The 69,895-nt window shown below is 39.3% G+C and overlaps 5 protein-coding genes and 2 long non-coding RNA genes across 21 annotated transcripts; 6 read left to right on the top strand and 1 right to left on the bottom strand.

The window, feature by feature from the left end:
- Nucleotides 1–1,791: 1,791 nt before the first annotated feature.
- On the bottom strand, nt 1,792–5,733 carry LOC116261428 (extensin-like). The gene is made up of 2 exons (XM_031640170.2): nt 5,485–5,733; nt 1,792–4,153 (listed from the first exon to the last, which is right to left on the bottom strand). The coding sequence occupies exons 1-2, from the start codon at nt 5,639–5,641 to the stop codon at nt 2,067–2,069; spliced, it is 2,244 nt and encodes a 747-aa protein (XP_031496030.1). The 5' UTR covers nt 5,642–5,733; the 3' UTR covers nt 1,792–2,066.
- Nucleotides 5,734–15,634: 9,901 nt separating this feature from the next.
- On the top strand, nt 15,635–48,120 carry LOC116261492 (UDP-galactose transporter 1-like). Of its 13 annotated transcripts, none has more exons than XM_050079571.1 (7): nt 15,635–16,200; nt 18,182–18,431; nt 18,526–18,733; nt 19,937–20,168; nt 37,547–37,744; nt 47,573–47,775; nt 47,968–48,120. In XM_050079571.1, exons 1-7 carry the CDS (start codon nt 16,099–16,101, stop codon nt 47,981–47,983), a joined length of 1,209 nt encoding a protein of 402 aa, XP_049935528.1. In that variant the 5' UTR covers nt 15,635–16,098; the 3' UTR covers nt 47,984–48,120. The 13 variants fall into 13 exon arrangements, with proteins under 13 accessions (XP_049935528.1, XP_049935525.1, XP_049935526.1 ...); XM_050079568.1 differs by lacking the exons at nt 47,573–47,775; nt 47,968–48,120 and adding exons at nt 38,947–39,149; nt 39,342–39,479 and having other exon boundaries at nt 15,637–16,200; XM_050079569.1 differs by lacking the exons at nt 37,547–37,744; nt 47,573–47,775; nt 47,968–48,120 and adding exons at nt 28,906–29,103; nt 30,307–30,509; nt 39,342–39,768 and having other exon boundaries at nt 15,640–16,200.
- LOC116260358 (uncharacterized) lies at nt 22,499–26,422 on the top strand. Its single transcript, XR_004174098.2, has 3 exons — nt 22,499–22,564; nt 26,242–26,282; nt 26,361–26,422. It is a non-coding gene; the product is annotated as an uncharacterized LOC116260358 (long non-coding RNA).
- On the top strand, nt 30,900–33,103 carry LOC126410374 (uncharacterized). Of its 2 annotated transcripts, none has more exons than XR_007574256.1 (3): nt 30,900–31,209; nt 32,122–32,290; nt 32,971–33,103. It is a non-coding gene; the product is annotated as an uncharacterized LOC126410374 (long non-coding RNA). The 2 variants fall into 2 exon arrangements; XR_007574255.1 differs by having other exon boundaries at nt 31,992–32,290.
- On the top strand, nt 48,014–49,067 carry LOC116261546 (acidic leucine-rich nuclear phosphoprotein 32-related protein 2-like). Its single transcript, XM_050079603.1, has 2 exons — nt 48,014–48,308; nt 49,027–49,067. Exons 1-2 carry the CDS (start codon nt 48,014–48,016, stop codon nt 49,065–49,067), a joined length of 336 nt encoding a protein of 111 aa, XP_049935560.1.
- A 7,100-nt stretch (nt 49,068–56,167) lies between these two features.
- Nucleotides 56,168–64,255, top strand: LOC116260530 (protein XAP5 CIRCADIAN TIMEKEEPER). 2 transcript variants are annotated; one of them, XM_031638955.2, is made up of 13 exons: nt 56,168–56,411; nt 57,260–57,325; nt 57,417–57,481; nt 57,745–57,854; nt 60,540–60,612; nt 60,743–60,819; nt 60,906–60,967; nt 61,051–61,182; nt 61,271–61,324; nt 62,188–62,253; nt 62,325–62,399; nt 62,576–62,672; nt 63,817–64,255. In XM_031638955.2, the coding sequence occupies exons 1-12, from the start codon at nt 56,241–56,243 to the stop codon at nt 62,624–62,626; spliced, it is 1,002 nt and encodes a 333-aa protein (XP_031494815.1). In that variant the 5' UTR covers nt 56,168–56,240; the 3' UTR covers nt 62,627–62,672; nt 63,817–64,255. The 2 variants fall into 2 exon arrangements, with proteins under 2 accessions (XP_031494815.1, XP_031494814.1); XM_031638954.2 differs by lacking the exon at nt 63,817–64,255 and having other exon boundaries at nt 62,576–62,990.
- A 1,153-nt stretch (nt 64,256–65,408) lies between these two features.
- On the top strand, nt 65,409–69,354 carry LOC116260531 (translocon-associated protein subunit alpha-like). Its single transcript, XM_031638956.2, has 8 exons — nt 65,409–65,566; nt 66,606–66,767; nt 66,858–66,908; nt 67,035–67,123; nt 67,580–67,657; nt 67,757–67,960; nt 68,256–68,327; nt 69,071–69,354. Exons 1-8 carry the CDS (start codon nt 65,494–65,496, stop codon nt 69,116–69,118), a joined length of 777 nt encoding a protein of 258 aa, XP_031494816.1. The 5' UTR covers nt 65,409–65,493; the 3' UTR covers nt 69,119–69,354.
- The last annotated feature ends 541 nt before the right edge of the window (nt 69,355–69,895 follow it).

Genomic DNA, 69,895 nt, shown 5'->3' with positions numbered 1-69,895 from the left:
TTTGCTAGTTTTTTTTGTGAATCGTCCATCTAAATTAAGTCAAAGGCATATATTATTCCTGATGGGTCCAAGGTATGACGTACCTGCTTAGACACGTGAATTGTAGAATAATTTATTGTTGATTTTTTTTGGGGGATGTAAAACCAAAGAAAAAAAGTGAAAGGATTGAAAAAAAGAGAGGTTTTAAAAGGGGTATATTTATTTTTTAGGAAGGTATGTTTTGTCATTTTTTATTGAAAAATAATTGCTATTCGATCAATTATCTTAAAAATTGAGCCTTGAAATTCTCGTCTTCTAAAAGTTAGATAACCGTAATGGCGGTGGCGTGGAACCTTTCTCCTTTTTTTTTTTTGTATTTATTTAGCTTTTAACCCAAAAAATCACACTCATGTCGATAAACTTTGTTACTTGCTGGCTAATACCCCTTCGTGTTTACTTTGGCTTGTGCGGTTAATGGGCTTCGAATCAGCGACTTGGTTTCCGCACCAGTTTTTACGTGAGCAGTTCCGAATATTTTATTTAGAGCCTATATTTCTTTATTGAATTTCGAACCATCCATGAAACTTTTTGAAAATGGAGAATACGGGAGAGTGCAGAGAACTTATGCGAAGTATTCGACTATGTCGATCCCATGCTCACCCTTAATTATAATATGTCAAAGAAGCGACTTCCAAAATATGCAAACATTCAGTACATTATTTATTTAAAATTAAATTTGAGCTGAATTCGAATCCAATTGGGTATTTATTTAAATTCACAGCCAAATTTGACCGATGTCATTTTTAAAATTAGAATCTGACCAAATTTTATATTAAGATGTTAATTTTTTTTCCACATATGAATTTTCTTTTTTGAAAAAAAGTATGGACATCCCTAACCGACGGCCTCCTAAATCTCAACTTGACAATGTCTTCACTCCTCTAATTTCCCATACATTAAAATGGTTAGAACGAAGCATTGCTCCATACTTCACTCCCTCATGTGCTTAGATTGGATATTCGAATCAACCTTGATTAATTGTTATTAAAATATTTGTTTTCCATAAAACATTTAAGGAAACACACTCAATGAACGTGCATACAGCAAAGAGACGCTTATTTTTTAAAATTTCCTTTTTACGCTCGAGGTAACAAACCACTTTATTTTACGTGGGATACACATACGTTATTTTATGTCTCACCCATGTTGACAACGTTTTTATATAGTTATGCTAATAGATTTTGACCATATTGGGATACGACTTCGTAATAACAATTTAAGTTGAATTGATCTCGAAGTTGAGGGTCCCTGCATAATCTAAGTACAGCTTCTGCATGTCATACTTTTTTTTTTTATTTGATCCAATCCTATCAGGGTTTGGATTCATAAACCAAGTCGTGCTCAAAGTCCAAACATAGTTGTTGATCATAATAGAAAAAAATTGGATTCAAATGTAGAACTATCAGGATTTGGTTCACATTTAAATATGTTTGCAAACATTGCTTTGCAACAATCATGGGACATATGAACCCACCATTATTTGAATCTGACATTATACACGCGAGATGTATTGTCTAGTAAATGAAGTAGTTCAGATTTTTTTCTTGTTTTCCCCATTGTTTGCCGAGTTCGTCTATTAAAAATATCGACAAAAGTTACACCGGGGCTCCAAATGATTGATATTTAGAAGTTTGATTAAATTCAGATTTTAAACAGTTAATAAATAACATAAACGATGGTATTTAAAAGGTCCGTCACTTGCAATCACAATTTACAACGTAACACGTGTAACAGACATAAGCAGACATGAAATAGTTCAACCTTAATGTGCCTACTCTTATTTCAGTTCGATGAACACATTGAAGCAAATCAAAGCAACCACATACAACCACGATTCTTGTTTGGTGCATTTTCATGCACGCTAAATGGCAAAACCAAACTAGGCCGAGATGCAAACAGTGAAAGCAATCGATACGGAAGATGACTAACCAAGAAAAGAAAAAACAAAACAAAACGAAGGAGCAAAAACACGGCAAAGTGCCAAAACATACATGAGGATCTCATCTCATACCTAATGGTTGGTCGACTTACTGTAAGTATGGTGGTGGAGGCGCAGAACCTTGATACGGGGGATAGCCAAGTTTCTTCTTGTGATGGTGTGGGGTTGGAGTAGTCGGTGGAGGCTCATATACTGGGGTTGGAGGCTGATATGTTGGTGTAGGAGGAGGACTGGAGCCATAAGTAGGAGGAACAAAAGGTGGAGGTTGCCCAACAATGGGAGGCACATAAGGAGTCATAGGAGGAGGAAGCTTAGGTGTGGGAGGTGTGTATGTTGGGGGTTCAATTACTGGGGTTGGAGGTTGATATGTTGGTGTAGGAGGAGGAGGAGAACTGGAGCCATAGGTAGGAGGAACAGAAGGTGGAGGCTGCCCAACAATGGGAGGCACATGAGGAGTCATAGGAGGAGGAAGCTTAGGTGTGGGAGGTGTGTATGTTGGGGGTTCAATTACTGGGGTTGGAGGTTGATATGTTGGTGTAGGAGGAGGAGGAGGACTGGAGCCATAGGTGGGAGGAACAGAAGGTGGAGTTTGGCCAACAATGGGAGGCACATGAGAAGTCATTGGAGGAGGAAGCTTAGGTGTGGGAGGTGTGTATGTTGGGGGTTCAATTACGGGAGTAGGTGGTGAAGGAAGTTCATATTTGGGATGCTTATGCTTTTTAGGAGGGCATGGAGGAGGGTGGCTAGGTGGCACATATGTAGTTGGAGGAGGGGTGGTGGGAGGAGTTTGTGGATAAGGCTCGTACATAGGCGGGCTAAGTGGAACATATGTAGTAGGAGGAGGGGTAGTGGGAGGAGATTTTGGATAAGGATCATAAAGAGGAGGGCTGGGTGGAACATATGTGGTAGGAGGAGGAGTAAAAGGGGGAGTTTGCGGAATAGGAGGGCTAGGTGGAACATATGTAATAGGAGGAGGAGTAGAAGGCTGTGGAATAGGATGGCTAGGTGGAACATATGTAATAGGAGGAGACGTAGAAGGGGGAGTCTGTGGAACAGGAGGGCTAGGTGGAACATATGTAGTAGGAGGAGGGATAATGGGAGGACTCTCTGGAACAGGAGGGCTAGGTGGAATATATGTAGTAGGAGGAGGGCTACTGGGAGGAGTCTTTGGAGTATAAGGGTCTGGTGGAACGTATGTGGTAGGAGGAGGGGAAGTAGGAGGAGTATTTGGAGTATAAGGACTTGGTGGAACGTATGTAGTAGGAGGAGGGCTACTGGGAGGAGTCTTTGGAGTATAAGGGTCTGGTGGAACGTATGTCGTTGGAGGAGGGGTAGTGGAATGAGTCTTTGGAGTGTAAGGGCTTGGTGGAACATAGGTGGTAGGAGGATGACTAGTGGGAGGAGTCTGTGGAATGTCTGGGCTGGGTGGAACATATGTGGTAGGAGGAGGACTAGTGGGAGGAGTCTGTGGAACGTCTGGGCTGGGTGGAACATATGTGGTAGGAGGAGGACTAGTGGGAGGAGTCTGTGGAATGTCTGGGCTGGGTGGAACATATGTGGTAGGAGGAGGACTAGTGGGAGGAGTTTGTGGAATGTCTGGGCTGGGTGGAACATATGTGGTAGGAGGAGGACTAGTGGGAGGAGTCTGTGGAATGTCTGGGCTAGGTGGAACATACGTGGTAGGAGGAGACATAGTGGGAGGAGTGTCTGGATAAGTAGTAGGAGGTGGCATATAGCTCGGAATGGGGGGAGGCATAGTCATTGGAGGTGGCATGTAAGGTGGGAATTGAGGAAACTGGGGAATATTGAGCCAAGGCTGGGTTTGACACCATGGGTGAAGCCTAAACCAAGGATGTTGGCAGAGCGGCAAAAAACTAGCAGACACACAAACGAGTGGAGAAAATACAAGTTTCCCATTGGTCACATATACGTGTTTGCCATTTTCTAAGCCCTTGTAGATTAGCTTGGAGGCATGTAAACTGCCCTCTGAAGGGCATGGGATGTTGGTAATTGCGCCATGAATCCGAGCATAGCATTCTTGCTTCAACTGCCCTTTGTCATTCAAGAGCTCATTGGAGAGTTTGATGTTGAACTTTCCTTCTTTATCGAACTGACCTCTGGCTTTTTCTTCCAACTTTCCCTTCTCATTCTTACAGTCAACAGCAACATGTAAACCTGCATAACCGGCCCATCTTATTAGAATCTCATAAGCACGAGAAAGTATGGAATCCTTTCTCCCTGGTTCACACACACACACACACATGTATAAATATAAAGTTGTTAGAACAGAATATTATGATCTGCATGTGACAATTAACTGCCGACTTTGTCGACTATTTCATACTAAAAGCATCATATTTTATGTAATAATCACGGTAATAAAGTTAGTTTGCCTCTAGTGCAGTTAAAGTTAGTTTTCCTCTAGTGCAGTTTAACCTCTGCAAATTAGAGAAATGAAGACATCATATTTCTGAAATTTATTGACAATTTCCAGAGGATCAATTCCATTGCTACTGTCTTTGTTCTTCGAAGAACAAAGCCGAACAAGGAGAAAGCGTGCAATGGAAAGGTTTGAAAAACCAAAAAGTGATAAACTACGGAAATTTCCTTAAGGGCCGAACTTTGCGCCCTGTCTTCAAATGAATCTTGTGTTTCATATTTTCCTAGCAGCAGAACAGGTTCATTTGGCATTTTGCAATCAGAGGTAAATGCCACTTAATTAAAATAGTCGAGGGCAATCCTCTTTTCTTCCATGACATTAAAGGAATCATCTTTATAAAATCACCATTCTCCATCTGCTAGATCATAACCTGATGTTTGTATTTAACAGAGATTCTCATAATTAGCAATAGACAAAAAAAGTTCCGACCATGCGGCGCATGCTTTGAACTACATACCATCAAAAGGTTTTGCAATTAATGGAAGTTTCTCAAGAACAAGACTCCATAAGATGATAAAGACGGTTTAAAAAATGACGTTTTGGACAACTGAGAGCACACCTGCATAACAAGTATTCTAGAAAGTGGAAAAAAATATCTTAAATAATTAAAGTATAAAAGCAAAAGAGAAAAATGCAGAATGCACAGAAGCAAAAAATTGTGGAATGCGCCAGAGCAGTCTCTCCTCCTATTAGAACTAGGCCTCTCTCTTGATTTTTTTTTCCTTTTTGTTCTTTCCTTTCCACTTTCAACATATAGCGTCAGGGACCGATCTGACCAAAGAGTTCATTACGCCCAAGGACTTCATGAATAAGTGAATTCTGAACAATAACAATTTGTCAGGCGCATGAAAAACGCATTGGAGCACCAACACAAGCTACACTCTAGACATTGCCCCCACCATATAAAAAATGAGAAAAAAACTAAATTTATAAACATGAGGATCACGTTCATAAACTCTCACTTGCTTAATGAACATAGGCATGCTTCATGCAACAGCCAAACAACAATCTTTAATTTCAAGGTGCATGCGCTAAAAGAAGAAGAGCCTAGACTAAGGGAACCAACCAGTGAATGCACGAGACAGCTCTATCTTGTTCTCTAAACAGTCTGAGCATTCACTGCGCCCGATTACTACAGCAGGCACATCTTCTTGCCTGCAATGGCCGACTGAGCCCAATAGAAAGAACACCAACGAGCCGACCAAGAAGACTCCTATCCTCATTGTAGAGGAAGAAGAAGAAGCAGAGAGGAAGAACAAGAACACAGAGAAGGAGAGACTCAGTCCCTCCGAACGAGGCCGTGAGGGTCAATCCTGCTTGCGGGAAGCAATATAAAGAGAAGAAAAAAGGATGATGATGGCATGTCCTTTCCTCCCCTTTAAGGCGTCCACATGCATGGATGTACGAAACAGTCATCCCCTTCATCCACATGTCGCATCCTTGTACCTACGACTTTTACTCTCTTCTGAACATCTACAAAATTATGGTATCTTTTGGATGACACACTCCCAAGAATAGGTTTTGCTAAAACTAGTTTTTTTAAGAAGTTGGATTTTGAATCAGTTTTTTGAAAATGGGTTTGTGTGCTTGGATGTGACGGAATCCAACTTCATATACAGAGTAACTGTTAGCATTAACTGTACAGGAGTTCTACGTAACCCCAGCTTCCGTTTCTCATAAAAGAGAGAGAAACCAGTAGGCAGATTAGGAGCTTCTTCATTGAGGTCTGAGGCTCGCTCTTCACTTATTCATTTCCATATGGTTGCAGATGTTTTGGTTAATTTTTTGGCTATCTATTTGGTGGTTGAATCTGGTTAATTGGGTGATTTTCATTTCGTGGTTGATAATGAGTTACTGAATCATATTTTTGCTCATTGAATACCCTGAACAACACCTACCATAGTTACTTCCGACAATATCCCACCTCCACATTGGGTGTGACGATCTCACCTACCATTCACATTTCTGCATTTATGTTGCAGAAACAGGCTCTTTCTCCATTGTTCTGCTCACAAAGGCTGTAATCTTTCATGGCCATTTGTGTGAAGTGTGAAGTAATGTTTTCCCTCTGATTGAATCTTTTCTTGGTAGTTGGTGTTAATAGCATTATGCACTTGCTTGATTGGTAAATATAGATGATCGAACGGGCACCCTTGAATGTACTGTCTGAATTGCAGAGTCGTGTGTAACCTTTGAAGATAAACTTTACCTTTTCATGCTAACTGTACTATATACCAATTAAACAGAGTAACTGGTATGAATGCAAAAGGTACATCTTGGGAACATTGTTCAGATCATGTAAATGGATTATGCATTTTTTTTTAACTCGTGCAGAATCTCTTGAAAAGACTTTCAAACAAAAACCTTTTCGTTAAAGACAAACCAGCTTCTTTGCATCATGAAGTCTATGTATCGCATTCAAACAACGACACCCAACATGCAGGAGAATTTATGCTGATCCTGGGCAACATTTTTCAAGTTTATACTGAATATGGCAGGAAACTAAGAAAAGTTCGCCTCTCGGCAGCATATCCATAGCCGCTAAGTACTGTCGGCTTAGTATAGAATAAAGGAATTCGTAATAATTAAAAAACAAAGCGAACTACAAGGATTTCACCATATGTTACATGTGATGCCAATCATTCAATTTTCACATGTTCTTTTATGCCATGCTAAACATGTAACATGGACCCTAATCATGCTCATAATGATCTCTTGGAAATTTAATCAGCAAGCTGCCTCAAATGGATGGTAGGTACATTTAAAACGGGTAACATCTGCCAATGCGGGATGACAATAGCCACTATAACTTGGTCGTGGCTTTAAATCGGTTTCTGGTTACCCTGTATCTAAGGATGCAAGTGATTTTATCTTCTCATGATGATGTGAAAATGGCCACTACTAACCACTGGGTCAAACTGCATGTTACATATCCTGGTTTTGGATTCACCGACAATTCGGGGCTCAGAGATTACTTTTACAAATTTTCAAATTCAGTAACTTAACTGGGTTTGGCTTTAACATAGATTGATAATCGGTACTCTGTTCCTGCTTTAGTGTGGATTGGCTTATAAGTAGTGCTCATTTGAATCTGCAGCAAACAGGGGCTCCAAGTATAACATGAACAATAGACGTTCAGCTTACAGTATGTAGTTTTACATTGCAAATTCTCATGTAAAAGAAAGCAATTGATTGGTTAGTGTATGGTAGCTTCTTAGTTCACAGTCTATTCCTTCCAGTTTAGGCATTAATCTCTCATCTTATGCTTTATTAAATGAGTGGGGCTGAGCTTGCTTTACATATCACCAGTTCGTGGTGACCCGAGTTTGATTTGGCTTGCCAAATAAGTAAAATTATGTACTGCTGAAGGTCAGGACGCACAGCTTGTTACTTGTCATCCATAGAAATGTCTGGCTAAATGAGGAGAATGGATCAAAAAGGGGGTACAGTTCTCTGATCAGATTAATGTTGATGAGTTCCCTACAAAACCAAAAGAGAGGGCGCTCCAGTGGTCGGTACCTTGTTGCTTACTATCAAAGGGTAGGTAAATGTTAGATGAATCATTCTCTCTGCATTGAATGTTCCCAATGTTAGACCACCTCCATGAAATCTTGTTGTTTAAATTCTCTCTGTAGCAGTAAGAAAACAAGTGACCAGATGGTCTGGGAATAGTACAAGATACTGTTGAATAATTATGTGAATTTTAATGTAGTCTATCACCATATGTTATGGCAGTCAGCCAGCAAGGCTATGTCTCGTGTTGGGAACATAGTTTGTAGGTAGGTTCAGGACGATGTAATTTCTCCTTATTCCGATTTGCTGAGGGTGTGATTCAACAGGTCTAGAACTAAAAGAAAACTTCTTTGTACAAGCAAACAGGTTACAGAAGAAAGAAAAAAAGACCAAGTTTCTTTTAGTTTATGATAATTTCAAGTTTAATCTACCCTTCAACACAAAAAGTTAGTAAGTCTTAACTGTGGTGTCACTCACCATCAAGGCAAAGCGTAGTTCCACGAGCCCAAAACAAGCGAGATGAACCAAATTATCCAGTAACATTTTTCCTTCCAAGCATACTGTACATTGGGTGGGGACTACCAAACTGAGAGGTGAGTTAGGGAGACCCACCAGCCTTTCAGTGCCTTGAGGTGCCCACCCCTACTGCGCTCCAAGTTACGGACCAAAAGATACCCCTTTTGCAACACAAAAGGTCGATGTTCATAGAAAATGACCACCTGCCAGCCCCGACACAAAGCCATTGCGCCAACCTCCTGGAAGACAGGGTCTCCAACTTGATGAGACCTACATACACTTACTGATCTGTTGTGATTAGCAGGGAAGGTACTCTTTTCGAGTTGCATTACCCATCAGGAAATTGTTTGCCTATACAGAGTTTACCTACTCGAACTACTCTTTTCGAGTTACGTTACCCATCAGGAAATAAACCAAGCTCAAACGCTCTCAAAGCAAGAAACAACAACTCTCACACTGCAAGCAACCATTTACTTTTTGTTGCTCTGCCCGTGTACTACATCAGTACTGCCATTAACGCGGAAAGGTTCATGTTTCTTTTTCACCTTGGTCCTGCGTGTTGCAGTATGGTTAATAAGCCGACGATATAGTTGCAGTCATGAATAGCCAATAAAGAAAGAAGGAATAAGGAATTCACTGCTTGAGCTGCTGTAACCGGACAATCCATGCTTTTGTCAGGCAGCGATGTCGCCATTTAATAACTTTAGGCCCAAACCGAAGCAGGAGTTGTCTCACAGTGAGAACAACAAATAGTTTTTGACAACTTTCGCTAGCTTCTATGTCTACTTCTTTTGTTACGATGTAATTTTTTTATTTCGCTTAAATTGTTGGCTAGTATGAGCCTTTTATTAATAAGATCTCCATCCACCTGGTCAGGAATTTGAACTGAGAACTGACCAGAAGTTGAAGCAGGTTGAGTTTGCGCGATACCCACAAACTACGACGTTGGCATATAAAATAGCATAGATTTTATCCAGGTTTTAGGCAATTATTCACCATATATGCAATGACTATATGAACATCTAAAATCACAAACCGGAACATCGATGAGAACATGATTTGATTATGGGATCGAATTGAAATTTGTAGGATGCAGAAAGCCTTCTTCTAATTGGACTAATCCATTAACATCTTTCTCTTCAAAGTATTGTACCGCTGGCTAAATTTCTGATTCGCTTAAGATAGGGCGTAGGAAAAAGTCACCCATATAGGCCATATTTCTTTTCTATCAGATCAGGGGCAGCAACTTAAATTTTCAGTATAGAACTAAAACGGTATTAAACCATCTGAACAAGAACAACGTCTAGTACTTACAAAGAAATGAATTAGATTTGAACACAAAAATCCATGCAGATCCAAGTCGGAGCCTGCAATCGGCTGTCAAGTGGATGTGGGAACAAACGAAGCCGATTATATATATAGGTTGGAGCAGGAGAAACTGCTAAATTTACCAAGTGATGAAAGAGTCGGAAATCATGATGGCAGCCATTAAATACACTTCATGTTAAGGCTGGCATTGGGCCCCAAAGACGGCCAAAAATGAACGAATCATCTTAGCAGATCTGAGCCTTTCGGAACCCTAGTTAAGACCAGTATCATGAAGGCTTCCCGCTCCAAAAAACGCCACACTTGCCTACTTAACGTAAAAGCTTACTGCAACGATTCTTGACAAGTTTCTTGCAATTTTTCATTGGAAAAGGAAGGGTTAAAATTTTCATTTGTCCGGCCTGAATTTTGTATATAATTCCATATACACGCTTATGTCTCTAAGTTTCCTGATATATGAAAAGCGAACTCCAATAAATCTTGACAGATATTGAAAAGCACTTGAAGTTTATTCAATTGTCCGCTAATTTTCAAAGTTTTATTCAATTAGATTGCTCGTTCCATGTGCCATAACTCATAATCTTGATAAAGGTTCGTGGTGATGGTACATGTACATGTCAGAAAATAAAGAAATATGAGGCTTATATTCCAAATTATGGCCGCTCAATATCTCAGGGTTAAGTTTCATCAACTTTTTTTATGATTTTAAAATGGCCTTTTCTTTTATCTCGATTCCTGAGTGAATAAAAGACTTCAATAAACCTTACATGGTAGGTGTCGAATTTTTTTAACTCAGTATGATATGCCACAAGATGTGAACCTTTCCAGCAGACAACAATAAATTTTGATGTGGTTATCAATGAAACTATTTCTAATTTTCTGCTTCATAACGATGAGGATTCTTACTTTAACTAGTTGATGTGGTGTATGTAAAACTGTAAATAAAAATTTTCGTTAGATACTTCCGTCACAAAGGCTGATCTGAAGTGAACAGAAGAGGCGGAGCCGGAAATTCCATGTCCACTGACTCTGTCAGTCTGACCAAAATCCAGATTTGTTTCTACAAATTCAAGTCCGAAGGTGACTCTGTCTCCTAATCCGATTTACAGCAGCTCTTGTTAAAAAAACAAGGAAATGAAGCTGCTAAACTCTGAATTTTGAACTTGCAACATGCGTCTTGGAAAGATCAGAGTCTCGGTGGCGATCTTCGCAATCTGCTCTGCATCAGTTGGTCGCTGTAAAAGAATAAACCAACTCTTAATAAGAAAGCAAGCGTCATTTGCAGCTCTGCAGAGGCCGTACTTCTCGCAGTTCCACCACCCAGAGGTGGCAGATGGTTCAGTTATGGCGGAGTCCATGACGCAGTTGGCCACCATAACTAAGCTGCGAGGAATTGAATGCGTGAAACGAGGCCTTGACAGAAACCTCACTCACCATCACAAACAAAATTAGTTCAACGTGGTTAATTCTGAGAGATCTCCCACATCCACGGTGCCTCCCACTCAACTATCGACAGGAGATTTCCACCATCTTAAAGTAGAGCATTTTACACCTCCTTAGATCTGGATCCATGGTCTTCTTGTTTGGACCCCAGACCTTAAAGTCCAACTGCTCAAAATTCAAGAGGTTCAGAGAGTGGTCGTGTTCATCCCGCCTGGCGCTGTGGGAAGGAGGAGGTTTTATAATGATTATATATATGTGCATGGATATATACGTAAGAGTGGTAAAGGACGAAGGAACGCCGAGCGTCCTTTCTGCTCTGCTGCGGCAGGGAAGAATCTGCTCAGTTCTCTGCTTCTGTTTCGACTCCCCTGCGCTGCCGTAATTCGAATCTCGCTCAACCATTTGATGACTCGATATTCCTATTGCCTTTCTTCGTAGGGGCTGTCAGTCAGTATTCTTGGCTTCTTCTTCTTCTTCAGCATCTTCCATGGCAGAGAACATAAATTAATGTCCATGTACAGTTCCCATCTTGCGGCGACGCAACCATCTCTCAAAGGAAACTTGGTGACGTGGGTGCACCACTTAATTTTTTAAGTCAACATAATGTAATTTAAAATTCTTTTAATAAAACTTTTGATGGGCTACTGTGGGCAGAAATAAATATATACTGGGCGTTAATATGAATACATGCTGCCTAAAGTTTCGCAAAGTTTTTGAACGAGAAATTGCGGAAATAAACTGAGTATATACGAAAACTAAAAGGAAAGATTCAAGAGATTTGGTCTTTCGAGATTGTGTGCTCAGACGTGTTTTTGACTCCAAATCCGCCTGTTTTCTCTTTCCAGTCACACAGCGACGATATAGGCAAGGCAAGTGGTGAGCTGTGTTCCATCACCACATGAAACAAATGGAGAGGAATATTGGGCCACAAGAATCGGAGATGGTGGAGACGATCAGGCCCACCTTCCCACCGGCGAAGATAAAACACCTAACCTTCCACATCAACCCGTCCACGTCCCGACTTTGAAGTGTGAAGGGAGAAAAACCTGACCTTCCACACCAACTCGTTCAAATCCCACTACATAGATCAGTATATTACCGTTTTAGTGTTTCATATATTACACCACGTAAATTCATACTAGAAAGTTTCTTAAATAAAATATCGACATGATAATGTATTTAAGATATTAATCTATTTAATACAAAACATGTTTTAGTTCAAGTTACTTTATATATATATAGAGAGAGATTTTTTTTCTACCAAAAAGTTACTTATCTTATCGTCGTTAACTTTTTAATTTGATAGTTAAAAGAACAGCTACCGCTGACACCAACGCAGTTCAGGACCCTGAAAGCATGAGAAGCCTTCGAGCCTTTTTCGGACGGTGAGATTAATACCTCTCGCTTACCCGAAAACCTAAAAAATTATTGCCTTAAGATAAGTTTCATGTTATAGGATTACATCTTACAAAAAGGTCTGGGGACACCAAAAATCTATTTCGGTCGGTTTTATTCTTTGTCTCTAAAATTTTGTAACTAATGCCTCTTAGCGAATCTCAACCCATAACGTCGATAACGCTTGAAAATAAGTTAGTTAATAACAGTGATGTTCGAATTGGCGAGTGAAAGCATCCTTCGTTGGTTATCGAAAGTCTTAAAATGAAACATCCTAACTTAAATTTTACCTACTATGACATCAGTTTGATAATCCTACATACCTAGGGTGGAAACTTATTGGGCAGATACATTAACGAGTGCGCCACATATCCATCATTGCCTTTGGTACTCAAATGTAAATATAAAAATTGTGAAAAATATTTTAAATTAATCTGGCACATGGAGACCCGTTGGACTTTTCCGATGTATTGCGTGTTTCTAAAACTTTTTGTGGGCTAGAATGATCGTGGGCAGTTCGTGCCCAAGTGGGCCTTCTTTAGTTTTATCACTTGTCAGAAAACCTACCATACCAAACCAACTATGCAAGTGAAACAATACCTGCGACTCTGCTGACTGCTACAGAACATGAGAGCATCAAAAGCATTATTTTTTTTTCAGGTGGGTGGTTATCTTTTTTATAGTCTTCAAAAATCCAGTCGGCAGCTGTCCCCTATGCATAGTTGCAAACTCGTGAGTTGGATTATGATCGGGTCAGTAAGTTGACTCATCAGCTCGGTCGAGTTTTAAGATAACATGAATCGAGTGAGTCACGATGAGTCAAGCAAAAGTCAGTGGCGAATCAAGGACGAGCCGGGCCAACCTTGACTAGTGGCTAGGTTTTTCAGTGCTCCGTGCTTATTGGAATGATTCCTGATCCAATTTCCTTAATTCATATAATTTACATTGAGACCATATATTTGGTAACACAGACCCTGCTTTGAGCGGACCCCCTTGTTGTCCAATTACACTTAATGTGACCTATAAAACCACAATAAGTTGCTTGTTTTTCCGTAAAAACTTTAATAAATATATTTAACAGAACGTTGTTTGTTATGATCGATGACATGCCGCTCCAAACAGTAAAGTCTTTGAACAGCTGTTGGTTATTCAAGATTAAGCAAAAACCATGTGGGCGCATGATCCGGGCTTTTGATTTCTTATTATACAATCAACGTGAACTGCGCTACCTAGGTCAAGAAAAAGAAAAAAAAGGAATCGACTCGATTAACAATGACTTCTGATGCCGCTTCGATTTTAGCGGTATTGTGGTAACTTGAGTATGCACTTTTTTTTTTTTTTGGGTTCCAAATGAGTTTTAAGATGTACTGTAATAAGAGGTACATTTCAGTTTCGGCTCCCCTGAACAGGAGACGTGGATGACAACGGGGGAGTCCGAACGACTAATTCCTACTAAAATAATAATTTGAAAAAAATTACCAAATAACGTTGTCACGATTTGATTTTATCCCATAGTGTTTAAGTTTTTTTCAAATTTTCAAAAAGGCCACCTTTTCATTTTCATATTGCTCATGCCTTTTGAGTTTCCAACCCGCAAAAATTGTTTATGACTCTGGATTGAGGATTTGGGCATCGGCAAGCTTAGTTGATGAAAATAGCCCTATATTCCTTATCTATTGTATCTCAATAGATCCTTGATTGGTTCTTCGTGAAGCGCTTAACATGCTATAAGAAATAATTGAAGATTGTCCACTTTGTTCTCTCCAAGTCAAAGACTCAATCAAGTAAAAGAGCACACGAGGTGTTTGACTATCAAACAAGAAATGCGTCTTGTGATGCGTCCCTGGTTTTAGATTCACCAACACAAGTGAAACTGTCTAAGAAAGATCCCACCACTGGATCTAAATCGGGAAGCTTAATTGTTCAACCCATTGGAAATAGTTGAACAAGTTTGGTCAACCGGTAATTGGGTCTAAAGAGTGCTGGCTTTCCCTAGCCTCGAAAGAGAGATAAGTTATCCCAGTGAAACTTTAGTCAGACATACAATTTGTACCACGACGATAGAAATTTGCAATGGCGCTTAATGGAATAAAATAAAGAAGACATCATTTATATGTAATTAGCAGGGGCGGGGCAAGAACTAATGTTTCAGATTTTAGACCATCAAAGGGCACCAATATATATAAACGATAAAATAGCCACAGATAAATAATCACTTTGTGTGAGTCCGTGTGGGCAATTGCCCGCACTGCCACTGATAACGGACGAGTTACAAGGCATGTGCCCTTTCGGTTATACGAGCTTTAAACCCTAGCCCTGGCCTTCCATGGCCAACTTTAACAGTAAAAAACTGCTCTCCCGTTCAGTACACCTCCGGTACTTTTTGTCTGTTGATCAAACGTTCCTTGGAAATCTGTATACGCAAAAAATGGCTAAGAATGATTGCCAATTAGTAAGAGTTCCACTCTCATGGGCCATGGCCGGATCAATCAGCTTAAGATCCACCTTGGAGTTCAACAAGGCTCAAGTCTAACTAAGTCCCTTCATCTGGCTTTGATGCTGAAAGCCTGAAAAGTAAAGCTTTCAAACGGGGTACAAGAACACAAATGAAATAAAAAGATTAGTGCAAAGCACCATAAGATGATACCTTGTCAGCACAAGATAGATGTGGTGCGGTCAGCAAGGAGAATCTATGTGATGCCACTAGGAAACACGCTTCCAAAACTGAGACCCTTTCTTTGTTCAGTGCCCAAGTCTTGAACATAACTCCTAGTCAGTTCTTGGCATTTTTGTGCTTTTATTATGATATTTGCTTACAAGGAAGATCTTCCGAACCATTGTTCGTTCTCATATTTAATTTGGTTTTTCACATTCTATAATACTGTTTGTGTTTGGATATTCTCGACAAAGTTCAGTGGAATTTTAAAATGTGGAAGTGGTTTCTCCTGCCGAGACTTTCAGCAAAAGTGGCTCCACGACCACGAGTATGACAAGATCATTTTTTTTTTTTTAAGTGGAACAAAGAAGGAATTCAATTAGGGGTCAACTTTACCAAATCAGGAACAGAAGATTGTGACGGGAACACGCGAAGGGGTAAACGTTTATCGCTTACTTTTCCAATGTACCGGCCGAGTTGAAGCCAGAAGAACGTGGGAGCTATCATCGTGCCCGCGCCAGGAATCCTGGGATCTTTTCTTCTTCCCGTTCCGCCAAAATATTGTATAGTTTATCGTAATTAGCGATCGCGATTCGCGAGGAGAAGGGGAGGGTGGGGGAGAGGGCGTTCTTCCTGTTACATTTGGATCTCTGCTCCATTTCTCTCCGCTAGCCTGCTGGGCGGTGCGAGAGAGAGGGACAGAGATCTGTCGGTGGACGCCACTGTTGCTTGATGATGGTAGTGCGCTGGTGAAGCGGAAGGAGGAGAGCTGCTCGTATCTTTCTGTTCCACCTCCTGCCCTTTCATCCGGAACCTTTTTTGTGGGGAGGGATGGAAAGTGGTTATTGGACAGGATTCAGAGCTATATTGTCGATTTTGCAATGGTGGGCGTTCAATGTCACTGTTATTATTATGAACAAGTGGATCTTTCAGGTAACACCCAGCGGCTGCATTCTTCTCTTTGCATTTGTTGTCGATTGCGGTTTTCTTCTTTTGTTGCTTTTTGGTGAGAAATTGAGTTGTTGCTGTGGAATATGGAATTTGTTTAATTGGAGATGTGTGATGGTGACTGTTGAACTTTTGAGTTTGATGGTCATGGAATTTGTTTAATTGGAGATTCTGTGATGGTGATTATTGAACTTTTGGGGTTGAGGGTCATGTCGATTGTTGGGGCGTCATTTGGGAAAGTTGCGGCAGTAAATAAGACGACAGTTAGGATGGGTCTGATCCAGCTTGTAGGAGGCAGCATATCTTAGTCCTTGAATATATTTATCCGGGAAGAAAAAGGACGGAAAATTGAAGCATTAGGCTGGATTTGGTTGTGGAATCCTTTCTTTACCTTTTATTTCCCGTGGCCGTCTTCTGAATGTTGATAAAGGGGCGTGTGAATTAAATTGCATCAATATGTGTAGATTAAGGCAAAATCTTTTGGCGATTTGAATCTAGCTGATTTTTACTGTAACAGCTAAAAATTATGCCTTGAATGTTTGGCCGGTCTCCTGTATTCCCCATGGCAACATAGTTTTTGGCAACTATTGCCAATATTTGTCTGTTCCGTCGGCAAGAGAGCTATGAATTGATCCTTCATGCTAATAATACTTCGATTGTGTGAGGTTGACGAACAGAGCTGTCATAGTAGCAATATCGACGCATAACAAACTATGCCGGTGCACATATTGTGATTCCAGTCTGAAAAGATCGAATAAAATATGCAACAGAAACATTTTCCTTTCGAGGAAACTAAGCAATTCTTGGGAGCTATTTCTTTTTATTTTTCAGATATACGAGTTCAGTCTTTTCAGAAAGGTATAGGTTCATTTATTCGATTTTCTTTCATTCAATTGTAAAGAGTTCCTTTCTTATTAGATAATAGAGTCTGTCCAATGCCAATGCTGATCTGAACTTGCATACATGCAAGCAAAATATCCTTTTTATCTGTGCCATCCCAAGAACACAATGAAAGTTAGCTTTGCCACTATCTTTCCCCCCTAAGTAATTAGGCTCAATCAATAACCTGAGGGGTCTGATATTCTTACTCCTGGTTCATAGACATTTATATTGGTTTTCTCAATTTGGAGGAAAAATGGCCTTTGTTTGACAAATTTTTTCAGGGGGCAATCTAGTGAGTTGTCCATCTGCAGTGGAGTGGTTTTATCTGGCTTCTTTGGTAAAGTTTCGGGTGCACTTATTAGGATGCTAAAATTACATCTATGTTGGACTCATTGTTTTTTGAGCTTACCACAATTTTTTGTCTCGTATTCTTCACGTCATAAAATGGAACATGACCTTCTGCCTGTGTCATCCATCTGCTCAAGGCTAACTTTAACCATATCAAATAGCTCTCTGCTTTCTTCTGTTTTTGTAACTTTCATTTGGCTATATTAATGCATGCTTCTACACATAGATATGTTAGATATAATTGATTTTTTTTTTTTTTACTCATCAGTCCTGCTGAGTTCAATTAGTATGTACTTGAACAAATTCTTCAACACTAAATTAGCCAGTATGTCCTCCGTGTGTTTGACGTGCCTTATGCTAAGTTGCGGCCTGTAGGTTCCAGTGGGAAGTGACAACATGGTTTTAGCTTACTCAATATGCCTGATGTACTAACTGCCTCAACAAGTGTGTAGGCTTGTGTTCCAGGAGAAGATGAAATCTGTAGTCTTAGAATCAATTTTCTAGACTAGTACGGGTATACCTGTGAGCCTATAACATCTTCTAAAATCTGTAACCAACTTAAGCCAATATTTTTTTCCAAATTTTCCATTTCCTGTGGAAGTCATAATGTTCCTTAAAGCCTTAAAATGTTAGACATTATGAAAGAGTGGTCTCATTCGATTTATGCATTCTTATTAGTGGCATAATGTTCTGATTGCATTATGGAAGTAAAAACTTGTCATACGCTGGCTTGCAGAAATTGGATTTTAAATTTCCACTATCAGTGTCGTGCGTGCATTTCATATGCTCTTCTCTGGGGGCCTACCTGGTGATTAAAGTACTTAAGATAAAACCACTGATTGAGGTTGATCCAGAAGATCGATGGAGAAGGATATTTCCGATGTCATTCGTTTTCTGTATAAATATTGTGTTGGGAAATATCAGCCTTCGGTATATCCCAGTTTCCTTTATGCAAACAGTCAAGTCATTCACTCCTGCGACAACAGGTTGATTCTGAACCTTTATATTGGACTTATTGTGTTGCATTATAAATACTTACACCTACTGTAGTATTGACCTGATGGAAATATGTGAATGAAGTGTTTTTGCAGTGGTTGGTATGGGGAAAATCATTTGACTTGCAGATATGGAGTTCGTTAGTACCTATTGTGGGAGGGATACTCCTTACATCTATCACAGAACTAAGTTTTAACATATTTGGATTCTGTGCTGCACTGTTTGGATGTCTCGCCACGTCGACGAAGACCATCCTTGCAGAATCCTTGCTTCATGGTTACAAATTTGATAGGTAAAACCTGCAGATTCTATCTTTGTCTCTGCAGATACGTGCAAACAATATCGATTCACAGAACATGTATTAGATTATCCATTACTCTTGGTTGGTGAAAAAGCAAAACTAATGTCCACTTCTGCATACTGCCGCATGGAGATTTGAATTTATGCCGATTAGGTTTTCTGGGTCCCAGAGATTCTTTTGTTTAGGGTTCATGTCAATATGATAAGTTATTCATGGACAAATGGGAGTTGCCCAAGTCTGGACTGGGAGTTTATTTGCATGTGGATCTCTAAATGAGTCACAGGCGGCGAGCTTGGGGTTTTGAAGCTTTTGATGCTTTAGTGCATCGAACTCAAGCTCATGAGAAAGCAAGCTAGTCAAGCAAAAGCCGAGGTAGCTTACATTTTTCCAGATCTGGTAGTAATGTGATGTGACATTTAGACATATTTAGCCTTGATAAATTACATGATTTCAACACTAAACCGGTTGCCTATAGTTCAAACACTTCAACCATTTATCTTATTACAGTATATGGTGCAAGAAATTAAATGTAATTATCACTATGTAAAGAAAACCTGTGCAAGCCAAACCAAGCCTTACACCTTTAGTAAAAGTGTTATATTCGTATCATGGATGAGACGTAGGAGTTGCCTCTACTCTTGGCTGTCAGTTTCTGAAGCAAGCTTGTGCTATCGGTCTTATGCAGTTATTTTCACTTAACAATGAACCTACAGAGCCATACTTTCATCTTCTTCTGAGCATGTGCTGCTTTAATTTCTGTAAGCCTACTATTGGAACTCAAATTTTTTGTTTTTCTTTTTTACTAATTGGAACATGAAAGGTTTCTTCCGTTAAGACTGAAGTTGTATTTGAGCTCCAGTCATCTGATGGTTAAAGGCTCCAACCATAGGAAAGCCTGTTATACAATGACGAGTCCTTTTGTTTGCAATTTTCCTTTTCTCCTCCTTTCTAGGTTCTTGTTCCTTATATTTTTTCTAGAAGGGTGAAGATAGTTATGACAGGAATTGTAAACACACACACACACACACAGATAGAGAGAGCCATAGAAAGCTATTTTCTTTTCAAATATCTTTTTTCTCAAAGTTTAGTCCATACTTCTTTAAGTGTTTCTAGTCCATTTTAAAAGACAAGATTCATTCATAAGCGACTAAGTATGCAAGACAGGTCTGATGAACTTTCCTCTTTATTTTGCAGCATAAACACTGTCTTCTACATGGCACCCTTTGCCACCATGATATTAGCTGTTCCTGCTCTTCTGTTAGAAGGTGTTGGCGTCCTGCACTGGCTGCAAACACATGACCAATTGGGATCATCTCTCATGATACTGTTCAGCTCAGGCGTTTTTGCTTTCTGCCTCAATTTTTCCATCTTCTTTGTAATCCATTCCACAACAGCAGTTACTTTTAACGTTGCTGGCAACCTGAAGGTAGTTAGTCTGTGTTAGAAGAATTTCTTAAGGTATTTGCTGCCACACAGTAGCTGATGATGTAGTTTGTTATCCTGCTGCTGCTGATGCAGGTGGCAGTGGCGATAATGGTGTCTTGGCTGATCTTCCGGAATCCGATCTCAGCACTAAACATGTTTGGCTGTGCAATAACACTCATTGGCTGCACCTTCTATGGTTATGTGAGACACAAGCTATCCCAAGGAGCAGCGCAGGTGACTGTATCAACCAAAGCTGAGGATTTGGAGAAGCAAATGGAGGCGCTACCACTTGTAATGTCTGACAAAACGGAGAAGTCCTAGTTGTTTACTTCTTTCAAATTTCTATCATCGATCAGTTGAACGATTAGCTTACAAATAGTATTTTTGTGTGTGCTAAAATCAATTTATATGCCTGAAAGAATCACCAAATTGAAGAAATTTTTCAAGGAACACAAAAAAATTTGACAATAAAAAAGAAACCAACTTGTGGAGAAGGTCATTTGTTACGTGGCCCTGTTCGGGTGCGTTTCATTGGAGAGACGGCTCCTTTGATTCTCCCCACGAAAGACTCGTAACGCACAAATCGCACTCGTTAACTAAAATGATGAACTGTTATTGTTTCTGTTATGTCAACTGTTAAAACGATCTATTTGCGCTCTAAAATGTGACATGAAAAATAATGCTAACGCATCTGGGTTTCTCTTGGTAACTTTCTGGAGTTGTCAACAAATAAAAGGCCTGATTAATGTAGATATGCAATAAATAATACTTGTATAGTTATAGTTGATCGTACATATATCGTTTAGTATAGTTAAAAGAGGGTAATGCAACCGGTGAGCTCAAAATTCAGCTAACAGCAAGCGGTGAGTATGTTTAATCATACAAAGAAAGTTAGCTGCTCCTTTTAGCATCACCAAACCTTCGGGTGCGTTTTCAAGATATCCGCAATTAATTTATTAAGAAGACCGGTTGTGTTCTCGGATCTTAGATCGAGGGTGTCACCAAGATGCCAAACTAACGTCACAAAAATTTGAATTCCCCAAACACACTCACACCTGTACTTGATCATTCTCTTTACCTCCTAATATCCTTTTAATCGAGAGAAAGAGAGAGAGAGGAGAGGGGAGCTTCACTTCTTAACCTTAATAATCTTGCTAATCTTTTTTTAACAAAGAGATATGTGGTCATAAAAGCCAAAGGCGTCCACTCTCTCCTCTCTGTTGCCTATTTTTCTCTTTCTTCCTCTGTGCCTTAATTGATGCACTCTACTTCCTTTACTTCTTTCCTTCACCAACTCTTTCATTCTTGGCCGTCGATTCTGCCTCGCCTCTCGCCTTCGTGGTCTGTCACTCCATTTTCTTTCATTCCTTTCTTCCCACACCGTCGGTTCTTTCATTCTTTTTCTCCCTTTGTCTTGTTCACTTTCATTCCTCGTCTTTTCTTGTGGGCGATTCCCTGATTCTTTTGGGGTCTGTGTGTTGCCGGCGTTTCTAGGATTTCTTCTTTTTCTTGGGCGGCGGATGGAGAAGTCGAAGGAGAGCAATGCGGCAGCCATGGAGAGCCCTGTCTCGGAATCTGAACATGGCCGTTGATGACACCATCGGATCAAATTCGACGTTGCCGGAGTCGGTCGTTTGGCAGCCTGTCTTAGCCAGGTGGACGCCGACCTCGCCTTTGCGCGGACTCTGCAGGAACAGGTTCCCGTTACAGGATAAGAACTCACTATTTTCCTTTCGGTTTCTTGTTGCCGTTTCTTTGATGAGTCGGCGTTAGGGTGTCTTGGACCTACCTGTAAATCGTGTGGAGAAGTTGAATTTAATTCTGGGGTATTGGCCATGGTATAGTTACTCATCTCTTTCTGTCTGAGTCTTATGCTTTGTTGGGGGCAGGAACGGGCGTATATGATGCTGGGTATGGTGGGAGAGCGTGGTGGAGATGCAAGCTCATCGACCGGAAGCTTCGGATGTTAACGACGTTGAAAACCATGGAGGCGAAGAAGGAAGCCATAGGAATGTCGGTGTTGAGAATGAAGGCGGTGGTGACGATGAACAACAAGAAGGCGAAAGAGAAGATGGCGAAGATGATGACGATGATCTGTTTGATGTGCATGGACACGAGGAGATTGACCCAGATGAATTTGGAAGTGATGAGGCGTATGCTGGGGCGCTTCAGGATGCAGAGGGGAAGAAATTGGCTGTTCGATTGATGGCTTTTACGGGTATCCATGAGAGTAAGCAATTGACCTCTTCCTGCAACTTTTCTTGGCTTCTGGTGGAGGGAACTGTGGTTCCTTTTTATGAATATTCCGTATGACCCAAGTAGAATTGGAGCAAAGTAGATGTTTGTCACTTTGCAGGGGAATCGAACGGCAGCGATGAAAATGGCACCAATTCTCAGGTACCCTCTAGAGCTCACCACTCTCTATTCCTCATTGTGTTTATCTTATTACGCAATAAGTATAGATCAATAACAGAGGGATACGCGTGGGCGAGTCATATCTAGCTTGTTTAATTCTCTTGTGACCTACATTTATGATCCCAACCTTTTCTTTCTCACCTATCTCCTTATCTTGCTACCATGCGATTGTGCCTGCTTACCGATCAATCTTTCTGTCGTTCTGATAGTTATATGTGATATTCGTTTCTTTAACGCTCTAGATTTGGAATCCGGTGTATGATTCTCAGGCAGTGGGTGTAATTTGGTGACTTCTGTTCCGATGACAAGTGTGCAGTCTTCAGAATTTTGTTTGTCCCTGTTCAGTATGGAACATTCCTCACTTCTTTATCGCTGAGTTTCTAATTTCAAAATAGTAAAGGTATTAAAGAGTCAACCAGGATAACATGGTAGTTCAAAAGCCCAGGGCAGAAGACATGGGACCGTTGCTGGACACATAAACAGTCCATACAAACATGCTGTCTTGGCTTAAGATTCTTCCCTTTTTTTTACAGAACCTGAAAATGCATTAGTGGAAATGTCAAAATTTGCATGAAGTGTTACTAAAAAAAAATCAGTACAACACTTTTCATTGTATTTTTCAGTATATGTCTTTGCTTTTTAGTATCCCATATAAGTTTCTCCTTTGTTCTTGAATGAGTAGTTAGAAAGAAGCTAATGTTGTCTCTGTCATGATACATGTTCATACATATGCACCTATCCCTCTCTGAAGCGATGCAGGGACCATTATGGAGAACCTCAAATAACTCTTTCAAACCGATGGATGTAATGATCGAAGTGTTGTTAATATCTATATTTAACCTGCATCATTGTGTTGAATTTTGATGGTCTGGCATCAACAGAATAGAAAACAAGAGAGTTCATATACCAGGAGGCAAGATAGTGAGATGCTAGTACATATGACCTTCAAAACATGGCAAAGTAATCAGTATAAAATTATTCTCAAGTCCTCACGTAAGAGGTGTTACAATTCTCCCTTAAGGCGCACACATCCCCATGTGTGGAACCAAGGTACGAATGCTACAACTTAGATCTGATGCTATCTTTAATTAGCTGACCCATGATCTGATTGCTGGGTAGAGCAAATTCCAATACATCTCATAGCTGGCTTCTTTCTGCATATTAATGAGGCTATGATCAGGACACAAGGTGGTACTGATGTAGGTATAGAAACCCCTCAAAACTTCTCAAACCCGTCATATGAGATTACTCGCAAGTCCTTACATATGAAGTCTACTACATGATCCCAAGACTATGTTGAATGTGTGACCTTAATGGGCTGCCATTCATGTAACATGTATTGAGTAAAAATGGAAGCAATTTCTAACTAACCATTCTCCTTTACCATCTTACCTCCTATTTGCAATTTGCATTGCCTACAATCCTTGAATCTACAAGTTAAAGACTTGGGACCTAGCTTCCTTTTGGTCTTATAAATATCAGTTTCAATCCAGTATGGGAAGCCAAATGATACGCCATGTCAGCTAATATGCATTGTCTTGTACAGTTGTATTTGGCTGTATTAGCCACAACAAATTAAGTAAAATTTAGTTATGTAAGAGTTACTTTTTTGTACTGAAGAGCATGTATCAGCCACATTATATTAAAAAAAAAAGTCATTTATTGTTATTAGTATTATTTTTTCATTTCATCAATATGTTGCCTAATGTAGCGTCGTGTTGGTCTATGTAGGCTGATTTGGCCGATGCAGGCCTTAAGTTCGTTTATATTCTAAGGGGGGCAGGGCAGTTTCAGCTCTGTTATCATTTTGTTTTTCCCCTAACTGGTGTGTGCTGGCGATTCAGGCTCATTAAGCCCGGGATTGATAAAACAACGTCCATAGCAATGCTTGTCTTATCAATCATGAAATTTCATCATCATGACACTGATGTTATCCAGAGCTACTATCTACCTTGTTTTCTTGTTTATAAATATGCATCAACTTTCTGTACGCACGACAACACTCAACATTACTGATTGTGTGGCACAATGTGGTCTGAATTTGCTTGTTTCCCGTTCTTGGATACACAATTCTTTCAACTTGCTCTTGTCTCGGACTCTCAAGGCAAAGCAACTGGTATTGTAGTCTTGCTTATTCATCATAAAAATGTAAAAAATGTATGAAGTATAAACTAATGAAGAAGCTGCAGAACGAGGAACAGAATTTATACCCTGGCACAAGAATCGTCTTCTTGCTTGGCTTAGTAATGGTGGAAATTTTGTTCTTTTGGTATTTTTGATGCAGTGAGCTTTTTCGTCTACAACTCTTCAATAAGCTTTGAGCTACGTGACCTTTATTTTTTGGAACTTGATAAAACCAAAATTCTTACTTTGCGTTTATCATGATTCATATGTTTTTCTCCTCCCATTTGATTGAACATCTGAAAGCTGAGTTGGGTGCCATGAAAGTGCTGAACTTTTAGATAGCAAAAATGGACGTTGCTCAATTGATTAGTATCAAAAGACAGGTCACGTATATGGTACTTTCTGCCCCACTTCTTGCGTCCATGCAGTATAGGTCGATAGTTGTTAATTTCACTATTGAGAATGCTGTTATTTTGGACAAATTGACCAGAAGGAATTCTGGCAGTGTGGCCTCATGTTGTGGTTTTGTTTCTTACCCATTTCTTCAGCTGGTGGTAACCAAAGGGCGTCTGGAGCAAATATTATCTATACTGGCTTGTATAGCAGAGATTTGTCAGGCTTAGAGAGTTGCTAAATTATGAATTTTACCTGTAATTGATTATACAACTGATAATGCTAAGGATATTTGTATTTCTTAAACTTCGTTGCCTTCTTCAAAAGAGAGAAACTACCCTGTAGATGTCGAGCACCAGAAGTCACAACCTCTAACTGGTCCAGCTCATTGCAATTCGTGAACTGTTGCCTGTTCATTAAATATGTCAAAATTTGCAGTTTTGCTTCAATTTTTTGCTTTTGTACCTTATGTTACAATAAAAGCAATATTGAATCATTGATTTGGCTTCTCTATTGCTTACCACACATCACAAAAATAAAACTGTTAGTGCTGTTGTCCTTTTTTAGTCCAGTGGTTCGTTATTTTTAATTTATTACTAATGTCAATGTGCACCTACTTTCACTAGCCAATTAAGATGCTGAGAAAGACGTGGATTTAGTTTCCCTTGATCTGGTAGATGAGCAATGAGCAGAAGAGGTGTTAAAAAGCATTTAACTTGTTTGGAGTTTTTTTGTTTTTTCCTCTGTTTTCTACAGTTTGTATTTGCTATTGATTTAGAACTCGAATCTTCTTCATGATTTCTGCATGAAAGAATGAGTTGTTGGTTCCGCTTTCCTTATGCTTGCATTACATGTATAGGATTCTTGTCTTCTGTTTCAGTATAATGAACGGTTTGATAAGACAATGTGTGAATCACAATTAGCTGTCCTGGCGAAAGGGTACAATCTTAAAATTTTATAATGCATGCTAAAGTTAAGACTGTTTAAGAACTTCCTGGTTGCATTGGGCCTCAGCTTGTGTCATGCGATTGCAGAAGTGGTCATCCCGAAAGACTTGAGATAATCCAGTTGAAGGCACTTTAAACTATTTTCCTGGAAGCTATTTGAAATTGATGATGAGAAAAAGTCCTTTTTGGCTGCAGGATGAGTGGCAGGAGGTTGACCTAGATGGACTACCATACGGGTTGGCCCTTGTAGCTTACACTTTAGTTAGTTTCCTTTTTCCTAAGTAGTAACTGAGCTTTTTGTTTCATACCAAAAGGAATTGCTGGCGCTGGGTGAAGGCGTTGGTGCTCAGAGCAGATGACTGTCTGCCGATATGATTGCTTCCTTGCTTTCTTCTATTTATAGATCAACTAACTCACGTAAATAGGTAATTGCCTCGAAGAGAATTGATGGTTGTAAAGCCTAAACTCTTTTCTGCATTTGATGTGGTTTGTTTAAACCTTTGTCCCCACATGCTATTTGAGTGGTTAAGGTCTTGTGGAACCATTGATTTAGTTTTGGGTCGAGGCGTTAAAGGTTTATTAACTAGCATTGCCTTGAGATCAAATTTTGTACGAAAGTCGTATATTTCAGACATATATAAGGGGAATATTGAGAACCCATATTGAGCGGACTTTGAAATGAATCACTTGTCCACCCAAAAAGGCAATGCCTAGTGTGGTGTTGCTAGTTGAAAGCGAGAGTTAAGTTTCAGGAAGTTTTTGGTGGGGTTTAAATTTGAGCTCAAACCTGGTTCCCTTATTAAAAAATCAAGAATTATATTTGAGCGAGTAGCTTTATTGGTTAATGACGGTGAGCACTATCACCATTATGTCTCCCTTGTATAGCTAGGCTCCAGCACCGGTCGTTAACGCCGGTATTCTAGAATACAGTAGGCGGCTTGTAGCCGGTATAGCCAGCTATCGCGGTGGTAACAATCGCCGGTATTTGCTATAACGGTGAGATGTGGCACCTCTGTAGGCAACAGCGGTTGCAAGCAACGCCGGTATTGTTGGCTACAGTGGTGATTTCTTCACCCGTATAGCAATTTTCACCGGTGATTGTTTTCACCGGTACTATTCCTGAACTATAGCGGTGACTCTTGTCACAGGTGTAGATCTATACCGGTGGCTCATATTCTATACCGGTGAGTTTGAACACCGTTGTAAACCTATAGCGGTGGTCTGGCCATCGCCGGTTGGAAGAAAGATTAGATTTGTTTGTTTAAATGTTGGATTGATATATGACCTTGATTGTGATTAGAAGCTGGTATAGGTTTTCTTATGTTCATATTCAATCCACATATCTGAACATCCAAATGATCAATTATGGTAAATCAGATTCGATATGATTTGTTGAATGTGATCACTCTAGAAATCAATTTTGTGTTAACTATTTTATGAACTCTTCCCTTAGATAAGTCTCCTTAATTTGCTTCTTAGTCTCACATCGCCCTAAAAACAAATCCAATCGTGACCACACTAATCGCATACATTTAATGTGGCACATTTTTTACGAGTATGAAATTCCTTTCATCGCATTCATTGCCTTCACTTGCAGAATTGAACACATTCAGAGGAAAGATGCTCAACTTTTTTGGAGTAACCAGAACGAATAAATGTGAAGTGAAAGTAGAGAAAGTTCTTTGTTCGTACAAGTTTCCAAATCGTATAGACGAGATTTTAGAACTTCCAGAATTTCAGAAAACTAGCTTTCAAAAGAAACTGGTTAACAATTGACAGCTACTTGAAAGCCTTTCTGTATCTAAAAATATAGAGCTTTTGGGGGTCTGTTTTTTCCAGTGAGGGCAAGACATTAAGAGCTATATGATTTTTTTTTTAATGCATCCAAAAACTCAAAGAACCGTCTTCTTTTCCTTCATGAATTTAGAAATTGCCAAAAATCAAGGTTATCCACTCCCTTTCAAAAAATGGTATTCGGTGTAAATGATTTTTTGGCAAAACTCATTTTTCTGGTCTTTCAAATTCTCACGAAACAGTGCTTTGGAAGCAAATTAAATTTTTTTACCTCCAAAAATAAATTATATGGTGTCGTCCAGATGCCCTCTCAAATGAGACTGTTTAAGGCGACAACATCATGTTTGAGGCTGAAGTTGTATTTGAGCTCCAGTGATTGATGAGACGCTACCTTCATCTGATGGTTGAAGGCTTCAGCCATGTGAAAGCCTGTAATACAACGAGTAGTGTTTTTGTTTGCAATTTTCCTTTTCTCCTTCTCCTTTCTAGGTTCTTGTTCCTTATATTTTTCTGGAAGGGTGGAGATAGTTATGCTAATGAATTCGATATAGATTCGATGCCAGTCCCAACTTCTTCAACAAAAAATCAGATATGGAAAAAGTTTAGCATCCGAAAAGATCAGATTGGATATGGATTTAAAAAAGACATCCAACCGAATCCAAGATGCGATTTTTAAAAAAATATCCAATCGGATTTGGTTCCAGATTAGATCATATTTAGTGTTAAATAGATAGCTTATGTCCAATGTTCACAGACACTCATACACTCTACATGGCAGCCTTTGCCACCATGATATTAGCTGTTCCTGCTCTTCCGTTAGAAGGTGTGGGCGTCCTGCACTGGCTGCAAACACATAACCAATTGGGATCATCTCTCATGATACTATTCAGCTCAGGCGTTTTTGCTTTCTGTCTCAATTTTTCCATCTTCTTTGTAATCCATTCCACAACGGCGGTGACTTTTAAACCTGAAGGTAGTTATTCTGTATTAGGAGAATTTCTTAGGGCATTTGCTGCCACACAGTAGCTGATGATGTAGTTTGTTATCCTGCTGCTGCTGATGCAGGTGGCAGTGGCGATAATGGTGTCTTGGCTGATCTTCCGGAATCCGATCTCAGCACTAAACATGTTTGGCTGTGCAATAACACTCATTGGCTGCACCTTCTATGGTTATGTGAGACACAAGCTATCCCAAGGAGCAGCGCAGGTGACTGTATCAACCAAAGCTGAGGATTTGGAGAAGCAAATGGAGGCGCTACCACTTGTAATGTCTGACAAAACGGAGAAGTCCTAGTTGTTTACTTCTTTCAAATTTCTATCATCGATCAGTTGAACGATTAGCTTACAAATAGTATTTTTGTGTGTGCTAAAATCAATTTATATGCCTGAAAGAATCACCAAATTGAAGAAATTTTTCAAGGAACACAAAAAAATTTGACAATAAAAAAGAAACCAACTTGTGGAGAAGGTCATTTGTTACGTGGCCCTGTTCGGGTGCGTTTCATTGGAGAGACGGCTCCTTTGATTCTCCCCACGAAAGACTCGTAACGCACAAATCGCACTCGTTAACTAAAATGATGAACTGTTATTGTTTCTGTTATGTCAACTGTTAAAACGATCTATTTGCGCTCTAAAATGTGACATGAAAAATAATGCTAACGCATCTGGGTTTCTCTTGGTAACTTTCTGGAGTTGTCAACAAATAAAAGGCCTGATTAATGTAGATATGCAATAAATAATACTTGTATAGTTATAGTTGATCGTACATATATCGTTTAGTATAGTTAAAAGAGGGTAATGCAACCGGTGAGCTCAAAATTCAGCTAACAGCAAGCGGTGAGTATGTTTAATCATACAAAGAAAGTTAGCTGCTCCTTTTAGCATCACCAAACCTTCGGGTGCGTTTTCAAGATATCCGCAATTAATTTATTAAGAAGACCGGTTGTGTTCTCGGATCTTAGATCGAGGGTGTCACCAAGATGCCAAACTAACGTCACAAAAATTTGAATTCCCCAAACACACTCACACCTGTACTTGATCATTCTCTTTACCTCCTAATATCCTTTTAATCGAGAGAAAGAGAGAGAGAGGAGAGGGGAGCTTCACTTCTTAACCTTAATAATCTTGCTAATCTTTTTTTAACAAAGAGATATGTGGTCATAAAAGCCAAAGGCGTCCACTCTCTCCTCTCTGTTGCCTATTTTTCTCTTTCTTCCTCTGTGCCTTAATTGATGCACTCTACTTCCTTTACTTCTTTCCTTCACCAACTCTTTCATTCTTGGCCGTCGATTCTGCCTCGCCTCTCGCCTTCGTGGTCTGTCACTCCATTTTCTTTCATTCCTTTCTTCCCACACCGTCGGTTCTTTCATTCTTTTTCTCCCTTTGTCTTGTTCACTTTCATTCCTCGTCTTTTCTTGTGGGCGATTCCCTGATTCTTTTGGGGTCTGTGTGTTGCCGGCGTTTCTAGGATTTCTTCTTTTTCTTGGGCGGCGGATGGAGAAGTCGAAGGAGAGCAATGCGGCAGCCATGGAGAGCCCTGTCTCGGAATCTGAACATGGCCGTTGATGACACCATCGGATCAAATTCGACGTTGCCGGAGTCGGTCGTTTGGCAGCCTGTCTTAGCCAGGTGGACGCCGACCTCGCCTTTGCGCGGACTCTTCCGGAACAGGTTCCCGTTACAGGATAAGAACTCACTATTTTCCTTTCGGTTTCTTGTTGCCGTTTCTTTGATGAGTCGGCGTTAGGGTGTCTTGGACCTACTTGTAAATCGTGTGGAGAAGTTGAATTTAATTCTGGGGTATTGGCCATGGTATAGTTACTCATCTCTTTCTGTCTGAGTCTTATGCTTTGTTGGGGGCAGGAACGGGCGTATATGATGCTGGGTATGGTGGGAGAGCGTGGTGGAGATGCAAGCTCATCGACCGGAAGCTTCGGATGTTAACGACGTTGAAAACCATGGAGGCGAAGAAGGAAGCCATAGGAATGTCGGTGTTGAGAATGAAGGCGGTGGTGACGATGAACAACAAGAAGGCGAAAGAGAAGATGGCGAAGATGATGACGATGATCTGTTTGATGTGCATGGACACGAGGAGATTGACCCAGATGAATTTGGAAGTGATGAGGCGTATGCTGGGGCGCTTCAGGATGCAGAGGGGAAGAAATTGGCTGTTCGATTGATGGCTTTTACGGGTATCCATGAGAGTAAGCAATTGACCTCTTCCTGCAACTTTTCTTGGCTTCTGGTGGAGGGAACTGTGGTTCCTTTTTATGAATATTCCGTATGACCCAAGTAGAATTGGAGCAAAGTAGATGTTTGTCACTTTGCAGGGGAATCGAACGGCAGCGATGAAAATGGCACCAATTCTCAGGTACCCTCTAGAGCTCACCACTCTCTATTCCTCATTGTGTTTATCTTATTACGCAATAAGTATAGATCAATAACAGAGGGATACGCGTGGGCGAGTCATATCTAGCTTGTTTAATTCTCTTGTGACCTACATTTATGATCCCAACCTTTTCTTTCTCACCTATCTCCTTATCTTGCTACCATGCGATTGTGCCTGCTTATTGTGCCTGCTTACCGATCAATCTTTCTGTCGTTCTGATAGTTATATGTGATATTCGTTTCTTTAACGCTCTAGATTTGGAATCCGGTGTATGATTCTCAGGCAGTGGGTGTAATTTGGTGACTTCTGTTCCGATGACAAGTGTGCAGTCTTCAGAATTTTGTTTGTCCCTGTTCAGTATGGAACATTCCTCACTTCTTTATCGCTGAGTTTCTAATTTCAAAATAGTAAAGGTATTAAAGAGTCAACCAGGATAACATGGTAGTTCAAAAGCCCAGGGCAGAAGACATGGGACCGTTGCTGGACACATAAACAGTCCATACAAACATGCTGTCTTGGCTTAAGATTCTTCCCTTTTTTTTACAGAACCTGAAAATGCATTAGTGGAAATGTCAAAATTTGCATGAAGTGTTACTAAAAAAAAATCAGTACAACACTTTTCATTGTATTTTTCAGTATATGTCTTTGCTTTTTAGTATCCCATATAAGTTTCTCCTTTGTTCTTGAATGAGTAGTTAGAAAGAAGCTAATGTTGTCTCTGTCATGATACATGTTCATACATATGCACCTATCCCTCTCTGAAGCGATGCGGGGACCATTATGGAGAACCTCAAATAACTCTTTCAAACCGATGGATGTAATGATCGAAGTGTTGTTAATATCTATATTTAACCTGCATCATTGTGTTGAATTTTGATGGTCTGGCATCAACAGAATAGAAAACAAGAGAGTTCATATACCAGGAGGCAAGATAGTGAGATGCTAGTACATATGACCTTCAAAACATGGCAAAGTAATCAGTATAAAATTATTCTCAAGTCCTCACGTAAGAGGTGTTACAATTCTCCCTTAAGGCGCACACATCCCCATGTGTGGAACCAAGGTACGAATGCTACAACTTAGATCTGATGCTATGTTTAATTAGCTGACCCATGATCTGATTGCTGGGTAGAGCAAATTCCAATACATCTCATAGCTGGCTTCTTTCTGCATATTAATGAGGCTATGATCAGGACACAAGGTGGTGCTGATGTAGGTATAGAAACCCCTCAAAACTTCTCAAACCCGTCATATGAGATTACTCGCAAGTCCTTACATATGAAGTCTACTACATGATCCCAAGACTATGTTGAATGTGTGACCTTAATGGGCTGCCATTCATGTAACATGTATTGAGTAAAAATGGAAGCAATTTCTAACTAACCATTCTCCTTTACCATCTTACCTCCTATTTGCAATTTGCATTGCCTACAATCCTTGAATCTACAAGTTAAAGACTTGGGACCTAGCTTCCTTTTGGTCTTATAAATATCAGTTTCAATCCAGTATGGGAAGCCAAATGATACGCCATGTCAGCTAATATGCATTGTCTTGTACAGTTGTATTTGGCTGTATTAGCCACAACAAATTAAGTAAAATTTAGTTATGTAAGAGTTACTTTTTTGTACTGAAGAGCATGTATCAGCCACATTATATTAAAAAAAAAGTCATTTATTGTTATTAGTATTATTTTTTCATTTCATCAATATGTTGCCTAATGTAGCGTCGTGTTGGTCTATGTAGGCTGATTTGGCCGATGCAGGCCTTAAGTTCGTTTATATTCTAAGGGGGGCAGGGCAGTTTCAGCTCTGTTATCATTTTGTTTTTCCCCTAACTGGTGTGTGCTGGCGATTCAGGCTCATTAAGCCCGGGATTGATAAAACAACGTCCATAGCAATGCTTGTCTTATCAATCATGAAATTTCATCATCATGACACTGATGTTATCCAGAGCTACTATCTACCTTGTTTTCTTGTTTATAAATATGCATCAACTTTCTGTACGCACGACAACACTCAACATTACTGATTGTGTGGCACAATGTGGTCTGAATATGCTTGTTTCCCGTTCTTGGATACACAATTCTTTCAACTTGCTCTTGTCTCGGACTCTCAAGGCAAAGCAACTGGTATTGTAGTCTTGCTTATTCATCATAAAAATGTAAAAAATGTATGAAGTATAAACTAATGAAGAAGCTGCAGAACGAGGAACAGAATTTATACCCTGGCACAAGAATCGTCTTCTTGCTTGGCTTAGTAATGGTGGAAATTTTGTTCTTTTGGTATTTTTGATGCAGTGAGCTTTTTCGTCTACAACTCTTCAATAAGCTTTGAGCTACGTGACCTTTATTTTTTGGAACTTGATAAAACCAAAATTCTTACTTTGCGTTTATCATGATTCATATGTTTTTCTCCTCCCATTTGATTGAACATCTGAAAGCTGAGTTGGGTGCCATGAAAGTGCTGAACTTTTAGATAGCAAAAATGGACGTTGCTCAATTGATTAGTATCAAAAGACAGGTCACGTATATGGTACTTTCTGCCCCACTTCTTGCGTCCATGCAGTATAGGTCGATAGTTGTTAATTTCACTATTGAGAATGCTGTTATTTTGGACCAATTGACCAGAAGGAATTCTGGCAGTGTGGCCGCATGTTGTGGTTTTGTTTCTTACCCATTTCTTCAGCTGGTGGTAACCAAAGGGCGTCTGGAGCAAATATTATCTATACTGGCTTGTATAGCAGAGATTTGTCAGGCTTAGAGAGTTGCTAAATTATGAATTTTACCTGTAATTGATTATGCAACTGATAATGCTAAGGATATTTGTATTTCTTAAACTTCGTTGCCTTCTTCAAAAGAGAGAAACTACCCTGTAGATGTCGAGCACCAGAAGTCACAACCTCTAACTGGTCCAGCTCATTGCAATTCGTGAACTGTTGCCTGTTCATTAAATATGTCAAAATTTGCAGTTTTGCTTCAATTTTTTGCTTTTGTACCTTATGTTACAATAAAAGCAATATTGAATCATTGATTTGGCTTCTCTATTGCTTACCTGATATCACAAAAATAAAACTGTTAGTGCTGTTGTCCTTTTTTAGTCCAGTGGTTCGTTATTTTTAATTTATTACTAATGTCAATGTGCACCTACTTTCACTAGCCAATTAAGATGCTGAGAAAGACGTGGATTTAGTTTCCCTTGATCTGGTAGATGAGCAATGAGCAGAAGAGGTGTTAAAAAGCATTTAACTTGTTTGGAGTTTTTTTGTTTTTTCCTCTGTTTTCTACAGTTTGTATTTGCTATTGATTTAGAACTCGAATCTTCTTCATGATTTCTGCATGAAAGAATGAGTTGTTGGTTCCGCTTTCCTTATGCTTGCATTACATGTATAGGATTCTTGTCTTCTGTTTCAGTATAATGAACGGTTTGATAAGACAATGTGTGAATCACAATTAGCTGTCCTGGCAAAAGGGTACAATCTTAAAATTTTATAATGCATGCTAAAGTTAAGACTGTTTAAGAACTTCCTGGTTGCATTGGGCCTCAGCTTGTGTCATGCGATTGCAGAAATGGTCATCCCGAAAGACTTGAGATAATCCAGTTGAAGGCACTTTAAATTATTTTCCTGGAAGCTATTTGAAATTGATGATGAGAAAAAGTCCTTTTTGGCTGCAGGATGAGTGGCAGGAGGTTGACCTAGATGGACTACCATACGGGTTGGCCCTTGTAGCTTACACTTTAGCTAGTTTCCTTTTTCCTAAGTAGTAACTGAGCTTTTTGTTTCATACCAAAAGGAATTGCTGGCGCTGGGTGAAGGCGTTGGTACTCAGAGCAGAGGACTGTCTGCCGATATGATTGCTTCCTTGCTTTCTTCTATTTATAGATCAACTAACTCACGTAAATAGGTAATTGCCTCGAAGAGAATTGATGGTTGTAAAGCCTAAACTCTTTTCTGCATTTGATGTGGTTTGTTTAAACCTTTGTCCCCACATGCTATTTGCGTGGTTAAGGTCTTGTGGAACCATTGATTTAGTTTTGGGTCGAGGCGTTAAAGGTTTATTAACTAGCATTGCCTTGAGATCAAATTTTGTACGAAAGTCGTATATTTCAGACATATATAAGGGGAATATTGAGAACCCATATTGAGCGGACTTTGAAATGAATCACTTGTCCACCCAAAAAGGCAATGCCTAGTGTGGTGTTGCTAGTTGAAAGCGAGAGTTAAGTTTCAGGAAGTTTTTGGTGGGGTTTAAATTTGAGCTCAAACCTGGTTCCCTTATTAAAAAATCAAGAATTATATTTGAGCGAGTAGCTTTATTGGTTAATGACGGTGAGCACTATCACCATTATGTCTCCCTTGTATAGCTAGGCTCCAGCACCGGTCGTTAACGCCGGTATTCTAGAATACAGTGGGCGGCTTGTAGCGGGTATAGCCAGCTATCGCGGTGGTAAGAATCGCCGGTATTTGCTATAACGGTGAGCTGTGGCACCTCTGTAGGCAACAGCGGTGGCAAGCAACGCCGGTATTGTTGGCTACAGTGGTGATTTCTTCACCCGTATAGCAATTTTCACCGGTGATTGTTTTCACCGGTACTATTCCTGAACTATAGCGGTGACTCTTGTCACAGGTGTAGATCTATACCGGTGGCTCATATTCTATACCGGTGAGTTTGAACACCGTTGTAAACCTATAGCGAGATTAGATTTGTTTGTTTAAATGTTGGATTGATATATGACCTTGATTGTGATTAGAAGCTGGTATAGGTTTTCTTATGTTCATATTCAATCCACATATCTGAACATCCAAATGATCAATTATGGTAAATCAGATTCGATATGATTTGTTGAATGTGATCACTCTAGAAATCAATTTTGTGTTAACTATTTTATGAACTCTTCCCTTAGATAAGTCTCCTTAATTTGCTTCTTAGTCTCACATCGCCCTAAAAACAAATCCAATCGTGACCACACTAAACAAACAGCCTATCGCATACATTTAATGTGGCACATTTTTTACGAGTATGAAATTCCTTTCATCGCATTCATTGCCTTCACTTGCACAATTGAACACAATCAGAGGAAAGATGCTCAACTTTTTTGGAGTAACCAGAACGAATAAATGTGAAGTGAAAGTAGAGAAAGTTCTTTGTTCGTACAAGTTTCCAAATCGTATAGACGAGATTTTAGAACTTCCAGAATTTCAGAAAACTAGCTTTCAAAAGAAACTGGTTAACAATTGACAGCTACTTGAAAGCCTTTCTGTATCTAAAAATATAGAGCTTTTGGGGGTCTGTTTTTTCCAGTGAGGGCAAGACATTAAGAGCTATATGATTTTTTTTTTAATGCATCCAAAAACTCAAAGAGCCGTCTTCTTTTCCTTCATGAATTTAGAAATTGCCAAAAATCAAGGTTATCCACTCCCTTTCAAAAAATGGTATTTGGTGTAAATGATTTTTTGGCAAAACTCATTTTTCTGGTCTTTCAAATTCTCATGAAACAGTGCTTTGGAAGCAAATTAAATTTTTTTACCTCCAAAAATAAATTATATGGTGTCGTCCAGATGCCCTCTCAAATGAGACTGTTTAAGGCGACAACATCATGTTTGAGGCTGAAGTTGTATTTGAGCTCCGGTGATTGATGAGACGCTACCTTCATCTGATGGTTGAAGGCTTCAGCCATGTGAAAGCCTGTAATACAACGAGTAGTGTTTTTGTTTGCAATTTTCCTTTTCTCCTTCTCCTTTCTAGGTTCTTGTTCCTTATATTTTTCTGGAAGGGTGGAGATAGTTATGCTAATGAATTCGATATAGATTCGATGCCAGTCCCAACTTCTTCAACAAAAAATCAGATATGGAAAAAGTTTAGCATCCGAAAAGATCAGATTGGATATGGATTTAAAAAAGACATCCAATCAAATCCAAGATGCGATTTTTAAAAAAATATCCAATCGGATTTGGTTCCAGATTAGATCATATTTAGTGTTAAATAGATAGCTTATGTCCAATGTTCACAGACACTCATACACTCTACATGGCAGCCTTTGCCACCATGATATTAGCTGTTCCTGCTCTTCCGTTAGAAGGTGTGGGCGTCCTGCACTGGCTGCAAACACATAACCAATTGGGATCATCTCTCATGATACTATTCAGCTCAGGCGTTTTTGCTTTCTGTCTCAATTTTTCCATCTTCTTTGTAATCCATTCCACAACGGCGGTGACTTTTAAACCTGAAGGTAGTTATTCTGTATTAGGAGAATTTCTTAGGGCATTTGCTGCCACACAGTAGCTGATGATGTAGTTTGTTATCCTGCTGCTGCTGATGCAGGTGGCAGTGGCGATAATGGTGTCTTGGCTGATCTTCCGGAATCCGATCTCAGCACTAAACATGTTTGGCTGTGCAATAACACTCATTGGCTGCACCTTCTATGGTTATGTGAGACACAAGCTATCCCAAGGAGCAGCGCAGGTGACTGTATCAACCAAAGCTGAGGATTTGGAGAAGCAAATGGAGGCGCTACCACTTGTAATGTCTGACAAAACGGAGAAGTCCTAGTTGTTTACTTCTTTCAAATTTCTATCATCGATCAGTTGAACGATTAGCTTACAAATAGTATTTTTGTGTGTGCTAAAATCAATTTATATGCCTGAAAGAATCACCAAATTGAAGAAATTTTTCAAGGAACACAAAAAAATTTGACAATAAAAAAGAAACCAACTTGTGGAGAAGGTCATTTGTTACGTGGCCCTGTTCGGGTGCGTTTCATTGGAGAGACGGCTCCTTTGATTCTCCCCACGAAAGACTCGTAACGCACAAATCGCACTCGTTAACTAAAATGATGAACTGTTATTGTTTCTGTTATGTCAACTGTTAAAACGATCTATTTGCGCTCTAAAATGTGACATGAAAAATAATGCTAACGCATCTGGGTTTCTCTTGGTAACTTTCTGGAGTTGTCAACAAATAAAAGGCCTGATTAATGTAGATATGCAATAAATAATACTTGTATAGTTATAGTTGATCGTACATATATCGTTTAGTATAGTTAAAAGAGGGTAATGCAACCGGTGAGCTCAAAATTCAGCTAACAGCAAGCGGTGAGTATGTTTAATCATACAAAGAAAGTTAGCTGCTCCTTTTAGCATCACCAAACCCTCGGGTGCGTTTTCAAGATTTCCGCAATTAATTTATTAAGAAGACCGGTTGTGTTCTCGGATCTTAGATCGAGGGTGTCACCAAGATGCCAAACTAACGTCACAAAAATTTGAAATCCCCAAACACACTCACACCTGTACTTGATCATTCTCTTTACCTCCTAATATCCTTTTAATCGAGAGAAAGAGAGAGAGAGGAGAGGGGAGCTTCACTTCTTAACCTTAATAATCTTGCTAATCTTTTTTTAACAAAGAGATATGTGGTCATAAAAGCCAAAGGCGTCCACTCTCTCCTCTCTGTTGCCTATTTTTCTCTTTCTTCCTCTGTGCCTTAATTGATGCACTCTACTTCCTTTACTTCTTTCCTTCACCAACTCTTTCATTCTTGGCCGTCGATTCTGCCTCGCCTCTCGCCTTCGTGGTCTGTCACTCCATTTTCTTTCATTCCTTTCTTCCCACACCGTCGGTTCTTTCATTCTTTTCTCCCTTTGTCTTGTTCACTTTCATTCCTCGTCTTTTCTTGTGGGCGATTCCCTGATTCTTTTGGGGTCTGTGTGTTGCCGGCGTTTCTAGGATTTCTTCTTTTTCTTGGGCGGCGGATGGAGAAGTCGAAGGAGAGCAATGCGGCAGCCATGGAGAGCCCTGTCTCGGAATCTGAACATGGCCGTTGATGACACCATCGGATCAAATTCGACGTTGCCGGAGTCGGTCGTTTGGCAGCCTGTCTTAGCCAGGTGGACGCCGACCTCGCCTTTGCGCGGACTCTGCAGGAACAGGTTCCCGTTACAGGATAAGAACTCACTATTTTCCTTTCGGTTTCTTGTTGCCGTTTCTTTGATGAGTCGGCGTTAGGGTGTCTTGGACCTACCTGTAAATCGTGTGGAGAAGTTGAATTTAATTCTGGGGTATTGGCCATGGTATAGTTACTCATCTCTTTCTGTCTGAGTCTTATGCTTTGTTGGGGGCAGGAACGGGCGTATATGATGCTGGGTATGGTGGGAGAGCGTGGTGGAGATGCAAGCTCATCGACCGGAAGCTTCGGATGTTAACGACGTTGAAAACCATGGAGGCGAAGAAGGAAGCCATAGGAATGTCGGTGTTGAGAATGAAGGCGGTGGTGACGATGAACAACAAGAAGGCGAAAGAGAAGATGGCGAAGATGATGACGATGATCTGTTTGATGTGCATGGACACGAGGAGATTGACCCAGATGAATTTGGAAGTGATGAGGCGTATGCTGGGGCGCTTCAGGATGCAGAGGGGAAGAAATTGGCTGTTCGATTGATGGCTTTTACGGGTATCCATGAGAGTAAGCAATTGACCTCTTCCTGCAACTTTTCTTGGCTTCTGGTGGAGGGAACTGTGGTTCCTTTTTATGAATATTCCGTATGACCCAAGTAGAATTGGAGCAAAGTAGATGTTTGTCACTTTGCAGGGGAATCGAACGGCAGCGATGAAAATGGCACCAATTCTCAGGTACCCTCTAGAGCTCACCACTCTCTATTCCTCATTGTGTTTATCTTATTACGCAATAAGTATAGATCAATAACAGAGGGATACGCGTGGGCGAGTCATATCTAGCTTGTTTAATTCTCTTGTGACCTACATTTATGATCCCAACCTTTTCTTTCTCACCTATCTCCTTATCTTGCTACCATGCGATTGTGCCTGCTTATTGTGCCTGCTTACCGATCAATCTTTCTGTCGTTCTGATAGTTATATGTGATATTCGTTTCTTTAACGCTCTAGATTTGGAATCCGGTGTATGATTCTCAGGCAGTGGGTGTAATTTGGTGACTTCTGTTCCGATGACAAGTGTGCAGTCTTCAGAATTTTGTTTGTCCCTGTTCAGTATGGAACATTCCTCACTTCTTTATCGCTGAGTTTCTAATTTCAAAATAGTAAAGGTATTAAAGAGTCAACCAGGATAACATGGTAGTTCAAAAGCCCAGGGCAGAAGACATGGGACCGTTGCTGGACACATAAACAGTCCATACAAACATGCTGTCTTGGCTTAAGATTCTTCCCTTTTTTTTACAGAACCTGAAAATGCATTAGTGGAAATGTCAAAATTTGCATGAAGTGTTACTAAAAAAAAATCAGTACAACACTTTTCATTGTATTTTTCAGTATATGTCTTTGCTTTTTAGTATCCCATATAAGTTTCTCCTTTGTTCTTGAATGAGTAGTTAGAAAGAAGCTAATGTTGTCTCTGTCATGATACATGTTCATACATATGCACCTATCCCTCTCTGAAGCGATGCAGGGACCATTATGGAGAACCTCAAATAACTCTTTCAAACCGATGGATGTAATGATCGAAGTGTTGTTAATATCTATATTTAACCTGCATCATTGTGTTGAATTTTGATGGTCTGGCATCAACAGAATAGAAAACAAGAGAGTTCATATACCAGGAGGCAAGATAGTGAGATGCTAGTACATATGACCTTCAAAACATGGCAAAGTAATCAGTATAAAATTATTCTCAAGTCCTCACGTAAGAGGTGTTACAATTCTCCCTTAAGGCGCACACATCCCCATGTGTGGAACCAAGGTACGAATGCTACAACTTAGATCTGATGCTATGTTTAATTAGCTGACCCATGATCTGATTGCTGGGTAGAGCAAATTCCAATACATCTCATAGCTGGCTTCTTTCTGCATATTAATGAGGCTATGATCAGGACACAAGGTGGTGCTGATGTAGGTATAGAAACCCCTCAAAACTTCTCAAACCCGTCATATGAGATTACTCGCAAGTCCTTACATATGAAGTCTACTACATGATCCCAAGACTATGTTGAATGTGTGACCTTAATGGGCTGCCATTCATGTAACATGTATTGAGTAAAAATGGAAGCAATTTCTAACTAACCATTCTCCTTTACCATCTTACCTCCTATTTGCAATTTGCATTGCCTACAATCCTTGAATCTACAAGTTAAAGACTTGGGACCTAGCTTCCTTTTGGTCTTATAAATATCAGTTTCAATCCAGTATGGGAAGCCAAATGATACGCCATGTCAGCTAATATGCATTGTCTTGTACAGTTGTATTTGGCTGTATTAGCCACAACAAATTAAGTAAAATTTAGTTATGTAAGAGTTACTTTTTTGTACTGAAGAGCATGTATCAGCCACATTATATTAAAAAAAAAAGTCATTTATTGTTATTAGTATTATTTTTTCATTTCATCAATATGTTGCCTAATGTAGCGTCGTGTTGGTCTATGTAGGCTGATTTGGCCGATGCAGGCCTTAAGTTCGTTTATATTCTAAGGGGGGCAGGGCAGTTTCAGCTCTGTTATCATTTTGTTTTTCCCCTAACTGGTGTGTGCTGGCGATTCAGGCTCATTAAGCCCGGGATTGATAAAACAACGTCCATAGCAATGCTTGTCTTATCAATCATGAAATTTCATCATCATGACACTGATGTTATCCAGAGCTACTATCTACCTTGTTTTCTTGTTTATAAATATGCATCAACTTTCTGTACGCACGACAACACTCAACATTACTGATTGTGTGGCACAATGTGGTCTGAATATGCTTGTTTCCCGTTCTTGGATACACAATTCTTTCAACTTGCTCTTGTCTCGGACTCTCAAGGCAAAGCAACTGGTATTGTAGTCTTGCTTATTCATCATAAAAATGTAAAAAATGTATGAAGTATAAACTAATGAAGAAGCTGCAGAACGAGGAACAGAATTTATACCCTGGCACAAGAATCGTCTTCTTGCTTGGCTTAGTAATGGTGGAAATTTTGTTCTTTTGGTATTTTTGATGCAGTGAGCTTTTTCGTCTACAACTCTTCAATAAGCTTTGAGCTACGTGACCTTTATTTTTTGGAACTTGATAAAACCAAAATTCTTACTTTGCGTTTATCATGATTCATATGTTTTTCTCCTCCCATTTGATTGAACATCTGAAAGCTGAGTTGGGTGCCATGAAAGTGCTGAACTTTTAGATAGCAAAAATGGACGTTGCTCAATTGATTAGTATCAAAAGACAGGTCACGTATATGGTACTTTCTGCCCCACTTCTTGCGTCCATGCAGTATAGGTCGATAGTTGTTAATTTCACTATTGAGAATGCTGTTATTTTGGACCAATTGACCAGAAGGAATTCTGGCAGTGTGGCCGCATGTTGTGGTTTTGTTTCTTACCCATTTCTTCAGCTGGTGGTAACCAAAGGGCGTCTGGAGCAAATATTATCTATACTGGCTTGTATAGCAGAGATTTGTCAGGCTTAGAGAGTTGCTAAATTATGAATTTTACCTGTAATTGATTATGCAACTGATAATGCTAAGGATATTTGTATTTCTTAAACTTCGTTGCCTTCTTCAAAAGAGAGAAACTACCCTGTAGATGTCGAGCACCAGAAGTCACAACCTCTAACTGGTCCAGCTCATTGCAATTCGTGAACTGTTGCCTGTTCATTAAATATGTCAAAATTTGCAGTTTTGCTTCAATTTTTTGCTTTTGTACCTTATGTTACAATAAAAGCAATATTGAATCATTGATTTGGCTTCTCTATTGCTTACCTGATATCACAAAAATAAAACTGTTAGTGCTGTTGTCCTTTTTTAGTCCAGTGGTTCGTTATTTTTAATTTATTACTAATGTCAATGTGCACCTACTTTCACTAGCCAATTAAGATGCTGAGAAAGACGTGGATTTAGTTTCCCTTGATCTGGTAGATGAGCAATGAGCAGAAGAGGTGTTAAAAAGCATTTAACTTGTTTGGAGTTTTTTTGTTTTTTCCTCTGTTTTCTACAGTTTGTATTTGCTATTGATTTAGAACTCGAATCTTCTTCATGATTTCTGCATGAAAGAATGAGTTGTTGGTTCCGCTTTCCTTATGCTTGCATTACATGTATAGGATTCTTGTCTTCTGTTTCAGTATAATGAACGGTTTGATAAGACAATGTGTGAATCACAATTAGCTGTCCTGGCAAAAGGGTACAATCTTAAAATTTTATAATGCATGCTAAAGTTAAGACTGTTTAAGAACTTCCTGGTTGCATTGGGCCTCAGCTTGTGTCATGCGATTGCAGAAATGGTCATCCCGAAAGACTTGAGATAATCCAGTTGAAGGCACTTTAAATTATTTTCCTGGAAGCTATTTGAAATTGATGATGAGAAAAAGTCCTTTTTGGCTGCAGGATGAGTGGCAGGAGGTTGACCTAGATGGACTACCATACGGGTTGGCCCTTGTAGCTTACACTTTAGCTAGTTTCCTTTTTCCTAAGTAGTAATTGAGCTTTTTGTTTCATACCAAAAGGAATTGCTGGCGCTGGGTGAAGGCGTTGGTGCTCAGAGCAGAGGACTGTCTGCCGATATGATTGCTTCCTTGCTTTCTTCTATTTATAGATCAACTAACTCACGTAAATAGGTAATTGCCTCGAAGAGAATTGATGGTTGTAAAGCCTAAACTCTTTTCTGCATTTGATGTGGTTTGTTTAAACCTTTGTCCCCACATGCTATTTGCGTGGTTAAGGTCTTGTGGAACCATTGATTTAGTTTTGGGTCGAGGCGTTAAAGGTTTATTAACTAGCATTGCCTTGAGATCAAATTTTGTACGAAAGTCGTATATTTCAGACATATATAAGGGGAATATTGAGAACCCATATTGAGCGGACTTTGAAATGAATCACTTGTCCACCCAAAAAGGCAATGCCTAGTGTGGTGTTGCTAGTTGAAAGCGAGAGTTAAGTTTCAGGAAGTTTTTGGTGGGGTTTAAATTTGAGCTCAAACCTGGTTCCCTTATTAAAAAATCAAGAATTATATTTGAGCGAGTAGCTTTATTGGTTAATGACGGTGAGCACTATCACCATTATGTCTCCCTTGTATAGCGAGGCTCCAGCACCGGTCGTTAACGCCGGTATTCTAGAATACAGTGGGCGGCTTGTAGCCGGTATAGCCAGCTATCGCGGTGGTAAGAATCGCCGGTATTTGCTATAACGGTGAGCTGTGGCACCTCTGTAGGCAACAGCGGTGGCAAGCAACGCCGGTATTGTTGGCTACAGTGGTGATTTCTTCACCCGTATAGCGACTTTCAGCGGTGATTGTTTTCACCGGTACTATTCCTGAACTATAGCGGTGACTCTTGTCACAGGTGTAGATCTATACCGGTGGCTCATATTCTATACCGGTGAGTTTGAACACCGTTGTAAACCTATAGCGGTGAAATGTTGGATTGATATATGACCTTGATTGTGATTAGAAGCTGGTATAGGTTTTCTTATGTTCATATTCAATCCACATATCTGAACATCCAAATGATCAATTATGGTAAATCAGATTCGATATGATTTGTTGAATGTGATCACTCTAGAAATCAATTTTGTGTTAACTATTTTATGAACTCTTCCCTTAGATAAGTCTCCTTAATTTGCTTCTTAGTCTCACATCGCCCTAAAAACAAATCCAATCGTGACCACACTAAACAAACAGCCTATCGCATACATTTAATGTGGCACATTTTTTACGAGTATGAAATTCCTTTCATCGCATTCATTGCCTTCACTTGCACAATTGAACACAATCAGAGGAAAGATGCTCAACTTTTTTGGAGTAACCAGAACGAATAAATGTGAAGTGAAAGTAGAGAAAGTTCTTTGTTCGTACAAGTTTCCAAATCGTATAGACGAGATTTTAGAACTTCCAGAATTTCAGAAAACTAGCTTTCAAAAGAAACTGGTTAACAATTGACAGCTACTTGAAAGCCTTTCTGTATCTAAAAATATAGAGCTTTTGGGGGTCTGTTTTTTCCAGTGAGGGCAAGACATTAAGAGCTATATGATTTTTTTTTTAATGCATCCAAAAACTCAAAGAGCCGTCTTCTTTTCCTTCATGAATTTAGAAATTGCCAAAAATCAAGGTTATCCACTCCCTTTCAAAAAATGGTATTTGGTGTAAATGATTTTTTGGCAAAACTCATTTTTCTGGTCTTTCAAATTCTCATGAAACAGTGCTTTGGAAGCAAATTAAATTTTTTTACCTCCAAAAATAAATTATATGGTGTCGTCCAGATGCCCTCTCAAATGAGACTGTTTAAGGCGACAACATCATGTTTGAGGCTGAAGTTGTATTTGAGCTCCGGTGATTGATGAGACGCTACCTTCATCTGATGGTTGAAGGCTTCAGCCATGTGAAAGCCTGTAATACAACGAGTAGTGTTTTTGTTTGCAATTTTCCTTTTCTCCTTCTCCTTTCTAGGTTCTTGTTCCTTATATTTTTCTGGAAGGGTGGAGATAGTTATGCTAATGAATTCGATATAGATTCGATGCCAGTCCCAACTTCTTCAACAAAAAATCAGATATGGAAAAAGTTTAGCATCCGAAAAGATCAGATTGGATATGGATTTAAAAAAGACATCCAATCAAATCCAAGATGCGATTTTTAAAAAAATATCCAATCGGATTTGGTTCCAGATTAGATCATATTTAGTGTTAAATAGATAGCTTATGTCCAATGTTCACAGACACTCATACACTCTACATGGCAGCCTTTGCCACCATGATATTAGCTGTTCCTGCTCTTCCGTTAGAAGGTGTGGGCGTCCTGCACTGGCTGCAAACACATAACCAATTGGGATCATCTCTCATGATACTATTCAGCTCAGGCGTTTTTGCTTTCTGTCTCAATTTTTCCATCTTCTTTGTAATCCATTCCACAACGGCGGTGACTTTTAAACCTGAAGGTAGTTATTCTGTATTAGGAGAATTTCTTAGGGCATTTGCTGCCACACAGTAGCTGATGATGTAGTTTGTTATCCTGCTGCTGCTGATGCAGGTGGCAGTGGCGATAATGGTGTCTTGGCTGATCTTCCGGAATCCGATCTCAGCACTAAACATGTTTGGCTGTGCAATAACACTCATTGGCTGCACCTTCTATGGTTATGTGAGACACAAGCTATCCCAAGGAGCAGCGCAGGTGACTGTATCAACCAAAGCTGAGGATTTGGAGAAGCAAATGGAGGCGCTACCACTTGTAATGTCTGACAAAACGGAGAAGTCCTAGTTGTTTACTTCTTTCAAATTTCTATCATCGATCAGTTGAACGATTAGCTTACAAATAGTATTTTTGTGTGTGCTAAAATCAATTTATATGCCTGAAAGAATCACCAAATTGAAGAAATTTTTCAAGGAACACAAAAAAATTTGACAATAAAAAAGAAACCAACTTGTGGAGAAGGTCATTTGTTACGTGGCCCTGTTCGGGTGCGTTTCATTGGAGAGACGGCTCCTTTGATTCTCCCCACGAAAGACTCGTAACGCACAAATCGCACTCGTTAACTAAAATGATGAACTGTTATTGTTTCTGTTATGTCAACTGTTAAAACGATCTATTTGCGCTCTAAAATGTGACATGAAAAATAATGCTAACGCATCTGGGTTTCTCTTGGTAACTTTCTGGAGTTGTCAACAAATAAAAGGCCTGATTAATGTAGATATGCAATAAATAATACTTGTATAGTTATAGTTGATCGTACATATATCGTTTAGTATAGTTAAAAGAGGGTAATGCAACCGGTGAGCTCAAAATTCAGCTAACAGCAAGCGGTGAGTATGTTTAATCATACAAAGAAAGTTAGCTGCTCCTTTTAGCATCACCAAACCCTCGGGTGCGTTTTCAAGATTTCCGCAATTAATTTATTAAGAAGACCGGTTGTGTTCTCGGATCTTAGATCGAGGGTGTCACCAAGATGCCAAACTAACGTCACAAAAATTTGAAATCCCCAAACACACTCACACCTGTACTTGATCATTCTCTTTACCTCCTAATATCCTTTTAATCGAGAGAAAGAGAGAGAGAGGAGAGGGGAGCTTCACTTCTTAACCTTAATAATCTTGCTAATCTTTTTTTAACAAAGAGATATGTGGTCATAAAAGCCAAAGGCGTCCACTCTCTCCTCTCTGTTGCCTATTTTTCTCTTTCTTCCTCTGTGCCTTAATTGATGCACTCTACTTCCTTTACTTCTTTCCTTCACCAACTCTTTCATTCTTGGCCGTCGATTCTGCCTCGCCTCTCGCCTTCGTGGTCTGTCACTCCATTTTCTTTCATTCCTTTCTTCCCACACCGTCGGTTCTTTCATTCTTTTTCTCCCTTTGTCTTGTTCACTTTCATTCCTCGTCTTTTCTTGTGGGCGATTCCCTGATTCTTTTGGGGTCTGTGTGTTGCCGGCGTTTCTAGGATTTCTTCTTTTTCTTGGGCGGCGGATGGAGAAGTCGAAGGAGAGCAATGCGGCAGCCATGGAGAGCCCTGTCTCGGAATCTGAACATGGCCGTTGATGACACCATCGGATCAAATTCGACGTTGCCGGAGTCGGTCGTTTGGCAGCCTGTCTTAGCCAGGTGGACGCCGACCTCGCCTTTGCGCGGACTCTGCAGGAACAGGTTCCCGTTACAGGATAAGAACTCACTATTTTCCTTTCGGTTTCTTGTTGCCGTTTCTTTGATGAGTCGGCGTTAGGGTGTCTTGGACCTACCTGTAAATCGTGTGGAGAAGTTGAATTTAATTCTGGGGTATTGGCCATGGTATAGTTACTCATCTCTTTCTGTCTGAGTCTTATGCTTTGTTGGGGGCAGGAACGGGCGTATATGATGCTGGGTATGGTGGGAGAGCGTGGTGGAGATGCAAGCTCATCGACCGGAAGCTTCGGATGTTAACGACGTTGAAAACCATGGAGGCGAAGAAGGAAGCCATAGGAATGTCGGTGTTGAGAATGAAGGCGGTGGTGACGATGAACAACAAGAAGGCGAAAGAGAAGATGGCGAAGATGATGACGATGATCTGTTTGATGTGCATGGACACGAGGAGATTGACCCAGATGAATTTGGAAGTGATGAGGCGTATGCTGGGGCGCTTCAGGATGCAGAGGGGAAGAAATTGGCTGTTCGATTGATGGCTTTTACGGGTATCCATGAGAGTAAGCAATTGACCTCTTCCTGCAACTTTTCTTGGCTTCTGGTGGAGGGAACTGTGGTTCCTTTTTATGAATATTCCGTATGACCCAAGTAGAATTGGAGCAAAGTAGATGTTTGTCACTTTGCAGGGGAATCGAACGGCAGCGATGAAAATGGCACCAATTCTCAGGTACCCTCTAGAGCTCACCACTCTCTATTCCTCATTGTGTTTATCTTATTACGCAATAAGTATAGATCAATAACAGAGGGATACGCGTGGGCGAGTCATATCTAGCTTGTTTAATTCTCTTGTGACCTACATTTATGATCCCAACCTTTTCTTTCTCACCTATCTCCTTATCTTGCTACCATGCGATTGTGCCTGCTTACCGATCAATCTTTCTGTCGTTCTGATAGTTATATGTGATATTCGTTTCTTTAACGCTCTAGATTTGGAATCCGGTGTATGATTCTCAGGCAGTGGGTGTAATTTGGTGACTTCTGTTCCGATGACAAGTGTGCAGTCTTCAGAATTTTGTTTGTCCCTGTTCAGTATGGAACATTCCTCACTTCTTTATCGCTGAGTTTCTAATTTCAAAATAGTAAAGGTATTAAAGAGTCAACCAGGATAACATGGTAGTTCAAAAGCCCAGGGCAGAAGACATGGGACCGTTGCTGGACACATAAACAGTCCATACAAACATGCTGTCTTGGCTTAAGATTCTTCCCTTTTTTTTACAGAACCTGAAAATGCATTAGTGGAAATGTCAAAATTTGCATGAAGTGTTACTAAAAAAAAATCAGTAAAACACTTTTCATTGTATTTTTCAGTATATGTCTTTGCTTTTTAGTATCCCATATAAGTTTCTCCTTTGTTCTTGAATGAGTAGTTAGAAAGAAGCTAATGTTGTCTCTGTCATGATACATGTTCATACATATGCACCTATCCCTCTCTGAAGCGATGCAGGGACCATTATGGAGAACCTCAAATAACTCTTTCAAACCGATGGATGTAATGATCGAAGTGTTGTTAATATCTATATTTAACCTGCATCATTGTGTTGAATTTTGATGGTCTGGCATCAACAGAATAGAAAACAAGAGAGTTCATATACCAGGAGGCAAGATAGTGAGATGCTAGTACATATGACCTTCAAAACATGGCAAAGTAATCAGTATAAAATTATTCTCAAGTCCTCACGTAAGAGGTGTTACAATTCTCCCTTAAGGCGCACACATCCCCATGTGTGGAACCAAGGTACGAATGCTACAACTTAGATCTGATGCTATCTTTAATTAGCTGACCCATGATCTGATTGCTGGGTAGAGCAAATTCCAATACATCTCATAGCTGGCTTCTTTCTGCATATTAATGAGGCTATGATCAGGACACAAGGTGGTACTGATGTAGGTATAGAAACCCCTCAAAACTTCTCAAACCCGTCATATGAGATTACTCGCAAGTCCTTACATATGAAGTCTACTACATGATCCCAAGACTATGTTGAATGTGTGACCTTAATGGGCTGCCATTCATGTAACATGTATTGAGTAAAAATGGAAGCAATTTCTAACTAACCATTCTCCTTTACCATCTTACCTCCTATTTGCAATTTGCATTGCCTACAATCCTTGAATCTACAAGTTAAAGACTTGGGACCTAGCTTCCTTTTGGTCTTATAAATATCAGTTTCAATCCAGTATGGGAAGCCAAATGATACGCCATGTCAGCTAATATGCATTGTCTTGTACAGTTGTATTTGGCTGTATTAGCCACAACAAATTAAGTAAAATTTAGTTATGTAAGAGTTACTTTTTTGTACTGAAGAGCATGTATCAGCCACATTATATTAAAAAAAAAAGTCATTTATTGTTATTAATATTATTTTTTCATTTCATCAATATGTTGCCTAATGTAGCGTCGTGTTGGTCTATGTAGGCTGATTTGGCCGATGCAGGCCTTAAGTTCGTTTATATTCTAAGGGGGGCAGGGCAGTTTCAGCTCTGTTATCATTTTGTTTTTCCCCTAACTGGTGTGTGCTGGCGATTCAGGCTCATTAAGCCCGGGATTGATAAAACAACGTCCATAGCAATGCTTGTCTTATCAATCATGAAATTTCATCATCATGACACTGATGATATCCAGAGCTACTATCTACCTTGTTTTCTTGTTTATAAATATGCATCAACTTTCTGTACGCACGACAACACTCAACATTACTGATTGTGTGGCACAATGTGGTCTGAATATGCTTGTTTCCCGTTCTTGGATACACAATTCTTTCAACTTGCTCTTGTCTCGGACTCTCAAGGCAAAGCAACTGGTATTGTAGTCTTGCTTATTCATCATAAAAATGTAAAAAATGTATGAAGTATAAACTAATGAAGAAGCTGCAGAACGAGGAACAGAATTTATACCCTGGCACAAGAATCGTCTTCTTGCTTGGCTTAGTAATGGTGGAAATTTTGTTCTTTTGGTATTTTTGATGCAGTGAGCTTTTTCGTCTACAACTCTTCAATAAGCTTTGAGCTACGTGACCTTTATTTTTTGGAACTTGATAAAACCAAAATTCTTACTTTGCGTTTATCATGATTCATATGTTTTTCTCCTCCCATTTGATTGAACATCTGAAAGCTGAGTTGGGTGCCATGAAAGTGCTGAACTTTTAGATAGCAAAAATGGACGTTGCTCAATTGATTAGTATCAAAAGACAGGTCACGTATATGGTACTTTCTGCCCCACTTCTTGCGTCCATGCAGTATAGGTCGATAGTTGTTAATTTCACTATTGAGAATGCTGTTATTTTGGACCAATTGACCAGAAGGAATTCTGGCAGTGTGGCCGCATGTTGTGGTTTTGTTTCTTACCCATTTCTTCAGCTGGTGGTAACCAAAGGGCGTCTGGAGCAAATATTATCTATACTGGCTTGTATAGCAGAGATTTGTCAGGCTTAGAGAGTTGCTAAATTATGAATTTTACCTGTAATTGATTATGCAACTGATAATGCTAAGGATATTTGTATTTCTTAAACTTCGTTGCCTTCTTCAAAAGAGAGAAACTACCCTGTAGATGTCGAGCACCAGAAGTCACAACCTCTAACTGGTCCAGCTCATTGCAATTCGTGAACTGTTGCCTGTTCATTAAATATGTCAAAATTTGCAGTTTTGCTTCAATTTTTTGCTTTTGTACCTTATGTTACAATAAAAGCAATATTGAATCATTGATTTGGCTTCTCTATTGCTTACCTGATATCACAAAAATAAAACTGTTAGTGCTGTTGTCCTTTTTTAGTCCAGTGGTTCGTTATTTTTAATTTATTACTAATGTCAATGTGCACCTACTTTCACTAGCCAATTAAGATGCTGAGAAAGACGTGGATTTAGTTTCCCTTGATCTGGTAGATGAGCAATGAGCAGAAGAGGTGTTAAAAAGCATTTAACTTGTTTGGAGTTTTTTTGTTTTTTCCTCTGTTTTCTACAGTTTGTATTTGCTATTGATTTAGAACTCGAATCTTCTTCATGATTTCTGCATGAAAGAATGAGTTGTTGGTTCCGCTTTCCTTATGCTTGCATTACATGTATAGGATTCTTGTCTTCTGTTTCAGTATAATGAACGGTTTGATAAGACAATGTGTGAATCACAATTAGCTGTCCTGGCAAAAGGGTACAATCTTAAAATTTTATAATGCATGCTAAAGTTAAGACTGTTTAAGAACTTCCTGGTTGCATTGGGCCTCAGCTTGTGTCATGCGATTGCAGAAATGGTCATCCCGAAAGACTTGAGATAATCCAGTTGAAGGCACTTTAAATTATTTTCCTGGAAGCTATTTGAAATTGATGATGAGAAAAAGTCCTTTTTGGCTGCAGGATGAGTGGCAGGAGGTTGACCTAGATGGACTACCATACGGGTTGGCCCTTGTAGCTTACACTTTAGCTAGTTTCCTTTTTCCTAAGTAGTAATTGAGCTTTTTGTTTCATACCAAAAGGAATTGCTGGCGCTGGGTGAAGGCGTTGGTGCTCAGAGCAGAGGACTGTCTGCCGATATGATTGCTTCCTTGCTTTCTTCTATTTATAGATCAACTAACTCACGTAAATAGGTAATTGCCTCGAAGAGAATTGATGGTTGTAAAGCCTAAACTCTTTTCTGCATTTGATGTGGTTTGTTTAAACCTTTGTCCCCACATGCTATTTGCGTGGTTAAGGTCTTGTGGAACCATTGATTTAGTTTTGGGTCGAGGCGTTAAAGGTTTATTAACTAGCATTGCCTTGAGATCAAATTTTGTACGAAAGTCGTATATTTCAGACATATATAAGGGGAATATTGAGAACCCATATTGAGCGGACTTTGAAATGAATCACTTGTCCACCCAAAAAGGCAATGCCTAGTGTGGTGTTGCTAGTTGAAAGCGAGAGTTAAGTTTCAGGAAGTTTTTGGTGGGGTTTAAATTTGAGCTCAAACCTGGTTCCCTTATTAAAAAATCAAGAATTATATTTGAGCGAGTAGCTTTATTGGTTAATGACGGTGAGCACTATCACCATTATGTCTCCCTTGTATAGCGAGGCTCCAGCACCGGTCGTTAACGCCGGTATTCTAGAATACAGTGGGCGGCTTGTAGCCGGTATAGCCAGCTATCGCGGTGGTAAGAATCGCCGGTATTTGCTATAACGGTGAGCTGTGGCACCTCTGTAGGCAACAGCGGTGGCAAGCAACGCCGGTATTGTTGGCTACAGTGGTGATTTCTTCACCCGTATAGCGACTTTCAGCGGTGATTGTTTTCACCGGTACTATTCCTGAACTATAGCGGTGACTCTTGTCACAGGTGTAGATCTATACCGGTGGCTCATATTCTATACCGGTGAGTTTGAACACCGTTGTAAACCTATAGCGGTGAAATGTTGGATTGATATATGACCTTGATTGTGATTAGAAGCTGGTATAGGTTTTCTTATGTTCATATTCAATCCACATACAAATATATAATGGTGGTAAAGCTCACTGCAGCAAAAATATCAAAAGACAAAATTTTCACCATTACTAAGCCAAGCAAGAAGGCGATTCTTTGGCCAGGGTACAAAACATATAACGAAAAAGTACAAACTCTGTTCCCCATTCTGAAGCTTGTTAATTAGGTCATATTTCATACATCTTTTACATTTTTACTGATGAATAAGCAAGACTACAATACCAGTTGCTTTGCTTGAGAGTCCCAAACAAGAGCAAGTTGATAGAATTGTGTATCCAAGAACGGGAAACAAGCACATGCAGACCACATTGTGCCACACAATCAGTAATGCTGTCATGCGTACAGAAAGTTGATGAAGCTTAAGGTGCTCTTTTACATGTTTTGAGATTAAGATTCTTCACCTTTCTTTTTTAAGAATGCATTAGTGGAAAAGTCAAAATTTGCATGAAGTTGTACTAAAAAAAAAAAAAAAATCAATACAACACTTTTCATTGTACTTTTCGATATGTCTTTGCTTTTTAGTATCCCATATAAGCGTCTCCTTTGTTCTTGAGTGAGTAGTTAGATAGAAGCTAATGTTGTCACTATCATGATATGTGTTCATACATGTGTACCTATCCCTCTCTGAAGCGATGCAGGGACCATTATGGAGAACATCAAATAACTCTTTCAAAGCGATGGATGTAATGATCGAAGTGGCGTTAAAATCAATATTGAACCTACATCATTGTGTTGAATCAACAGAATAGAAAACAGGAGAGTCTACATAAGGGCATGCATCCCCCTTCAGTTGAGTTAATTTGTTTTCGGTTGAGGACCTGTACCTGTCCTTGTAGCTGGCCATAAACCAGGTGGTTGAAAATTTCGATAAAGATATATACTGTTTGATAGTTCTCAAGGAAAAACAAAAAATAGTTCAAATCACAAACTTTGCCAATATAAAAAACATGTCAAATCTGCAAGGATAAATTGAAATTTTAATCCCACAGATGAGAGAGTTTCGCATCTAGCAAGTTGATGTGGTAACTTGAAAAACAGGAATTTTGTATAAAAGACCAAGTTATTATAACAGTTTATGCATGAATTTCAAAGAGATTTAAAGTGGGGTTAGAAAGTCCATCGTTATCTGAAATTTGGTCTGTTTTTTCTCTACATATCAAAGAATCTACGAAAACTTGCAGATTTAAACAAGAACTTTAGATATTAAAATGAGAAAGTAGCAAATTTACTAAAAATCACTTTTCTGCAGTGGACTGTTCAAGCACCCGATTTTATAATCTTATTCGAAAGGGATAGAAAACTTGGTTTCGGCTGAAAAATTGAGTGTAGACTTATGACATAAGTTTTCTTCCTCTGTTTTCTACAGTTTGGATCTGTTGTTGAGATAGAATCAGATTCATATTGATGATGTCTGCATGAGTTGTTGATTCCGCTTCCTTCCCCTTGCATTACATGTATAAGACAGACGTCTTATTTGAAATTGTTTCTTTTAGGTCTTTGCTCCTGAAGTCGGTAATTTTGTATTTCACAATGAAGAACTGAATCGTTTCTTGTCTTCTGTTTCAGTATAATGAACAGTTTAATAAGATAATATGTGAATAACAATTAGTTGTCTTGGCAAAGGGTAGAATGCCATTGTTTCAGCTTGTGTCATGCAATTGCGGAAATGGTTATCCGTAAAAGGCTTGAGATAATCCAGCTTAAGGCACTTTAAATTATTTTCCTGAAAACTATTTGAAATCTGTGATGAAAAAACTCCCTTTTGGCTATATATTCCTTTCTGCAGGTGCCGACTCACGTAATGGCACGTCAGAACAGTGAGTCATCTGCTCTTCTTAGCAAAAGTTTACTGGTCCGGCAACCATTGTTCATGTTGTGATCTTGCTGTGCCTTGCAGGTGTGTGATATTTTTCTCTGATATTAGCGACGTTGCTTCTGATGATGACACGCTGCACCTGACACTCTTCTCTGATATTTTTCTTGGGTGATTTTATGTCTGGATTGCTGCATTGTTGTCAAATATTAGATTCTAAAATTGGGTTTGACATATTTTCATGGGTCAAAATCATGGAGTTCTGATTTTCTCTGGGGAGAGGGATACTGTAAATATTGATAGAATGGTTTGGCAACATATACACTTAAATTTGTTTCAATCTTTATGGTAGGTTCATGAAAAACTGTAAATATTGATAGAATGATCCCTTGATTCCCAAATAACCCAACAGGACGGTACAAGCCATAAATCGAGATGAACCAAGGTGATCTTTTGGATGGTCTGTATTTTCCATCCGTCAAATATGTAAAAACAATAACATTTTTTACTTTGTGGCTATTCATTTGAATATAGTTTCAAGGCATGTCTTCCTTTTCGTTTGAACAAAGTTTCAAAGCGTGCCTTCCTTTCCTTCTTAGGTGAACTCTCGTCTTCCTTTCCACTTTTTACCATAAAAGCATGTTTATAAATTTTTAAAGATTTCTTTTTCAAGTTTTACTTTTGCTTTCAAAGGAAAATCTTTCGTTTAAAGCACATTCTGGTTATTTTTAACCCCATAATACATAGTCATTTTTTAGAAGCAGGGGCGAAGAAAGTGGGGCCTAGGAAAGAAATGTTTTATATGGGGTAACCCCACAAGATTTGAGTCCATCAATTAAAAATATATTTAATTCTTCATAAAATAAAAATTTCTGTGTTACTAGTCGCCCAGCTGCTCCGTTTTCTGAAACAAATTGAAGAAAAAAAAAATCATGCTTATCAAAATGACGTCCTTATATCCGAAATTGGCAAAAAATAGGAGGTTAAGGGAAAAATTTTAAATCGAGGCCGTTTTGTGTCATACGACTAAATGTTTCTGTAAACTCTTCGCAAAATGCTACTCGAGCCGGTCTAGGTATAAATGAGGCGGAGGGAGAAGCGTCCACTTTCAAGAAAGGAAAAGCTTGCTGATTTGGAGGGAAGAGGGGAGAACGAGAAAAGAGAACGAAGGGGGAGAGATGGCGGGAATGGGCGATGGGTACGTGGGCACGGCGCAGGACGCGGTGAGGATACGGAGGTTGGAGAAGCAGAGGGAGGCCGAGAGGAGGAAGATACAGGAGCTCAAGAACAAGTCTGCCTCCTCCGGCGGCCAGACCGGCCTTCTCCAGTTTGGCTCCGGAACCTCGGAGGTGAGCGCAGTCCTCACCCTCCTCCTCTTCATCTCTATCTATTTGGACTAGGATGTTATAAGTGTTGAGGTTAGGTCTTTTGTCTGCTTTTGAAATTATAATGTTTGCTGGGCGTATTGATCAACGAAATTTTGTCGATTTTGATGTTATCTAGAATCGTTTGGAGGTGTCGCTTTTTTGTAGGATCATTTCACCTTCTTTCTGGAGAATCAGGGGTTTCAGATATATAGTTTTGGCGTTCAGCAGGCTCAAATTTCACATTTTGTTCCCTTTTTTGGATCCTCTTCGTATCGCCGCTGAGTTTGTCCTTGAGACTAGGGTTTCTGAAGTTCTTTTTCTTTTTTCTTTTTTTCTCTTTTTCGCTTGAAGGAAGTTCGGTCCTTTTTTGCATGTTATATTTGGTGAACGGACTATAGGTTTATGTCGATCACTTTTATTCAAGAAAAAAGCTTCTCCTTATTTCATTCGGACTTAGGAGAGGGTTTGCTGTGTTTTGACACGGCGCTTGTCAACAGTGTAAATCTGAGATAGAGCTTTCATGTCACTTTCGGATGTGGTAACCTATTAACTTTTTTTCCCCTATATTCTCTTGAATGCGGTTGCTGGTGGGTTATAACCCTTGCCCACTTTATCACCGTATTGATAAGCAACAAAATTTTGTCACGTAAACTGCAAACAACCTTTCCAATAGTCCTTGTTACGTTTAAAATGGTTTGCCAACGCAGATACTTGGGGGCTTTACCAACTTGATTGAATTGTGGTTGGCAGACCCCTGGGGCTTTACTAACTTGATTAATTGCGGTTGGTTGATACTTGGCTTTGCTAACTTGTTTGATTGTGGTTGGCAGATACTTGAGACTGCCTTCAAAAAGGAAACTGTTGGACTCGTTACCAGGGAGCAGTATGTTGAGAAGGTAGGTGATTTTTTTTTAAAAGAATATATTATCTTTAATTTGTGTTGATTGCAGTTTTATGCATCTTTGATGATTGTGTACATTGTTTCAGAGGGTTAACATTCGAAATAAAATTGAGGAAGAAGAGAAAGAAAAACTTCAGAAGCTGCAGCAAGAGTAAGAGCAATTTTATTTGTTTCTGTATGTCTTGTAATCATAATCCATAACCTTTGGGATGTCTAGGTGTTGTCCTTTCCTTAAGCAACGATGAGCAAGATCTGAGTACAAATGCCTTTTACCTTAGAGCACCAAGAAGGCAATTTCTTACGCAAATTAAGGAAACATTTGGTTATAGTTTTTCCAGAATAACTATCCTGATTATGTCATGTGTAGTTTCAAACTTTCAATGCTTTCAAAAGCTTTACTAGATATTCACGCAGAGAAGAAGAGCTTCAAATGCAAAAAAGGAAGAAGAGGAGGGTAAAAGGGAATCCACGTCTTTCATTTACTGATGACATTGACAATGGAAGTGAAGAGGAAGAAGAAGCTCGTATGTTTCCATCAGCTGATACTCAACCATTTTCTTTTCAGGTTGATTAGATGCTACTTATTACACATGTAGAAAACATTATGCAAGCTGAATGTTTTTACGACATTGCACAGGTGGACTAGTGGCATTTTCTTGGGTTGTTAGTGGCATCCTTAAGAGCATGATTCTGTAGCTTTTTATCATTGTTGAGCCATGTCAAAATATAGTTCACTCCATTCGATTTTTTTTTTCTTGGTAGTTAGTATGCTGAATTCTTCCTCATCTGGACATGGCTTCTTGTTTCAGTCCATTTTTCTAGCATTCCTTTTTTTGTGATTCCTTATATAAGTCACATTATGATGTTTCTGAAAATTTATATTTCTGAAATGTATGCATGAAAGAAATGCGCATGTTCTATTAAGAATATAATATTTATCATGTTCTGTTAGATTTTGCACCAGCCTTTTTTTCATATTGTTGTTGAGGATCCAGATGGAATTTTTACAGATTTCTTGTTCCAATCAATCTCACATTGGTGTGGGTACGGTACGGGTTCGGACACAGCAATTTTGAAAATTGTGGGTACTCAGGTACAACAAATTTTATATTATTAAAAATGATAAAATGAAAAAAAAAAGCATTAATAGTCTTATAATCTACAAAAAATCTCAAAATTAAAGAAAAATGGGAGAATCTTAGTGGAAAGGAAATATAAAAGAAGGGAAAAATTAAAAATTAAAAAAAAATGTTTGAAAATATACCTTTAAACGTTTTAAAATGCAGCTGTACCCAGTTGTACCCCGTACTTTTGTCGCTGTACCCACATACCGACACGGATACTTGGGCAAAACTGGCGTACCCATGTCACCTAGGTTCCAATCCAGTTGATTCCGATCCTTATGACACGTTGATGCCTTTGTAGTGCAAAACTTGTGTTTGAGTACAGAATTTCAGATTTTTCCAAAAGAAAAAGTGGAAGTGGATTAAATGCAATATCAGGTCCTGGCAAACTGGTTGGTTCGCTTTTTTGTATGTACCACTTTCAAAATTGAAAGTTGAAGACTAGCCATAAGCTCAAGTGCGAAACAAATACCAGATTTTGAAAAAATAAAATTTTAATGTTCTGTCAGATTCGAATTGGAAGCTAGTGCCATACAATCAGTCAGATTTTGATCCTTTTTGAAGTTATTTCAAATCTGACTACCATAATCTCATTAGTGAAAGGTCTGATTAATCAGATTTTGTATATCCTGTGCCATATCTGAATCTGAGCAAGTCATGTCCTTATGTTTTAGCAGTCGAAATTTGGACTTCGGGTATAATTGCATATTGGCCTCATGAATGCAGCTTGAAGACAGCTGCACACTTCAGCCTAAGCTGAGGCTGCGCATAATGATGTTGCTGAAAATTTATATTTCTGAAATGTATGCTTGAAAGAAATGTACATGTTCTATTAGGAATATAATATTTATCATGTTTTGTTAGATTTTGCACCAGCCCTTTTATCATATTGTTGTTCAGGATCCGGATGGAATTAGGACAGATTTCTTGTTCCAATGCAGTTGATTTCATCCTTATGATATGTTGATACCTTTGTAGTGCGAAATATGTGTCTGAGACTCTGAGCAGTACAGAATTTCAAAATTTTCCAAAAGAAAAAGTGGAGGTGGATTAAATGCAATATCAGGTCCTGGCAAACTGGTTGGTTCGCTTTTTTGTATGTACCACTTTCAAAATTTAAAGTTGGAAGTCTAGCCATAAGGTCAACTGCGAGACAGATACCAGACTTTGAAAAATAAACTTTTAATATTCTGACAGATTGACAGATTCGAATTGGAAGCCAGTTCCATCAATCAGTCAGATTTAGATCCTTTTTGTAGTTATTTCAAATCTGACTACCATAATCTCATTAGTGAAAGGTCTGATTAATCAGGTTTTGTATATCCTGTGCCATATCTGAATCTGAGCAAGTCCTGTCCTTATGTTTTAGCAGTCGGAATTTGAACTTCAGGTGTAATTGCCTTTGAGATACTAGCCTCAGCTTAGGCTGCTGTGTGCAGCTGTCTTCAAGCTGCATTCATGAGGTCAATATGCAAAGCATCAAAGCTTCGGCATGTATAGATAGAGCTACACCATATGATAGTATATATGATGGTACATGGCAACAGAATGCCTTAGAACGTATATTGGTTATTCCCCCATAAAAGTGTATATTGGTTATTCCCCCATAAAAGTGCATGGTCTAGCCGTCTAAGATATATGATCCTTTCTTCTTCCTGCTGCCTTGAAAATCTTAGCTTGTAAGATATGGGATGGGTAGTGGAGGCTCATGTCAAATAATGTTTAGAGCATGGGAGCATCTTTTCAGATAAATGGTGGAGCCTCAATGGTAGCTCGTCAATGATTAGAGCTGTGGAGCTGCTAACTTTATTTGCACTTCCATGATTGCTTGAAGCAGTGCACATGTGCATGTCTAATGTTTTTGTATGGGAGTATGCATTGTGATGGTATAAAATTGTTTCTTATAAGAATATCACATGAATGAGTTATGTTTTAACGGCATTATTTAATGACTGAAATTAGCGGTGAGTTATTAACCGATAGGCCTCTTTATCTGTTGTGAGACCTTTGCCCATGTGTTAAGATAATTGGCTTGGCGTAATTTTTTGCTCCTGTCTTGACTTACGCTATTTATTGCTAAAACAGAAGGTAAAGAATATAAAAGACATGGAAAACTCGGCAAGGATCCTACAGTCGAGACTAGCTTTTTGCCTGACAGGTATTGTGTCTATATTTTCTTCTGTTGGTTTTGTTGAAGATGTGGAGGGAAGGAAATTCTCTCTTGCCTCCCATTCCCCTCTTTTGGGATTTAATTTATTGGCTTAGGGGTGCTGAGGATGATACTTCAGTGAGAGGGAAGCTGAGGAACAAGCTGAACGTGAAAGATTGCGGAAGCAGTGGCTTCGTGAACAGGAGCAGATCCGAAGTATAGCTTAATCCGAAGTTGTTGCTTTGATTCCTAAACGAGTTTTATGGATGCTTGTCCTTATTCATGGTTTGGTGGATTTTTAGATGAACCACTTGAAATCACATACAGCTATTGGGATGGAGCTGGTCATAGGAGAGTTATACAGGCTAGTGAATTCCTCGCTCTTCATTGTCCAGCAGCATGAAATATTTTTTTATGGTTAATGGTACTAAAAGTTGTGGTTTTCAGGTTCGGAAGGGTGACACCATTGGAGAATTTTTACGGGCTGTTCAGCAGCAACTTGCACCTGAATTCAGGGAGATTAGAACAACATCCGTTGAGAATCTCCTCTACGTAAAAGAGGATCTAATCATCCCCCATGTGAGTCCTTGATACCATGAATCTATCAATGTAATCCTTACATTTGGTGGTAACACTTAATGTTGCTTTCTTGTGTATTTGGCATCAGCAACATAGTTTCTATGAGCTAATCATCAACAAGGCAAGAGGCAAGAGTGGACCAGTATGTATACCTAATCTTTTCTTTGGATGCCTAGTGTAGTTTTTCAGTTGAAGTACAATGATTCTGGAATATCTTTTAAGGAAATCATGGACTTACTGTTCTTTATGGCATGAAATATTCCATTTAGTGGATACAATTTATGTGAAGAATAACTGATCCTTTATTATTTCTTTAGGAGGCATTTGGCAACAGGAACACTAACACTGTGTTCTGTTGTTCCATGAGTCTATTGTAAAAGTTGGGGCAGATTCATGTAACATTGTGTTTTTTGTGTTCCATGAATCTGCCCCGATCTTTGGAACATATTCATGCAAACATTTATGTTAGTGTTCCTGTTGCCAAAACGTCTCCTTAGATATTTTTACTACTGTTGCTTTTGCCTTCCATGAATGTGCATTGAATATCCTTCAAACTTGATTATGATGATCTTAGACTTGCTTCTCTGATTGGTTTCTCTGGTGCATGAACTCTATGATTGTATTGCTTTATCAATAAAAATTCCAAAAGCATTAAAAAGAACGATCAACTAATGAGAACCTATTGGAGGGTTATCTTTCATGAAGCAGGAATAGAAAGAGGAGGGAATCAATTATGGCTGAGGGATTTTACACGACACAATTTTTGAAAACATGCCTTCAGTTGAATGATCATTGATTTATCTTACGCGTGCTTGGCCTGTAAAGTTGAAATGCGTTGATTTCGTTCATTACACATTCCCAGTTTCTGAAATACTTGTCCAATACGTTACATGCACTGCTTCCTCTCTCTCTCTCTCTCTCTCTCTCTTGTCCCCCACCCCTCATGCAGCAAGATTTTTGCCAGTATTGGTCCTTGAAAGATTTAATAGTTATCATCCTTTGCAGCTGTTTCATTTTGATGTTCATGAAGACGTTAGAACAATTGCGGATGCAACCATAGAGAAGGATGAGGTGCACAATCCATCCTATCATGCTGAATTTTTTTATTGCTCTTGACTTCATTCTTAAAGCGTTTTCTCCAGTCTCATGCAGGAAAAGTGGTCGAAAGACACTGGTATGAGAAGAATAAACATATTTTTCCTGCTTCAAGATGGGAGGTATGCTCATGAACTTGGAATTTGCATTTTTCGATTTATATTTCATTGAATTTTGAAAGCTAGAAGGCCAAAAGAACTGGAAATGTCGTTTCTTGTCTCTGTTGTTTGGAATTTGTAAGAGAAAGTTCATCTCATGCTTCTAACTGTATCTGTGTTGGATGCTCTGCACTTCCCAGATATATGATCCGACGAAGAAATGGGAACGCTATACCATTCATGGGGATTGAGTGTGGAGTTCATCCGTGGCATCCTTTTTCATCTTTCATGATGAGGGTATCTTCTGAAATTCAGTATTTCTCTTTTTCTGTATTTTGGATTACCTAGATGAAACAGTAAGTGTTTGGCAGTGTATCCTCCTGCCCTACGTAGGAGATGCCTCGCGTGCCTTTTTCCCTTCTAATTCGGAGGAAGTTCTTGTATCGTCTCGCATTATCTAGAGTCCTGGGCATGGGAGCAGGGCAGACGTGATCTACGAAGTTTAATTTTTATATGTTTCCTAGACGCATGGGATCTGCATTTTTCTATTTCCTTAATTTCCAACACCAGGCCACACAAACTGCTTTTATTTATATATTAGTATCTCTTTATTTATATATGGGTGCTCTTTAAAGTTCAAAATTTAAATATTATAGCAAAAAATTCCTGGCTTTACCATTGCAATGTACCTCTTCAACCTCTTTTCTTCTAATGAATTGTACGAATCTAATGGCACCACTGTAGGAATTGCAGTTGTCCTTTGCCACTCAGAATTTTTCGTAGACCTTGTTTTTCTGCCCCAGTGGACGTAATAATATTGTGCTAATTTTCGCCACAGACGCCGTCGTCGTCGTTGTCCACGGTATCTGCGCGCCAGCAATTTCTTCCACGAAGGCGCCAGAACCTACCACGCCTTCGCCCTTTTTTCCTGAAGCAAAGAGATATATGTGGCCGATTCACGTATATACGTTACAAGCAAATGAATTGAAGCATTTCATGTTCTTGGTAAATGCTCCGTTGAATTGCTTGTTGTCACAGTTAATCGTTATTATTATTTTTAACATGATTAAAAAGTGGGTCCAAGCCACCAAAATGGTTTGGCCAATAAAATCGCAACGTTGTCCCATTTTCTTCTTACCAGCTGCTCATGTGCTAGTGGCAGTCTTATTGACCATTTACCCAAGAGTAACATCGGTGATGTGCCGAATCTGTTATTTTAGCTACTATTTATTTACAAAAAATGTTATTTTAATGTTATAAGAAAAATCACTATGAAATGGATTTAAGCTCATTCCTCCGAAGTGCGGAGTAAGGAGGCTGAATTCTTTTTACCTTTTCCGTAATTACTTTGGCAGCATTTGATTTTCCATTTCTCCTTTCTCTCTCTCTCTATTGAAGGAGCTGAGACTTTTCTCTTTTCCCTTGCCTCCCTTGCCTTCAGATTTGTTTGTGCAAGAGGTTGACGCCGACCGGCAACGTGACTGGCAGCTTATCAGTGACTGGTCCGACCAGCTAAGCCAGCCAGACTCATTAGGTCTCTCTCTCTCGCTCTCTTTTAGGCTTTTCTTTATGCTTCGCTCAGTTAAAGTTGGGCTTTACTCGGCAACCAAACGACGACGAACGTGCATTTTCCGCCACAAGTGGGTCGGCTCATTTTAGCTTGTCAATGTTGAGTGGGAAAAGATTATGTCAACTGGGCACATAGGAAGATAGGGGGTGGAGATCTATAATTGAATTCCAGCCAATAAACTTCAACTACTTCTGTTGAATGCGGCAAGCGTGTAAGCGTGAGGACTATGGCTTCCAATTTTGACCTTGCCCTGGCTTTAGTCAAATACAATTTCCTACATCCACGATTGTCTTGAATATGGATCAACCAGATGCTTGAATAGTACAAAGACGAATGGAATTTGGCAATACAAAAAATACCAAGACACTAAACCCATTTCAGAACCATTCAAATCCCTGGTTGAATTCCCTCCCTTAACACATAGCAATCCCATTGAGCAAATAGTTCGACAAAGTTTTCTCCTAGGGTTCTTAATAAATAGGCAATGTTTGGTCTAGCCTCAACTTGCCATCATATAAAGGAAATAATATTTGTTGTTTCTTAAAATTTAGAAGATAAATTTTGTTGTATATCTCTGAGGGGTTGGTGCAACGGACGTAGTGAGGGTTGGTAATGGTTAATTTCCCTTTCTAATTTTAAGGGTGTCAACTTTCTATTTGCAAAAGCAAGAGCATTGATATATAAGTTGAAGCATAGGGAGAAGTTTCTCTAAGACATGGAAACCATACCTGATATTTTTGGGGGATCACATAATGATGAAAGCTTCCGGTAGGATAAAATACTTTTCTTCCTCGGCCAACAAACTCTCTCACTGTTGTAATATAGATCTATGAAATTTCTCTACCAAATCCCGTCCACGGAATTGGTTGCATCTTGGATTCCTATCCAGATGAAGAAAAGGTCAGGCCACGTCCGATCTGATCCAGAATCCAACTCTCGTGGTAGTTCTCCTGTTCATCTTACTGCATTGCATACGGTAGTTAAGACGAGATTCTAAAAGTTGAAATTAATGTGAATATTAGAAACGATAACAGGTCGTGCTGCATTTGTTTGACGGGATCATCCGTTGTCCGATAGATATTTATGTAAAACCAGATCCGAACTCGGGTTAAGTTGGATATCGTTTCCCAATACCGAAGTCATTCGCGTTCTCAGAAGTTATACCCTTATCAAATCAACGATGTCAGGTCTACATGAAGTCAGATGTAATAAACTTTGAATATGAAATCTAACGTTCGATTAACTTAAAATTTCCTAGTATTGGCCGTGCAAAGCAGCAAAAGCCAACCAAATCTCAGATTTGGGTGCAAATCTGGATCAATACATAATTCGAGATCCCATTATTAACCGGATCATAACCTTCCACAGTCAAAGTCAAACTTGCGCTGAAATTAAAAACAAAAAATAAACGCTTCTGCGTGTGTGTGAATGAGCGTGCGCGCGTGCTTGTGCATGTTGTCTAGTAGTGACTTGTGGGCGCGTCTTCTACCTTGTGCGGTGGCGGGTGGGTGAGGGTTTTGGATCTGCAAAGGGGAGCAGACAGTAAACATGGCATCCGATCGTCGTCTCTGCGCCTTCCTCGTTCTCGCCCTCTTTCTCTTCTCCTGTGCTTTCCTTCAAGGTAATTCTCTGGCCCGTCGCTCTCCCCCTCGCACAATTCTGATTCTCTTCCGTGTTTCTTCTTGAGATTTGCTCGCTTCCGTCTTCCCTCATAGATCCATCTGCTCTGGTTTACTTTTTTGCCTTCCTTGGTTGATGGATCTTCAAGACGATGATGGAAGCAGAAGGTTTTTCCAGGAAATATCGTTTTGGGCTGGAAGGAATGTGACTTTTGCCGTATTTTGTCGATTCTGAATATATTTGCCGTATTTTGTCGATTCTGAATATATCTTGTCTGAGAAAAATATGATACATTGCATCTGGTTGTTAATATGGATGATACTGTTAAAAGTTTCTTCCGAACATGTGGAAATGGCTTTGAAAACTGTAAGGATTGGGGTTCTTTCGTGTATGGATGGAAGTGGAACTTTGATCTCTTTATGTCGAACTTTTACACGTTTAGGCGTGATCTTTAATTATTGTAGTAGTTTTCGTTGTTCCTCTAGATCTTCCATTTGGTCAAACGGGTCTTTCCCTAGCGCATCGAGTAGTACATCCGAAAGGTTTTCTCCTGCTTTTGTTGGTTTAAATAATTGAAAATTTTCATGTTGGACGCGATAATATTCTTCTTTGTTCTGCTTGTCTTTGTAGTTTTAACCAACGCGTTCCGATTATGGGATTATTTTTTTTCTTCACATTTTTCTCTTACCAAATTTTTGATTAGCCTTACTAACTTTATCCTTGGAAAAATGTTTCATTAATGGAGGGGACACTTGAGTATGTTGGATTCCAAGATTTGATACATGGGTGGCTGAGTTTGGTGTTTCATGTCTGACCCGTCCCTAGTTATTTCTCTCCCTGCTTAAATAATGAACATTCCTTTTATGCTAAATATTTAAGTTAAGTTTGAGTTAGCAATAGACTGTGGCTTCGCATATTCAAACTTGAATTTGGGAACTATCTAATCATTCTCTTTGTTGAAGCGTGAAATTTTGAAGGTATAACATCTTCTAACATGCTAGAAAATTTTGGTACTTACTCATCGTCTATTGTTTTTTCAGTTGTCAGGTGTCAAGAAGATCCTGAAACAGATGTGAATGATGTCATAGTGGGAGATGATGTTGGGATTGTTGGTGATGATATCCAAGATGTATCTGACATTGTTTATGGTTCTGCCCCTGGAGTGGATGCAAAATGTCTCTTCCCAAAGAATCCTGGGCGACGTCAGTCCATTTTTCTTGCTCTTGTACTGTTATTTGAAAGTTTAAAAGGCTGGACTCCTATAGATTGCTAACATGACAATGCTAATGCAGTTGTTCCAGCAGGAGAAGAAACTGAACTACTGGTTGGTTTGAGCAATGGAGGTAATTGTGCTTGTTGTTCTTTGCCTACTATCTTCCTCTTTGACTTTGGTTTTATTCCTTTGTCACTTTCCTGTTTCTTTCTTCTTGTTTGCATAATGATGCCTGTTATGTTTGCATAATTTATAGGTGAGGCATCTTTGAAGGTTCAAGCCATAAGTGCCAGTGTCCATCTGCCCTTTGATCATAAACTATTAGTGCAGAATCTAACACTTCAGGTAAATCCCATATCGAGTACCTATCTGTAATATTTTGACAAAATACATTGACCAATAGGCGCACATGAAGAGTACATGTGGTTGCCTGTCTATCCATACACTCGTATGTACAGAAGTAGGTCACTGCAGTAAAATAGCGACAGGATGCTGGTTGGTTCAGGATGAGCACCATCTATCTGCTTAAGCTTCAGCTATTTGTTGTAGTTTTCTTTGGTGATTTTTTATATTAGCTTGGTATTAGGGTTTTGTTTCATCTTTTTTGGTTTTGTTGGGAGTACCATGCCCGCAAAACGGATGGAAGTTTTTTTCCTTTTTTTTTTTGGGTTGGGGGAAGGGTGTTATTTGGTGCTGCAAACTTAACACTGTATGCTTTTCTTTTGCTGCAAACTTAGTCCTACGCTCCCATTCTTTCACTATCTTACTTTGATATTTTATCAATCTTCTTCAATCATTCAGAGATTTTTCAATGCATCAGTTCCACATTCTGTTCAGGCTACGTTCCCATATATATTTGCTGTGAGCAAATATTTGCAGGTATTTAGTTGCTGAGTTTTATTTCTTTAATTATGAAATGAGATATGGAATGGGAAGCCTTCTCGCTATTGGCTAACCCATCATGTATTTGTCTTGCAGCCTGGAACATTTGATCTTGTGGGTACTATTGTATATGAAGCAGATGAGCAACAGTACAATAGTGTATTCTACAATGGTACAATTGAAGTCACTGAATCTGGTGGTTTTCTTAGCGTCGAATCCGTTTTCTTGGTTACACTTGGAATTGCCCTTACTGGACTCTTGGGTCTTTGGATATATGGTCAAATACAGAACTTATCCAAGGTAATAAATGCACAAAACCTAAACGTTTACCTTCCTTTTCCACCTTCTGTTTGTGCTTATATCCTGATGCATATTTTGTATGTGAATGTCTGGTCAGAGCATGCCCAGCCCTAAGCTCGTGCATGTGCATGTGTGTGTGTGTGTGTGCATGATCTAAGGATTTACATGTGTCTCACCATTATAGAAACGTGAATACAAAATAAGGTTTCAAGCCATCCATGTATGTCATTTTGAATATTATATCCAACAACATGCATGTGTGGTATTGACATTTTTTTTTCTGCTTATTCTATAGAAAACCAAGAGGACAACAAAGGTGGAGGTTGGAACTGGAACTACTGATGGTGTGCTGGATGAATGGTTGAAGGTGGTGCCCCCTCTCTCTCTCTCTCTCTCTCTCTCTAATGTGATACACATTCATGGAATTAGGACGTGGGGCAATTGTAAAGCCATGTTAAATTTTCCCGTGCATGTCTTATCAATTTCTAAAAGTTAACTAATTTGGCATTCAATTTTCTAGTGGTGCTCTTGAGGTGACAATATTTGAACCATTTGATTATGTCGCTCATAGTGGTTGTCATGGATTTCAAACACCTGTCTATTTGCTTAATGAGTTCGTAATAATTAATGCTCTTACCTAGCGTCCACATGAAGTGGTCATCTTTTCTACTTTCTCTTGTTCTGAGACACCGAAATGCCAGTGTTTGCCAATTTTTACTTTCTTGGATTACCTTTCTCGTACCGGTTTGCATTTTAAGCTTACTTAATCACTCTTTAAAGAAAATAGCACGTCCTTTCACTACCAAGAATCGAAGGGGTGTTTCTTGGTGGCATACGTACCCATTTATCTAAGGGATTTTGTTTTGTGTCATTGGTCAAAATTGCTGTGGCATCAGTAGCACCATAACATTACGCATGGATAATTTGCTTATTTATGGTTACCGTGCTAATCTATCATATTGAGCTATCTATCGAATGTCTTACTAAAATTGAATGTAAATTTACCTTCTAGGTAGAGTTCTCGTAATATTCTATTTAATTGCCCAACGATGTTACCATGTGAAACAAAAACATGTTTAAAAATCTTACCCCTTTGGTTTGTTTGAGCAGGGAACATCCTTTGATCGGAGTCAGTCCAAGTCCAAGAAAAAGAAGTAGGAGATATGGTGGGCCGTTGGAGGAAAGGATGTGCAAACATCTAATCTATAATGACCGGATGGCTTCGTTTGGAGCTGGGACGAAAGGTAGCTAACATGTTTCACGAGAGGAGCCATTGTTTTTTTTAAAACAACTCTGATTGCGGTTGGCGATGTTGAGTTGATTTGTACTTGCTAGTAGATTGATATCAGGCTTACTTCCTGAGACACTGACAAAAAACAATTTTGTTTCATTTACATAGATTTTGCATTTGTCATTTTCACGAGGAAAGATCGGGCATTCATTTTTTTACCACAACACCTCAACAGGTGAAGGTCGTGTTGAATCCGCCCTCGAGGACAACCGTCTCATTTAAGTAAAATTAACACAGGCAGTTCCTTTCTTGCCTAATTTTCATGTTGCATTAGATACTTTTGCCACATAAACACTGCTTTTGTGGTGCATAGATATTGGACTAGGATCATCTGAAAGATCGCAGGAAGATGGGATTTGGTAAAGCAGAGTTGTAAAACCCTAACCCGTATGGTCGTTTACCTGGTCCTATTTTTTAAAATTCCAGGGCCCCATATTTATACAAACCTGGTGGAGTCGGCCTCCAAATCTTTATTAAGATAAGCCCAAAATGAACGACCACCACCACAAAAAGTATGTAAAAGCCAAAAAAAGCATAGCAGCAATACAAAAAACAACTTATAGTTGTAACATTATGCGTGACAAACTCTTCCAACCTTCTTGGCAGGATTTTAGCCAACCTGTTCATTCTAACAAAAATTGCTG

This window comes from Nymphaea colorata, chromosome 9, assembly GCF_008831285.2.
Source record: "Nymphaea colorata isolate Beijing-Zhang1983 chromosome 9, ASM883128v2, whole genome shotgun sequence".
NCBI classification, from domain to species: domain Eukaryota; kingdom Viridiplantae; phylum Streptophyta; class Magnoliopsida; order Nymphaeales; family Nymphaeaceae; genus Nymphaea; species Nymphaea colorata.
This window is presented reverse-complemented; position numbering and strand designations above follow the sequence as displayed.

Excerpts from the sequence above, each read along its gene's own strand:
- LOC116261546 (XM_050079603.1), top strand. The coding sequence starts at position 48,014 with ATGCAAGCTCATCGACCGGAAGCTTCGGATGTTAACGACGTTGAAAAC. Across the intron at positions 48,309-49,026 it reads TTTTACGGGTATCCATGAGA|AACCTGAAAATGCATTAGTG; the intron begins GTAAGCAATTGA and ends TTTTTTTTACAG.
- LOC116260531 (XM_031638956.2), top strand. The coding sequence starts at position 65,494 with ATGGCATCCGATCGTCGTCTCTGCGCCTTCCTCGTTCTCGCCCTCTTT. Across the intron at positions 66,768-66,857 it reads CCCAAAGAATCCTGGGCGAC|TTGTTCCAGCAGGAGAAGAA; the intron begins GTCAGTCCATTT and ends ATGCTAATGCAG. Across the intron at positions 66,909-67,034 it reads GGTTGGTTTGAGCAATGGAG|GTGAGGCATCTTTGAAGGTT; the intron begins GTAATTGTGCTT and ends CATAATTTATAG.
- LOC116261428 (XM_031640170.2), bottom strand. The coding sequence starts at position 5,641 with ATGAGGATAGGAGTCTTCTTGGTCGGCTCGTTGGTGTTCTTTCTATTG. Across the intron at positions 4,154-5,484 it reads GCTGTCTCGTGCATTCACTG|GTTTACATGTTGCTGTTGAC; the intron begins GTTGGTTCCCTT and ends CCGGTTATGCAG.
- LOC116261492 (XM_050079571.1), top strand. The coding sequence starts at position 16,099 with ATGGAAAGTGGTTATTGGACAGGATTCAGAGCTATATTGTCGATTTTG. Across the intron at positions 16,201-18,181 it reads TGAACAAGTGGATCTTTCAG|AAATTGGATTTTAAATTTCC; the intron begins GTAACACCCAGC and ends GCTGGCTTGCAG. Across the intron at positions 18,432-18,525 it reads ATTCACTCCTGCGACAACAG|TGTTTTTGCAGTGGTTGGTA; the intron begins GTTGATTCTGAA and ends ATGTGAATGAAG.
- LOC116260530 (XM_031638955.2), top strand. The coding sequence starts at position 56,241 with ATGGCGGGAATGGGCGATGGGTACGTGGGCACGGCGCAGGACGCGGTG. Across the intron at positions 57,326-57,416 it reads GGGAGCAGTATGTTGAGAAG|AGGGTTAACATTCGAAATAA; the intron begins GTAGGTGATTTT and ends ACATTGTTTCAG. Across the intron at positions 60,613-60,742 it reads ACTAGCTTTTTGCCTGACAG|TGAGAGGGAAGCTGAGGAAC; the intron begins GTATTGTGTCTA and ends ATGATACTTCAG.